The sequence below is a fragment of the Gopherus flavomarginatus genome, chromosome 6 (assembly GCF_025201925.1).
Source record: "Gopherus flavomarginatus isolate rGopFla2 chromosome 6, rGopFla2.mat.asm, whole genome shotgun sequence".
Classification (NCBI taxonomy): domain Eukaryota; kingdom Metazoa; phylum Chordata; order Testudines; family Testudinidae; genus Gopherus; species Gopherus flavomarginatus.
The window spans coordinates 50691367-50752314 of NC_066622.1; the positions used below are offsets into that span (position 1 = coordinate 50691367).

General features: G+C 53.6%; 1 protein-coding gene across 2 annotated transcripts; it reads left to right on the plus strand.

Moving 5' to 3' along the window:
• Positions 1-8089: 8089 nt before the first annotated feature.
• On the plus strand, positions 8090-60484 carry CAMKV (CaM kinase like vesicle associated). Of its 2 annotated transcripts, none has more exons than XM_050958730.1 (11): positions 8090-8305; positions 27231-27339; positions 43796-43927; positions 45317-45391; positions 46432-46570; positions 47039-47159; positions 48855-48930; positions 49606-49742; positions 53858-53936; positions 54222-54309; positions 56085-60484. In XM_050958730.1, exons 2-11 carry the CDS (start codon positions 27245-27247, stop codon positions 56319-56321), a joined length of 1179 nt encoding a protein of 392 aa, XP_050814687.1. In that variant the 5' UTR covers positions 8090-8305; positions 27231-27244; the 3' UTR covers positions 56322-60484. The 2 variants fall into 2 exon arrangements, with proteins under 2 accessions (XP_050814687.1, XP_050814688.1); XM_050958731.1 differs by lacking the exon at positions 8090-8305 and adding an exon at positions 8400-8477.
• Positions 60485-60948: the final 464 nt, after the last annotated feature.

Consider the following 60948-nt stretch of genomic DNA (forward strand, 5'->3'; position numbering starts at 1 on the left):
GCACTCTGGTCCCCCCAAAAACCTTCCCTGGGGACCCCAAGACCCAAATCCCTTGAGTCTCACAACAAAGGGAAATAAATCTTTTCCCTTCCCTCCTCCAGGTGCTCCTGGAGAGATACACAGAAGCAACCTCTGTGAATCTAAGCAGAGGGAGTCCACCCTCTCTAATTCCAGTCCTGGAAACAAAAGCACTTCCCTCTTCACCCAGAGGAATTCAAAGTCAGGCTAGTAAATCTAACACACACAGATCTCCCCCTGACTTCTTCCTCCCACCAATTCCCTGGAGAGCTGCAGACTCAATTCCCTGGAGTCCCTCACTAAAGAAAAACTCCAACAGGTCTTAAAAGAAAGCTTTATATAAAAAAGAAAGAAAAATACATACAAATGGTCTCTCTGTATTAAGGTGACAAATACAGGGTCAATTGCTTAAAAGTAATATGACTAAACAGCCTTATTCAAAAAGAATACAATTCAAAGCACTCCAGCCACTATATCCATGTAAATACAAAGAAAACAATAGAAACCTTACTGTCTTACTATATTTGTACTCACAACTTGGAAACAGAAGATTAGAAAGCAGGAAACAGAAATCCTCCCATAGCCGAGAGAGATAGATTCAAGACAAAGGACTCACATCCAAAACTTCCCTCCACCCGGAGTTGAAAAAAATCCTGTTTCCTGATTGGTCCCATGGTCAGGTGCTTCAGGTTACTTTTTTTTTTTCAGGTGAAAGAGACATTAACCCTTAGCTATCTGTTTATGACACAGGCCCAGTACAGAAAGTAACAGAACGCCACTAGTCATCACCTTCAGCCCTCAACTAAAACCTCTCCAGTGCATCATCAAAGATCTACAACCTATCCTGAAGGATGATCCCTCACTCTCACAGACCTTGGGAGACAGGCTAGTCCTCACCTACAGACAGCCCCCTAACCTGAAGCAAATACTCACCAGCAACCACACATCACAGAACAAAAACACTAACCCAGGAACCTATCCTTGCAACAAAGCTCGTTGCCAACTCTGTTCACATATCTATTCAGGGGACAGACACCATCATAGGACCTAATCACACCAGCCATACTATCAGAGGCTCATTCACCTGCACATCTACCAATGTGATATATGCCATCATGTGCCAGCAATGCCCCTCTGCCATGTACATTTGTCAAACCGGACAGTCTCTACGCAAAAGAATAAATGGACACAAATCAGATGTCAAGAATTATGACATTCAAAAACCAGTTGAAGAACACTTCAACCTTCCTGGTCACTCAGTTACAGACCTCAAAGTCATGATACTCCAACAAAAAAAAACTTGAAAAACAGACTCCAACGAGAAACTGCAGAATTGGAATTAATTTACAAACTGGACACCATTAAATTAGGCTTGAATAAAGACTGGGAGTGGATGGGTCATTACACAAAGTAAAAACTATTTCCCCATGCTAATTTCTTTTCCCCTACTGTTACTCACACCTTCTTGTCAACTGTTGGAAATGGGCCATCCTGATTATCACTAGAAAAGTTTTTTTTCTCCTGCTGATAATAGCCCACCTTAATTGATTACTATTGTTATGGTTGGTATGACAACACCCATTTTTTCATGTTCTTTGTGTATATATATCTTTCTACTGTATTTTCCACTACATGCATCTGATGCAGTAGCCCACGAAAGCTTATGCTCAAATACATTTTTAGTCTCTAAGGTGCCACAAGTACTCCTCATTCTTTTTGCTGATACAGATTAACACGGTTACCACTCTGAAACCTGTTTACAGCCTTTGTAAGTCCAAGGTTGGTTTGGCCCATGAAGCAGCCAAACTTTAGGGATTGAGATGGGGGGGAGGTTGGATTTTTTAATCCTTGCTATTATAACTCTAGATGTTCTCATTATCCATTGAAATGGTCAGCCTTTTTAAGCATCCTGCTAAGCTCTTGGCCTCAGAGACATCTTGTGGCAGTGAATTGCACAAGTTAATTGTGTGTTGTGCGGAAAAACTGTCCTTTCCCCCTTTTTAAATGTGCTGAGCTTCCTTGGAACACAACAGCAGTCAGTTAGGAGGCAGGCAGAAGAGAAGTGCCTGTTCAGTTCCACTTGTCAGTGTGTAGCTCTTTGTCATGTCTGCTCTCACTTCTCTCTTCTAAAAGAAGCCATCCCAGTCTTTCCTGCCTCTCTCAACATGGGCATGGTTCTAGCCTCAGAGCATTTTCACTGCCCATCTCGGAATCTCCTGTATTCCTGCTACACCCAGGCTCCACCCCTTGTGAATTATGACCCCCTCCCTTAGTGAATGCAGTGAGGCTATAACTAGGATTTCACTTTTCACTGTTACATATGTACTGTAGCGTGGGTGTGTATGTGTATATACAGGCTTGGAAGGACAGGATTTTACCTGTAAATGTCGGTAAAGGTCAATTTCACACTGCACTCATAAACTGATGAAAAATATTTCCATCTATATTAACTGAAATTTACAGATAGGCAAAGTAAGAAACAGGCTGCTCCAGAACTTGTTACAATTTGATTTAAGGAGATTTATTTTGTTTATTTTGGTCTGTGATGTTGACAGTTTGTGTTTTATGGGTTGTAAAAGCTTTAACTTTTGGGATCTCAATATCTACTGTCACTAGATAATTATTGTCTGACCTCCCCTCCTTGGCTGACCACCACCACGTAGTTTCCCACAACTGTAAAAATGCTTAAAACCCATAATTGTGCATAACTGTGAAAATGTAAATCAACTAAAACCTAATATCAATGTTTATTTTAAAACTTTTTTATCTGGTGAAATTATATTAAAAAAACCACAAATTCTGCAAAGTCTATATGTATATATATGTATATATATGAAGCAAACCCTGTGTCTGAGATTTTCAAAGCTAGCTATTGAAACTGGATGTTTAAATTCACAGCACACAACGCGTGCACGCACACACATACACATTGCTGGTCCTGATTTTTTCTCTCACTGCAGTTTCATGCCAATGTCTCTTCACTGACTTTACAGGATTTACTCCTGGTTCAAGCGAGAGGAGAATCCAGCCCTCTGTGTTTCCAACAATAAGGTTGTAGAAGAAAATGTAGGCTACTGCGTTATTTAAGGAATAGCATGTGCTGTCCTATCTATAAGATCAGAACATATAGTTTCATACATATATTGCATTGCCACTCGAGGAGTAATGCAGCCACCCCAAATCCCTTACACCTCCCCATGCCCCAACCATCTGCCCTTATAAGCATATTCATAATTGCTGTGCAAAACAAATCAAGCCTGGCTCTGAAGGCAGGAGTGAGTTAATGTTATCTGATAGTCCCTGGGATTATTACTGATCATATTTAGAGCTTGTCTTCTCTCGCTCCGTGAACTTTCTGCTCAGTGTATAAGCACTGCTTGAGGGGGGGCTGCCACACAGAAAGAGGAAGTGGCATGTTCAAGGTCCCATTACAAGACATGATCAGAGCCAAGAATAGAAGCCAGTTCCCTGACTCCCAGCCTGGTGCCCTATCCCCTGTCTGCCTTTGCCTCCATACTGGCACTGCTTGTATGACATACCTTACCCTCTTCTCTCCTTAGCCCTGTTGAAATCTCTGCTCCCAAGGCAGGATCAGACTTTGCACGAGGCGCTAGCTCTGAGGCATAGCAAGGAAGTCTGCATGGGGGGAAGATAGTGTGACATGACTGGGGCCAAAGAGGCCTCCTGTCTGTTCTCTCATCTCTCCCTGTTAGAAGTACGTACTTGGGGACAGGGCAGGGCCGCCCAGAGGATTCAGGGGGCCTGGGGCAAAGCAGGGGAGCTGCAGCGCTTGTACTCACCTGGCGGTGGTCCAGGTCTTCGGTAGCACTGAAGAGCCCCCTGCTGCTGTAATGTCACCAAAGACCTGGACCGCTGGGCCAGGGCTCACAGGACCTCTGCAGAGCCCAGGATCTGGGGCAAATTGCCACACTTGCTCCCCACCCCCTGCCAGGGGCCCTGGGACAAGGAGCATAGAATGAGTGGGAACGGCCCTTCAGGCACTCATGGTGATGGCATCCAATATCCCAAACAAAGGAAGGCTACATCTGTATGGACAACAAGAAGCTAGAACACAGGAACTCACTGTGCATAGACTGCCCAGATGAGGAAACACTCAAATCCCCACTTCTTAAGGTATGTCTGCATTACAAGCACTACAGTAGCACAGCTACATTATTACAGGTACACCAGGGTAGCATATGCACCTGCTAGAGCAACAGAAGGGGTTTTTCTAGCACTTTAATAAACTCACACCTAGGAAAAGATATTGACAGAAGAATTCTCCCATCAGCCTAGCAGCATCTATACCAGGACCCAGATCAGCTTGACTGCACCTCTCTAGAGTGTATTTGTAGCTAAATTAACCTAAAATGTGGACAATACCTCACAACTAAACCATAGTAGCTGTTGAGCTTGCATTTAATCACCAAACTAAAGTTCACTACTCATTACATCAGTGTGACCTACTCACACTAGGGCATGCCCAGTACAATCCTTAGGCCTTGCATGACTACAGTAATGATAATCATCTGTTCTGATGTATACATAAACGTAAACAAAGGCCAGCTAAAGCAACAAAATTCAGAAGGTGGAATTCTGGGGAAACAATATTCTACTTTATGTCAATTAGTCTAGCCAGAGCTAGGTTTTTCCCAGCTCACCTACAGGAGGAGCAGAGAGTTCCATTCCTCTAAATCTTCTAGCCTTGGGGCTGACATGGAAGATGGTGGGAAGCTAGAACTCAGCGGAGTTCCCTCTGAAGCACCAGGGTAGGCTGTAGGCCAGCTGGGCCCAATTTGCTTAGGGTTTTGGTGTTTTTTTAGGAGCTAGGGCAGAGATGTTTGAGACAAGGGCTTTGGAATGGGGCGTTTCCAGGCAGAAGGCAAGGCAAATGCAAGGGTGGTTTCTCTAGGCTGCGAGACAGTGAGGCGACCACCTATGGACACAGGGCAGCATCCATGGGCTGACGAGTAACACAACCTTCCTCCCTGAGAGCCCATGGGAACCCTAGCCCCAGGCTGCTATCGTAGGTGTCCATGAGCCACCACTAGCCCACACTATTCTACATCTCGCAGTACAAACAAGAGCAGGTTTGCTGCCCAGAAAATGCCATGTGAAGATGGATTTCCCCTCCTCCTAACTAGTACCTCAGTTTAAAGCAGGCTTCCACTGCTGTGTGGATTTCTGTCTGCTGCAGAGCCCAGAGTCTGTTATTCACACAACTTTATTCCTGTAACAGGCATCCATTTGGGGGAACCTTGGCTCTTTCTACATAACATAACAAGCACAATGGGGCTGTAGTCCTGACTGGGATCACAGGACACTACTGACATAAATAACAAACAAGGCCTAAGGATGATTAAATACAGATCCTAATTTAACAACAGGGAGCTATTCAGCATAAACTAGTGATTAGACCCCAGGTATGACTTCCAGATTCCAATCCCAGCTCTGGCAGTGAGGTAAGGTGCAGCCTTCACTGCTCATTGCCTCATTTTCCCTTTCTGTAAAACTAATCTGCCTCCTGGGGGTGTGAGTCAGATCACATTTGTAAGGCACTTTGCTGCTATGAAGGGCTGGTGAATGTTTCAGCACCAGAACTAGTGCCCTAGTGACACTGAAGGCAGGCTGGCGCTGCAGGTGTAGGCTGCCCCCAAAGCTCACCTGCTACAGAATCAGACTGGATGATTAGTGTAGTCCAGGGGTCGGCAACCTATGGCACGCATGCCAAAGATGGCACGCAAATCAATTTTTAATGGCACGTGGCTGCCTGCTGGGACTCCGCGTGCCATTAAAAATCCTGCTGACGCGGCAAGCTGCGGGGTCTGCGGTCCCAGGCAGAAGTGCCGGCCTGAACGCAGCAAGCCTCTGTCCCCGGCTCCCCCAGGAGCCCTGCCGCTGCGTGCACAGCGCTCTGGGGGCTGGGGCTAGGCGCTCCCGCGGGGCAGCGTTTGGCTCCAGGGGGAGGGAAAGATGCTCCCCGCTCATCTGGAGCCCTGCCGCCATGCGCGCAGTGCTCTGAGGGGCAGGGCAGGGCTACGCGCATGGGGATGGCGGTAGCAGGGCTCCCAGTGAGTGGGGAGCCTCATGGTAAGGGGGCCAGGTCCAGGGCCGGCGGGGAGGGGGTTGGGTAAGGAGTGGGGGCAATCAAGGGACAAGGAGCAGGGTGGGTGGGATCCTGGGGGGTTGTTAGGGGTGGGGGTCTCTGGAGGGGGCAGTCAGGGAGCAGGGGGGTTGGATGGGGCCTGGGAGACCCGGGGTCTGTTTAGGGGGTGGATAGGGGTCAGGGCAGTCAGGGAACAGGAAGCAAGGAGGGTCCTGGGGGAGCAGTTAGGGTGGGGGGTCTCTGGAGGGGGTGGTCAGGAGACAAGGAGCTGTGGGGGGCTGGATGAGTCGGGAGTTCTGGGGGGGCTGTCAGGAGGCAGGGGTGTGGAGAGGGGTTGGGGCAGGCAGGGAGCAGGGGGAGGGGTTGTATGGGTCCAGAGTTCTGGGGGTCCTGTCAGGGGGCAGGGAGCGGTTAGATAGGCATGGAACTCCAGGGGGTCTATCTGGGTGCAGGGGTGTGGATAAGGGTTGGGGAAGTCAGGGGACAGGTAGAGTGTAGGGTCCGAGGGGGGCAGTCAGGGGATAAGGGGCAGCGGTCCCAGGAGGGGGTAGTCGGGACAAGGAGTTGGGGGGTTGGGGGGGGGCAGTCACTCAGCCCTCTGCCCTGAGCCCTGATCCCACCCCACACACACCCAGCCCTCTGCCCTGAGCCCTGCACCTTCACACACTCCCAGGTGCCTGCCCTGAGCCCTATACCACCCAGCCCTCTGTTGACTCTTTCACCCCGCCCATGACCCCAGCCCTGACTGGCAACCCCACATATACCCAGCCCCCCTACCCTGACACCTGCACCCCCTCACATGTCCTCAGCCCTCTGCCCTGACTCTTGCACCCCCCCACATCCCCAGACCCCCCACATCCCATGCACCCCCCACATTCCCACCCCCGCCCTGAGCACCAAATGGGAGTCCCTGCGCCACCACTCACATTCCCACCTGCACCCCTCACACCAAATGGGAGCTGCCCAGGTGAGTGCCCCCACACCCAAACCTGCCCCAGCCCTGAGCTCCCTCCTTCATTCTAGCTCCTGGTCAGACCCTTCAACCCCAGCCCTGTGCTCAGTCCACTCCCACTCTCAGCTCAGTGCAGAAAGAGAACGGGCCAGAACCAGGGAAAAGGTCGGTACCCATTGTATGTGGGCAGGGCCGGGACCCCAGACCGGCACCGGGCTGAGCGGGTCCAGCAGCTGGGATCCCGGCTGTCAGGAGCCGGCAGATGGAACCCCTGAGCGGCAGTAGGCTGAGCCGCTCAGCCCACTGCCGGTCTGGGGTTCCGGCTGCTGGCCCCGCACAGCCCGCTGCGGGTCTGGGGTTCTGGCTGCCAGACCCTTCCCAGTTGGGGTCCCGGCCGCAGGCCTCACTCAGCCCACTGTCAGCCTAGGTGAACAGAACCCCAGACCAGCAGCGGGCTGAGTGGGCCGGTGGCGTAAAATCAACATTTTAATTGAATTTTAAATGAAGCTTCTTAAACATTTTGAAAACCTTGTTTATTTTACAATACAACACTAGTTTAGTTATATAATATATAGACTTGTAGAGAGAGCCCTTCTAAAAAACATTAAAATGTATTACCTGCACGCGAAACCTTAAATTAGAGTGAATAAATGAAGACTCGGCACACCACTTTTGAAAGGTTGCCGACCCCTGGTGTAGTCCTTTCTGACCCTCTGCAGCACCCTGGGTAACCTGCAGCGTCTGTGGGCCCCCCAGTGGAGTTCTTGACCCTGCGAGGGCTCCTCTCCGTGGTCTGCACCTCCCTCTCTATTACACGCGCTGGCAGCCCAGTGATGCCCCGACGCTGCCCTCTGCAGCCAGCCGACCCGTGGCTGCCCAGAGGGAGCTAGTGGACCCCCGTCCAGGCAGCACCCGCTTCCCCATCAGTGGGAGGAGCCTAAAGTTTGCCGATGACGTCAGCGGGTCCTGGCCCCTCCCCGGGGCGGGCCCCTATCAGTCCAGTCCCTGTAACTTTCGCACGGCGAACTCTAGGGAGATGCTCCAGGTGCCCGGAGTCGGGAGCGTGCTTAGCTCCGTCTGCCCCGCCCGGCCCCCCCAAGGAGCTCGCCGCCAAGTGACGCCCGGCTCCCCCAGCCCAGGCACGGTGGGGTGGGCGGCACAGGAGCCCTGAGCGTTTGGGGCAGGGCTGAGGGAGCCGGCACCTTCCCGCGGCTGGAGCAGGCTTGCAGGTGAGCCCGAGCGGCCGGGGGCGCGGGCGGCGAACTCGCCCGATTTGGAGGGAGGGGGCGCGCCATGCATGCTGTGTGCCTCCCTCCCCGCGGGCAGCCCTGTGTGGAGCCGAGGGCTGTAATTCGGGCAGGTGCTCGGCTGCCGGTTCTTCGCGCAGAGAGAGTGACTGCGGTATGAGTCTTCGCCCCCCTAGCAAAGGGGACAGCAGCGCCCACGGCGCTGGAGGCAGGAAGGCTGCAAGAGGCTCGCTGCGCCTCCCGGGGGACGGCGGCGGGGCAGAGACGAGGAGCGGGAGGCGGCTGGAGTCGAGCACTGTGGTGCCCGGACAAAGTTACCCGGGGAAGGAGCCTGAGGCGGTGCCTGGGCACTTTGCAGGAGAGCTCCCCCAGTCGCTAGCCGCTCCTTCCCATGCAGCTCGCTGCAGGCGCCCGGTGCAGCATGTGCGGGGGAGGGGGAATGCTCCGCTCCGCTCTGACCGGGAGCTGGCACCGCGCGGGAGCCATCGGGGCATGGTACCCATGGGCTGGCGCCCCGGGCTGTCAGGCGGGGCTACTCCGGGAGCGGGGGCGGTGGGGTCCCCCTGGTCAGGATCCGGGGGGCCGAGGACTGATCTGCGCCCAGCTCGGGCTGTTTTGCCTTCCATCCTCTCCCCCCAGCTCACCCCCTTGCGAGAGACGTGGCGCTAATTTCCATGACAACCGCTAATGTCACAAATAAAGGGAAGACGGGGGTGGGGGCTGGGCTCCAGCGGGTGTTCAAGTTTTGCCAGGCAGCATGGGGGGCACGCCCTGGGCGAGGGGGTCTGTGTGCGTGTGCGTGTGCCGCGTGCTGTGCCAGCGCCGGTGTGGGAGTGGGTGCAGCATGCCAGCATCTGGGGCCATGCCCGCCTGCGCGTGCAGGACTGTGTCTGCCTTGCTCAGCCTGCGCGGGCAGGGGGCGCGCGGGCAGCCCTCCTGGGGCGGCCAGGTGGCACCTTTGGGATCGTGCCGCTGGCAGAGCATGCAGAGCTGGGGGGTGGGGCGTCGTGGAGCCATTGCTGGGCAGGAGGGGAGTATGTTATGTTAAGTATAACAAATAGATTCCCTCCCCACCCGTCATGCTGACCTCCAGCAGGTGCAGTGACAGGGGGTGAGGGCTGAGCCAGGCCCCCCAGGGCTGGCTGCCCAGAGGTGGTTTCCATCTACTCCAGCAGAGTCTTGCATATGCTCACAGCTGTGATATAGCCACATGTGCAGTTTGGCTCCTGGGTGGGGATGCACATGTGATGGCCATGTATGTGTGAAGGGGGAGGGGTTGGAGTTCTGCATCCCCCTTTCTCCTCGTGATTCCCTAGCTGGAGCCATCTCACAAAGTCAGATGCCCCCACCCCTTCCTTGACCTTTGTAGGATGTCAGGCCCTGACTCCTGCCCCAGACCCTCAGTGGAGTTGGGGTGGGATTGTTCCATCCTGCCCTCTGCAGGGTCATCTGGACAAAGGCTGGAGAGTAGGGCCAGGGCAGCCCTGTGGTCCTCCTCACCCCCCCCCCCCCAGCCTTTAACACAGTCTATCTGACCTCTCTAACTCCGATGGGATCTGGCCTCCCTGACCCACTGGTGCCTCAGATCCCTCCTGCATCCTGATGCCTTCCCTCAACCTGAGCTCCCTGCTGTAGCCCTTTGGGGTGGGGGGTGCTGGCTGTGGGGAAGGACCTGCACTTGAAATGCAGTGGCTCAGCCTTAAGAATGTGCTGTAAGGGACGGTGGCACCCTACCACTCACTGCTGGAGATGCTGGAAAATTGGTCTCATCCCACCCACTCCTCTGAACTTAAAACCCATTTTGTGGTGTTGGGATCCAAACAGACCCCATCAGTTCATGCTGCCCGGTGCCTGCACATTGCGCTTCAGGGCACTGAGGAGAAATATTAGCCTGAGCATATCAGGCTGTAGCCAGGAATCAGAAGTCAGCTCACTTGGGGTCGGCGGGGAGGGGGCACAGAGCCCTGGAAATCACTGCTACACCTGGGGAGGAGAGAGACAGCACAGGATAGGGTAGATCTTTAGCAGTGCCTCTGGTATCCCCAGACCTAGTTTGTGTGGAGGGGGCAGACTTCACCTTACTGCTTTCCATGCCAGCCACCCAGGACTGCCTGGGCTCCGTTTGGACCTGGTGTACATGGGTGCAACTTCCCTGCCTGCAATGGAGTAGTGCCAGCTTATGCCAACTCTGAATCTGGCCCTCTGGGCTCTCAGCGTTTCAAAGGTGTGTTGCTGTTTTCTCCTTAAATCTCCAATGAAGCAGGTGTTGGTGGACCCTGACCTGGTCACACTGCCCTCCCCAGCCTGGCCATTGTAGGATCCTTCCCTGCTTAGTTTTGTGCAGTTGGGGGACTCCCCCAGCAGTGGGAGGTTATTTCTTGGCCTGATTCCCCCTCTCTGTATGTTTTCCATTCCTTAATTCCAGCCCCAGGTGATAGTGAGTTCTGGCCTCGAGCAGGGCTGGCTCTGGCTTTTTTGCTGCCCCAAGCATCCCATCCCGCCCCCACCCCCCACAAAAAAATGCAGCGTGGCCGGAGCGGCAAAGCAGGGCAGGAAAAAAAGAAAACAAAAAAAACCCTGCTGCATGGCCGGAGCAGCAAAGCAGGGGGTTGGGGGCAACCTGCAGCATGGCTGGAACCAGGGTGCAGGGGGACTCCCTGCACTGCAGACGTACCCCAGCTAGTGGAGGGGAGGGGTAAGGAGCAGGGGGGAGAGAGAGAAGGGGGGCGGCCAGGGCTTCAGCAGGGTGCTCGCCACGAGGCCCTGACCACCATGCCGCCTGCCGGGTGGGCTCCCCACCGCTCCGGTCAGCAGGGAGGGAAGGATGCGGGCTGCCGGGCTTGCTGCAGACCTGGCACCAGCTGGGGCAGACAGAGCACTCAGCCCACTCCCAGCAGGGCGCTCCCCTCCTCCGCACCACCACCCCCTACAGGGCGGCTGGATCAGAGAACCAAAACAAACAAAAACAAAAAGCGGTCGTGCCACCCTAGGATTGGGAGGAATGCCACCGTGTAGAATCTGCAGCCCCAAGCACGAGCTTGCTTGGCTGGTGCCTGGAGCCGGCCCTGGCCTTGAGACAGGCCACACTTCAGTGCAAGCCCTGGTGCTCAGGAACTGGTGCTGGTGTCAGGTACATATGTATCTCTTGCAAAGTGCAAGTTGGGCTTGGCTCATGGAGGGCCTAATACTACCTGGGACTTTGGCGGGGCATGTCTGAGCTGCCTGGGATGCTGCAGAGCCAGTGCTAGGCTGCAGACCACTTAGCAGGAAGCATCATGTGGACTCAGTCTTCCCTCTTGCTTCCTGGGGCACCGTGTCCCAGCTCATCTCTCACAGGGAGCAGCTGGTGGGTGGGGCTGGTGAATTCTCTTAGAATATTGTGAGCAGTTGGGTGGTTGTTGAGAGCCAGTGATGGTTTGGATGTATTGTTCCTGTCAGAGTTCATGGGCTGGGTTTTCCCTCCCAGTAGCCCCAGCATCCTGATAGACTGCAGGGGGCAGGAATGCTCACTGAAGTCAGAGACTGGCTGACTGGGGCTGGTCTGTTGCTCAGCACAGGCCTTGCCCTGGTTTGGGACAGCTGCTGGAGGGGTTTGCAAAGCTTCATGTGCAGAGGCAGTTGGTTTCATCCATCAGTGCCTACAGGCTGGCTCCTACCTCTGTGCTTCAGCCAATCACAGACTCATGGGGTTAGAAGGAACCGCAAGGATCATCTAATCTACCCCCTGCCAAGATGCAAGATTTGTTGTGACTAAAAGCATCGTTGGTCCCCTTAAAAATGCCTCCTAATGCACTTTGGAGGCTCTGCAGTGTTACTCAGACTCCCAAAATGTCTCTGTCCTTTTAACTCCCTTTCCAGCATGTGACTCATAAGTGTCATGTAGCAGTGAGTTCCACAGGCTATCAGCTGAGACTCCCCCCTATTCTCTTGTTATGGGATAGGGAGGAACCATGACATTTCCACTAGATCCTTCAGGACCCTTGCAAACCTCAGCCAAATCCACTCAGAATAATTTGCAGTTCCAGATGCACTGACCCCAGCAACTCCCAACTCTCTCATGTAATGTCCCCACCCTGTTTTCCCCCTTCCCCACCCATCCCCACTGCCTTTTCTTGATTTGTTCTCAACGTTCACATCTACAAGGACAGGATGCAAGTGCAGGGTTTGAAGTGTGAACAAACCACTGATTTATAAAACAACATTTCCCCTTCCTCATTCTTTTAATACAGCCCAGCAGCCGACTTTCCTTTTTTCTGCTGCCGTGATTGATGTTGAGGCTATTAGATTCAATAAAGGCTCTTTCCTGGGGTTTCTTTATGATCTGCAGCCATCTCACTTGAGCTCTGTTCTCCTCAGATCTCACAAGCTAAGTAGGGTTGGTCCCTGCTTGATACTTGGTTGGAAGAGCTCTGATGGGTTCCCTGCATGGAGCTCTGCCAGTGCCACTTAGTCCCAACCTGCAGCCCCCTGCTATGCCAGCCCTGTCCTTCTATCCCATCCCAGCTCTGCCAGTGGTCTCCGTCTGTTACTCCTTGCACCACCATGAACAATTCCTTTAAGGCAGTTTTGGGGGTTGATATCACAGCTCCATCATATAGGTCCATCTTGGGGGCCTGATCAGTGGCTGTTGCTCTTTAGCCAGACAGTGTCAGAAGAGAAGCCGCTGTTTCTGGAGAGGTAGCTCAAGTGCCACCCAGAGCGGGCTGTCACCTCCCGGGTACATGATGCCAGTGCCCCTGAGTGAGCAAAATTGCCCTGCTCGCTGCTCCATTCTCTGGCAGCCACTCACCTAGTTGAAACTGGAAGCAGAGCTCCAGAAAGCTCTCGGCAGAGGCGGCTGCTTGTTAACCCCCAAGCTCAGGCTGCGACAGCGGGCTGGAAGGTGCAAAACAAGTCGGGTGGGGGTGAGAGTCTAACAGGCTGGGGCTATGTGTATGGGCTGAGGACAGGTGAGGGCTGGGAAGCTAATTTACTGCCACAGTACAGCAGGAGGGATGTTTATGTTGAATCGGGCTCCTTGGCTTGTGAAAGCTGCGTCATCTCCTCATGCCATCCACGCCCTGCCTCCCACTTCCCCAGCTATTGTCTTAGGCTGTTGCATCTTGTCTTAAATTAGATGCTAAGCGATTGGGGGCAGGGGCTGTGTGTACGTGTGTGTGCATAGCAGCACTTCCCCAGTCTGGTTGGGGGTCTGCTGTAACAGACAGAAGAACATCAACAAATTCCTAACTTGCCTGCTCCCCTTGCCGCCTCCAAGTCTCTGCTGGCATCACCAGGGTGCAGATCTCTGCCACTAAGTGCCCATGACCAAAATTATGCTCCCGCTGTGTCAGCTGCAGCTGCCCCAGGGCGAATCCCCTGGCATTTCGTCCAGCTCCTTTGAATTAGCTCTGCCTCCCCTGCTCTCCGTGACACTGCCCTGGGTGGTCTTGTCTGTGCGTTCACACAGTGACCTTCCCACAAAGCCTTAACGAGGATGTTAGCAAGACTGGACCCACACCCAATCCCACACGGCCCCTTTTCCCCAGCTGGGTACATGGATGTGGGTTTCTGCCCCAGGCCATCCATGGGGCCTGGTTGTGCTCACTAAAGTCAATAAGAGTAGAGGACATGTGACCCCTTTTAGGGGGTGCTCAGGATGTCCAGAATCAGGCCCAGCCAAGCCAAGTGAGCTGTTGTTAGATGGTCTGGAATGCTGCTGTAAAATCCGAGTTACCCTGTCCCGGCTCCCCTGAGCCATCAGGCCTGTGTTATAGAAACCCAAAAGCTGTCATGTTTCCTTGGCACAGCCTCTTCCTTTAGAATGCCAAGTGCTGCCTATTGTTCCTGATTCCATTCTCCTTGAACAGCTGCCAGGTTCTTTCCTGGTTAGTGCCAACTCTGCCTGGCTGAGACAGTCAGACCTAGCTGGTGACACTCTCTCCTTTGTTGTGTGAGGGCCTGGCTCTACATTCACTCTTCTGCCTCTCTTCCTCCCCCCCCCCCCCCCCCCGGCCCCGTCCCTCAAGCTGCCATTGGTGGGGCAGTGGCCAGGGCTAGCTCTAGGTTTTTTGCTGCCCCCCACCCCAGCCCTGGGCTCTCTCTTCCCCCACCAGCACCCCCTGCTGCCCCAGTGCTGGGCTCCCCGCCACTAGTGCTGACTCCTCCCGCTCCCTCCTTGCCTCCAGCCAGTCCAACACTGGCAGGGTCAGGGTGAGCAGTGGGGCTCCCAGGCCACATCTCAGCCCAGGGTCTCTCCAACCAGGGCTCCTGCCTCCAGGAGTGGCCTGGACCCGAAAGGGTAGCCACAGAGGGAGTGGAGCCCTGGATAGCGGGACATGGGCCACACACAGCAGCGCCCCTCCCTCTATGGCCCCTCTGCTGCTTCTGGCCGCCCTGCTTCAGTCCCTGGGCAGCTCAGGCCACTTCGCTCAGCCCCGGCTGTGGTGCTGGGGGGCAGCTGCCCTGCAGCACCTGCAGGTGGCTCTGTGTGCCCTGTGAGGTAGCCCCCAGCCTGAGTGTCCCGTGTTCGGAGCCTGCCTGGTCCAACCACAAGGTGCAGGCGCTGCTCCCCCGCAGCACGAAGCGCAGTGGCCCCAGGGAGCCCCCCGCACATGACGCGCTACTGCTGCCAGGGCTGGCTCTAGGCTTTTGCTGCCCAAAGCCCCAAAAAAAAAAAAAAAAAAAGATGGCTGGAATGCCGTTCCTGAAAATGTGCCGCCCCAAGCATGTATGCCAATTCCCTCCATATCCAAGTGCATGAGAATGCCACCTGATCTGTGGCTGTGCAAGTCCAACCTAATGTGCATGACACTTCCCCCTGGTGGAGCAGACTGGAAAGGCAGCATCCACTTAGGTAATATTAAAAACTTGAGGTCTTTGCTTTATTGCTTTTGAATTCTAGTAGTACAATGACAGATATAGCCAGGAAATACTCCTGGTGTGTCTCACTATCCTGAGTGATAGCCATATTAGTCTGTATCAGCAAAAACAACAAGGCATCTTAGAGACTAACAATTTTATTTGGGCATAAGCTTTCATGGGCTAGAACCCACTTCATCAGATGCAGAGGGTGTTTTCGCTGTTCTGAATTTTACATGGCCCCCACCTTTTTAATATGGTGCAGATTGTGTTGACAATATCCACCTGCAGTGACAAAATTGTTAGGGTGTGTGCATGGGGAGAACAGTGGTGGTGTGAAGGTGGAGGGGAATTTGAGATATTGGGATAAGCACATTAGTTGGCCGTTTCCACTGAACATGTGAACTAGTAGACATTATGTTTCAGAGTTAATATCTGGTGAGCCAAAGGGGCATATGTGAACAGCTGTCGCTTGGGGCTCTCTGCAAACTCAGGCAGACACCATAAGACTGGGTCATGTTTTAAGGGTTTTCTTTGTGACTATAAGGATGAGAATTTTTTTAAAAGCAGAATTAATCAATTCTGGAGCATGATTCAGTTGCAAACCTAGGTGCTGACTCCGTAGGTGCTGTGGGACTGGAGCACTCACAGGGAAAAATTAGCTGTGACCTACACCCAACAGCAGACAAGCTCTCCCTGCCCCCACCCCCTTCTCGCTGCCTCCTTCCCCAAGCGTGCCACATCCCTGCTCCTTCCCCCTCCCATCACTTCCCATCTGCCACCTAACAGCTGTTTGGCAGTGCTCAGGACTTTCTGGGAGGGAGGGGGAGGAGTGGAGGAGGTGGTAAAGAGGCGGGGTAGGGGCAGGGCCAGAAGTGGGGTTGAGCACCCATGGGGCAGAGGTGAAGTTGGCACCTATGGTTGCAAAGGGTGGATTTTGGAGCAAATTCTGTGGCCTGGAGATGCACAGGGCCCTGAAAACTAGGTTCAGATTTCTCAGTTATCTCCCCTTTTTCGTTGTCAGTGAGTTTTAAAAGGTCAGATTACTCAGGAGTCAAAAATATTTCAGTCACCAGTTCTTGTGAATTCTATTGTATGTCCCATGTTGGTTGTTTTTCTTATAGCCCCAGTTCCCAGAGTCATGTTGTCTCTGGAAAAAGTTCCTTTCATTCCCTGGCCCCCCTTGGGTTTTGTTTGTCTTTGTCTCTTTGCTATGCTACCTCAGCTGATTCTGGGTTCCATCTTGGCTCCTGTCCTGGTTCTAGCATCTAGCCCTGGCTCTGAGCAGCCCTGCTGGACCCATGTGGGCTCCAGAGGAATGGTGGGGGGCTTGCAGTCATGGGAAAGGATAGCCCAGTGGTTAGGGTGCTCACTGGGACTTAAGACCTGGGTTTAGTTCATGTGTCCACTGCAGACTCTCTGTGTGAGCTTGGGCCAGTCGTGCCATCTCTCTCCCATGGGGACAACAGCCCTGCCCGGCTGCCCAGGGGGCTGTGGCGATACAGATGAGATGGACGGTGAGGTGCCCACATACTAAAGTGATGGAGGCCAGAGAAGTCCCTAAGCCAGATGAGGATTACCAGGCTGCATTGTCTTGTTCCCCCTGTTGTCCCCCTCTTACTAGACTTGTGTCTTTCAGCATTCAGCACCCTGGCCCAGCGGTGCACCAAACTCAGTTCTGTCCTATCCTGCTCTTGTCCAGTCCTGATACTCCCACACACACCTGTTCTCTTCTGGCTCATGGCCTGTGTCCTCCCATGCCTGGGTGGGGCTCCCTTGCTGTTGTCCTGGAAGGTCGCAGCCCCAGTTCCGCCACTGCCTGGCTCCTGCAGCTTGGGCACTGACGAGCAGATGGTTGCCAAATCTGCGCCGCTGCTGGTGCTGTCCTTGTGACTAACCAGGGAAGGCAGGCTCTGAGTGCCAGCTCAGCCCACCAGAGTGCCTTGGAAATGGACTGGTGCTGCGCTCCCCTGCCAGGGCATGAGGCTGAATTGCTAATTCTGGCTTCCCTACTCCTTATTAGACCCATGAAATGCTTTGCTACTTTATTACGGGCCTGCGAGCGGCAGGCAATGTGAGCGAGCACCCCCTCCTGTGCCATTCCAACACGCTGCATCTCGCACACATCCTGCCATGTGTGCCACTATGCCCAAGCCTCTGGGGCCCCACCTCAGTGCCTAATGCCATCCCTGCTCTCCAGGGGTGTTAATGCGGCACTTCCACATAACCCCCATGGAATGTAGCAAAGAGAAGAGAATCTCCCCCCACCCTCCCCAATGACACAGGGCTCCTGTGCTTTCCACACGCAGGCAGCTCAGGGCTCTTCCACCTTGCTCTTATCTTCGTTGCTGATGGTGGACAGGTGAATGCAAGGGAGGCCCTGATTCCCCAGAAAGGATGAGAGGGGTCCATGGGATGCTGAATGTAGCAGGCAGGGGAAGCCAGGATGGGCCATCTTGTATCTATGGAGCAGGAAGCTGCTGAGAGGGCCTGAGGCAGGCTGAGAAGAATGGGAGGGAAGAGAAAAGCAATTGGCCCAGGCTGAGGGGACCCATCCTGGGTCCAGCTTTTGCTGGCATGTCGGCTGCCAACATGGCCAACACCAGGGAATTTGAGGGCTGGACAACTGAGTTTTTAAGGCTTGTGCTTGAGCCAGACTCTGTAACAGCCCCACTTTCTGCGTGACATGTAACTTCCCCTCCCCATTCATCGGCCAGTGAAACCTGCTGTCCCTTCCTGGGGAAGCCAGCTGTCAGCGCCTCTCCCTCAACTAGTCAACCCCTGGCCTCCCTGCTTTTCCATTGCATGCTGTCTGTACCCCACCTCCCTCGGCAACTGCTAAGAACAGGGCACCAAGATGGAGTTTAAACTGTTTAATGGGCATGAATCTGGTACTTGTTAGTCACTGACTAAGGAAAAAGAGAGCTCCTCCTGCACAGTTCTGCCAGTGCCCCTCACTTCTGCCCTGCAGTCACCTGCTGGCCCAACCCTGGGCTCGACCCTGAGCTCTGCTGATGCCCTTCATTCCTGACTAACAGCTTCCCTGTTGTACATCCTGCCAACTGTGCCTTGGGGTACGTCTTCACTACCGGCCATATCGGCGGGTAGCAATCGATTTCTCTGGGATCAATATATTGCGTCTCATCTAGACGCGATATATCGATCCCTGAACATGCTCCTGTCGACTCCGGAACCCCACCAATGTGAACGGCAGTAGTGGAGTAGACGTCGATCCTGCGCCGTGAGGACGGTAGGTAACTTGATCTAAGAGACTTCGACTTTGGTGTGTTATTCATGTACTGAAGTTGCGTATCTTAGATCAATCCCCTCCTCTAGTGTAGACCAGCCCTTGGTTTGGGATGTGCCGAGATGGAACAGTGAGATCTCCCTGAGCCCCCTTTGCTCCCCAGAACAGGAGTGAGTGACGTCATGTCCCCTGCTCCCTTGGCACCACATTCCTCCCTGTGGGCTGTCACAGGACTTGTGCTTTCTCTTGGTCCCGTGCAGTCCCTGGGAGGAACCTCCTTCAGTGTCACAGCCCTTTTCAGGGAACCACTGTCTCTTGGAGGTTAAGCCGTAGGCTCCTCTGCCTCCTGGAAATGCACCTCTCTGAGCCCTCAGCATGCCTTTTTCTCGCCGTGGGCCCCCTCAGGGAGTCCACTTGCTCTGGGCCCCCGGGGCCTCAACGCCCAGAGGGAATAATGCAACCCTGTTCTCTAGACTGGAGCAATTCTCCTTCAGTGTAAAACAGGAGGGTTTGTTGAGCATCTGAACCCAGCACAGAAAACCCTCTGGGCCCTCAGCACAGTACATCTAGATCTGTCCTGCATCCCGGTGGGCTCTGCCCGCTCTCTCTCTCTCTCTCTCTCTCTCTCCCCAGTCCTGAGCCCTGTGCTTTCCAGCTGGGCATCTGATATCACTTCCCCCAAGCCCTGCCTCTGTCCACTGTCTACTATCCAGGTAAGCAGGGTTGCCTGGGCCTCCTCTCCCCCTCAGCCATCCTTTGTACCCCTCTGATTAGCTGGTTCCAGCCAGGTCATGGGGGTCCTCTCTTTGCAGCCCATTGTCCTCCCATTGGCAGAACCAGCTGTGACTCCTGAGCTGGGCCTCCTGGTCACCAGTTGCTGGGGTATCCATTCTCCTGGCTTTTGGCTGGGGTCCCAAGTTCCATTGCCAGTCCTCTGTAACAACAAACTCCCTCTCTCATCCCCTCATTAAAGCAGTAACACCCAGGGAAACTGCGTCCCACTCCTTCTGCATGCAAACCATTGGAAAAGCCAAGAAACACCCGACCACACTTTGTCACAGCAGGAACTGAGAGGAACCAAAGGGGCTCAGCTACCCCAGAGAGGAACCTGTGGCTGGTTCACACGGCCACACCTTCCATTCAGTCCCAGCCTCCTCGCTCCACATTGGTCAGATCTTCCCCTGGATTCCCCACCTGCCCCAGAGAGTGGGAGCCTCACTGGGGAGCTTGGATCCTGCCCTGGATCCTTCTAGGTGTTGAAATGGCTGTTGGATTCCCACAAGTTGAGGAGCTCTAGCAGAGTGAGTTATGCCCTATGAGTCTGGATGAGCCAGGCTAGCTACCCCTGTGCCCTTTTGGGGTGCCCCCCGAGGGCTGAGAGGGGGGCCACTGCACATGCCCTCCCAGCCAGCTGCCTGTGGGGTGGTGATGTGGGCACCTGCAAACCCAGACAAGCTCCCAGCGCCCCTGACTTCCCCAAATCTGTGCTGGGACTGGGACGAGTGAGGAGGCTTGGCCCAGCCCCAAGCCCTGCAAACCCCACCCAATTCCTGCTGGGCCTGCTGCAGCCCAGCTCGGCCCTCTGAGTGGGAGCGGGAGGCGCTAGCCTCTCTCTGCTGCTGCTGCTGCTTTCCTTCAGCGCAAGGAGCCAGGGTGCAGGCACGAAGCCCTGTCCTGTGGGAGAGCGGGCTGCCTGGATACTGCAGAAAGCCCCACCTGGGGAATTAGAACCTCACTGTCAGCCCTCCTCTCTGCCCTCCCTTTTCAACCCCTCCCCATCCAGCAGCCCTTACCTTCCTTCTCCTGTACCGCTGGGGGGAGTCACAGCTCCTTGGGCCAGTCATGCATGCGCCCAACCCCCTCCGCTGCAGTCTTGCTGGCTTCCCCCCATGGCTTTGAGTCTCTGGTGGCCCACAATGCTGCTCCCTCAACAGCGTCCAGGGGTGAGACCCAGCTATGCTGCCTCTACAGCAGGCCAGCTGGCCAGGCCAGGCCCCTTGTGCTCTGAGTCAACTCCTGGCTCTTGGCATAGATGTCCCTGTCCCACCTCATTCCCTGTGGTGCCTGGCTCTGGCTGGAGGAAGTTGGGGGGGGGAATCTGTCTTGCAGCGCCCTCAGTGCCATTCCCTGTGCCACCAGATGCCCTGTCTGGGCACTGAAATGCTCGCACTGCCCTGCTCGGCCCAGGACTCTAGGCAGTGGCAGCTGAGGGACGTAAGGCTTTCAGGCAGCAGGGATATGTGCCTGGGGCCCTCATGGGCAGGGGAGCGGGTGCAATGGACTTGGAGACTATCTTGCACGTTATGACCAGGGCCCTCTGTCACCTGGCCCATCCTGCTGCAGGGAAAGGCCCAGGGGCCTCGCCTGGACCCCTGACACAGGCACCTCTCTGCCTGGCCACTTCTCCATGCCCTGCCTTCCCAGGGCAGTGAGGAGGGGGCTTTAACCATGCCACTGTACGCTCTTGCCCCAGCACCGGGCAGCCAAGGTGCCCTGCCACAGCATGGGGCAACCACTGGCTTGGCCTCGTAGGGAGTGCTGATCTGGGTCGATTGCCACAGCAGTACCTGTGGCCGTGCCTCTACCCCCTGCAACCCCACTGGGCTGTGGGGAGCCTCCTAGCCTTGACACAGGGCAACACAGACTGGGAACCAGAGCTCTTCAGAGAACTACAGAATCTGTGTCCAGCAGTCTCTGTAGTGAATCCTGCAGCCCAGAGACCACCCCCCACCCTCTCCCCTACTAATGTGGTGTCTCAGACCCTCCTCCTGTCCCTCTCCTGCCAACAGAGCATTTCAGACCCCCCCCACCACCCCTGTTAACAGGGTGTTTGACTGGCCTTGCGCCTTCCTCACAGACTTGCCTTTATCCTGCTTGTACAACTCCCATTTCCATAGCAACAGGCTCAGTGCCTGGTACCCAGAGCAGCGAGCTCTGCACTCCTCTCCTCCCTCCCCCCCGCCTCCAGCTAATAAGTGTAGAGACCCCAGCCCAGCTCCTCTCAGTTCTTGGGCCTGTTGTGTGCAGGAGAGGGGGAAGTGAGAGCACAAGGGATCCCAACCCCTTGATTAGGGGTGTTCCTAGTGAGAGTCCCTGCCCCAGGGACGCTCAGATTGTGCAGGGTGTGGGGTGGGCGCTGCCCCTGGGCTTTGTGCATGCAGCCGTCTTGGGCTCTGCATGGCCATCCACAGGGCAGGGCTCAGGCATGCTGCCCCTGGGGCTCATACTGGGCAGGACTGTCAGCAGGGCTGGGCTCAGGCATGCTGTTCATCCCAGCAACTTGGGCAGTGCAGCTCTGCAGGACAAAATAGCCCCCTAACCCTGGCCTATGATCCTGTCATGTTGTGGGCCGTTGCAATGGCTCTGCATGTAGGTGTTGACTGGCCGCCCTCTCATGGTGCGGGGAGCAGGGTGGAACTACAGTGTGTTGAGGGGCAGCAGAGAACTGGGGGGCTTGTGTCAGCACTGATCCCACTGCACCGCACTGGGGGGAGCAGTGCTGCGGGGAGGGAGGGGACAGGTGGCTCTGCTGCGTGGGGCTCTCCCCTCAGGTGTGGCTGACCCATTGCTGGGCAGCAAGGGGTTGCTGTTTTCCAAAGCTGTGGTGTCCACACCACAGTCAATCTGGGTAATGGTGTGAATCCTGAATTCCCCCTGCTCATTGGATATGGGCTCCTCTGCCCTTCCTGGCCTGAGCTGCTGTGCTGTGTGGATGCTGACAGTGGCATGTCCCATCCTAGCAGTGGCTGCATTTCTGTGGCAGGCAAAGTGGTTCTTGTACAGAGAGGCTCAGTCCAGCCCCCTTGCTGATCTGCTGGTCTTTGCTGTTGGTTTCAATAGAAGCAGGAGGCAGCCCAAGCCTGGGGCCCTATCCCCCTCCTCGTTCCCATGGTGTGAGGTAGATGATAGACTGGGGGGAGGGGATCAGGTTGACCATGGCTGGAGGCAGCCCTGGGGCAGCTGCAGCCCAGCAGTAAACCCCAGCTTGTGCCTCAGGCCCACAGAGCAAAGGCCCCCTGCCACCAATGCATCCAGGGCTCTGGGCCCCCAGGTGAGCAGTGCCCCATCCTGGGGCTGTGGGCTGTGAATCACTGTGCCAGGAGCCTTAGGACCAGTCAGCCTGCAGGGCCATCCCTGCCCTCCCCCTCCCCCAGTGCCTCCAGAGACCCATGGTGCCTGAAATCCCATTGTGTCTGTGCTGCACTGTTGGTCACTTCCCTGGAGTGCAGTCCTGGTCCACTGTGCCAGCTCTGGGGTCCTGACACAGCCTGGGCACAGCTCATGGAACAGCTGCGTCACCCAGTGCAGGCCACTCTGCCCATCCTTGAGCCAGTGCTCACCATACAGCACCCAGCGCCCATCCCAGGGGCTCAGGAATCGAGGCCTGTCCTTCCCTCTGGAGCTGCCCCTTTGTGCCCAATCCAGGGGCTCATGAATCCAGGTCCAGTTTGTATTATCCATATTTTAAATGACTAGTTGCTGGAGCTGGACAGTCAGAGGGAAACCATGGCCTGGATTTAAGAGTCCCTCTGGACTGCAGCCCCACTCCTGAGTTCTTTATGTAGCTCTCTGTCCCTCGCCCTGCCTGCCCCATGGTGGGGCTGGGGGCTGGTCCCTCTCCGTGCATCCTTAGCATGTCACTTGGATTGGGAGCATTGCAGGGCCAGGCTGGGTCTCCTGGTGTCTGTGCAGCACTTGGCCACGTGGGGCCCGGATCCTGGCAGGGCTCTAGTCACTCCTGCAATGTGCATGTGTCAGGGTTCCTGCTGCCCAACTCTGAACTCTGGGGTACAGCTGTGGGGACCCACATGAAAGAGCCTCCTAAGGTGATATCTTACCAGCTTAGGTTAAAACTTTTTTTTCCAAGACACAAATCCCTTCCCTTGTCCTTGGACTGGTATTGCTACCACCACCACGTGATTTTACACAAAATATTCACGGAAGGGTAACTTGGAATCCCTATTCCCCCTAAATATACCCCCAAGCCCCTTCACCCCCTTTCCTGGGGAAGCTTGAGAATAATATACCAACCAATTGCCTTAGCAGTGTGAGCACAGACCAGACCCTTTGATTTCAGTGTCCTGAAGACAATCAGGTTCTTTAAAAGAAGAACTTTATAATAAAGAAAAAAGTAAAAAAAAAAAAAAATCACACCTGCAAAACCAGGATGGAAGGTAACTTTACAGGGTAATAAAAAGATTAAAACACAAGATTCCCCTCTGGGCTCAGCTTCACAGTTAGAAAAACAGGAATAAAACTACCTCTGTAGCACAGGAAAATTCATACAAGCCAAAACAAAACATAATCTAAAGCATTTCCTTGCCTTGCTCACAGTTTCTGTGGTTTTAGATGGATTATTTCAGGTATATTTTCAGGAGACATTGGACCTGCTTGGCTCCTCCCTCCATCCAGAGAGAGAACAACAAACACACTTTCAAATCTGCGGGGGGGGGGGGGGGGGGTATCTTCTTTCCTCATTGGTCCTTCTGCTCAGGTGCCAACTAGGTTATTTGAACTCCTTAACTCCTCACAGGTAAGACAATCCAGTACAGTGGCCAAGGAGGAATTTTATGCTACTGCATACATAAAAGTTGCTACCCTTCCCTCTATATTCATGACAGCATGTGACACAGCAAGAGCTGTAGCCAGTGCCTGCATCCCAATCCCTGTGCAGCTCTGATCCCAGCCCAGCAGCAGCTCCTGGGCCCTCTGTGACACAGCCCAGCAGCAGGGCACTGTGCTGTGGTTTCACCCTAGGGACCAGAGGGAGTGGTCTGGAGATCCAGAGGCTGTGGAGATCTTGGGGAGAAGAACTGATTTGGATACATTTCAGTCCTGCCCCTTCTGGGCCTTCCCCCCTCGTCTGTCCCTCGTTAGCCAGGGTGTTGCTGGTTTTAATCCCACGTTCTCCCCAGTGTGCTTAGGGAACAGCATTGTGGGAGGGTGCCCCCTGTATGCTGAGTTACCTACACAGACTCCTATGTGGGGCTGCTGGCACATGATGAGCAGGGACACATGGCCAGCTGCTCCTTCAGCTGCAATCCCAGAGGGGCTGCAGTCACCATAGGCCTTATAATAGAGCCTGGGGTGCATAAGCCCCCTGGGAGTCTGTGTGAGTGATGCATCCCCCTCTGCACCTCAGCCCCAGAGGATGTGAGTCGGATACAACCCCGGCTCTTCAGCTCTGGTTGGGAGCTCCAGAGAACCCTCATTCAATCCCCCAAGGTGGAGCCCATCACGTTAAGTGAGGACTTGGTCCAGGTTTGAACCACAGCCCCTGAGATGGTTCCAGGCCCCCAGGTGGCAAGGCCCATCACAGCCAGAGCCGTGGGTGCTGCCCTGGCCCATCATGCCCCCAGTCCCTGCTGATAGGTCATCCGCCATCTGGGCAACACACGTGATTTAACTGGGGCCTGACAGAGTCCTGGCTTCATGGACCAGGCCCAGAGGGGGACCCCATAACACTGATGGAGGTGCACAGCTGTGACCATGCACCTAGACAAAGCATAGCTTCCCTTTTGGTTGCCGTGGTGGCTGTTCCCTGTGAGCACTCGTGGGTCTGGAGGGGGAGGGGGGATCTCCCTATGTGTCTTCAGAGGGGGATCTCGCTGTGGATCTGCAGGGAGGATCTCGCTGTGGGGGGGATCTTGTTCATGTCTGGGAGCTGGAGGATCTTGCTGTGGGTCTGCGAGGGGAGGGTGCTCTCGCTGTGGGTTGTGGGGACGATCTTGCTGTGGGTCTGCGGGGGCGTGCTGCTCATCCCAATGGGAGAATATAAAGCTTGTTCAAATGACTGTATGGTATCACCTGCTGGGATCTGGCAGGGCCTGGTGGGGTTCATAAGGCAGAACCTCCATCTATAGCCCCTCTCCCTGCCCAGCACCTGCTGCAGGATTTGGGGGTGGATCTTGGACTCAACTAGAGAAATGCCGTGTGTGGGGGGTGGCCGGTAGCAGTTGGAGGTGGCACAATTGCTGCCCATTTGCTTCAGTGGGATTTCTGCAGGCCCTGTCTGTGTAGCACCAGCCAGGATCAATGATGGGAGGGCAGGCAGGGCCAAAAAACAGGGTTAGGGGGTGCTGAATCCACTGGGCTAGAGCCCCTTGACAGCACTGGTAATGGGGCCTGGCATGCTCAGAAGGCCAAAATTCTAATCCAGGGCAGCTGAGGGATGGAGGGTGAGGGCAGTAGAGGGCAGCAAACCAGAGAGCATGGGACGGGGGATACCTCGAGGGTGTGGTATGGGTGGGAAGCTGAAAGGCCGGAGTGTGGGGGGAGCAGCGCTGTGCCTAAAGGGTGCCATAGAAGCTCGCGTGACCAACATTCAGCGAGCAGAGGCTCATGTTGCTGGATCTGCCTGGGACACGAGTCCCAGGGCTGAGAATAGAACTACAGCCACTGCCCCAAAACTGCATTAATGCCCACTCATAGGGGGGTGGCAGTGTATGGTGCCCTTCCGGATCGCTGAGTGCAGCCAGCCTCAAAACCGGCACCAGCCCAGCCCAGCCCTCACTTGGCAGCACTTGCTCCACCTCTGGCCCTGAGGAGGCAGCTTTCAGAACAATTTGACTTTGAGTGTGGATATTAGAGCTCTGGGAACGATCAGTCCTTAATGAAAAAGCTTTGTTCCTAAGTGAAAGAAGCTCTGTGACCCCTGCGCGCCCCCCCCCCCATTACACACACAGATGGAACTGGCACAGCTGACAAGCTCAGAAATCTGCAGAGGGCAGGACTTGAACTTCCTGCCAACATGTAGGGGCTGAGCATGGCTGTCACCTGTTGCCGTGAGCTGCTCTGTGACTCTAGGGCAGCTGTGTCCTTTGCCCCCTGCCAACCAGCAGTCATCTGGCTTGCACTCCAACCACTCTCCTTGGCTCATCCCCCAGGTGTGAGCTGCCTGGGGGAATCTAACTATCACCCCACAACACATTGGAAATGTTGCTTTTCCAAGGGGCAGGAGGTGCCAGATGCCAGCTGTGATCAATACGAGGCAGGATCAGGGCAATAGTTTGAGCCCTAGGTGGGTGCAAAAAAGTTATAAAAATCCATAAACACTTTGCTGTAATGTGATAATTTCAGCCATGTCTTAGGAACCCCGGGCTCAACTTTAGCCTGGATTTGGACCACCTGCCACAAGCACTGCTGAGGCACAGCACGTTTCTAGGCAATCGGAGTTTGGATATGGATTTTTGAGCACTCAAAAAATCAGTTGTGAAGCAGTAAGTTTAGTCTGAGCTTTAATTGTAATGGTGCTAGCACCAAAAACAGGAAACTGAGTGCACGGTGCTGAGAGAGATCAACGAGGCAGCAAAGTCTGACAAAATGGGAACAAAGAGGATCTCAGCTACCCACTTAGCAACTGAGGAAATGGAACCAAGATTAGGAAAACCATTTCTCAACATGTTAAGTAGTCGCTTCATGGACTAGCTAAAGCACACACTGATCAGAGCAGCTGATCTTGCTAACATAGAGGAGTTAATTCAAGAAGTGACAGTAGCAGAGCCACTAAGTTACAGTGACCACAACAGAATTAGGTTTGACACCCTAAGCGGTGGGGAGGACATCAAAAGGAGATCTTGATGCTGAGCTTCAGAAAGGGAAATGTCAATGAAATAAGGAGGCTAATGCAAGGGGAGTAAATCCTTAGCGGTGGAATGAATGCTACTTAAAAAACCTGAGACTCCATCCCTGCAGCCATGTGTGTCCCTGAGCATGCCTAGAACCAGGAAGGCAAGGAGTAAAGCAACAGGGCCAAGTTGCAGGTTCACACACAACTCCCTCAAAATATAGAAATCTAACTCTCTGCTTTTTGCCTTCCAGCACCAGACCCGGCAATGCCGTTTGGCTGCGTCACCCTGGGAGACAAGAAAGATTACAACCAGCCATCCGAGGTGACTGACAGATATGACCTGGGACAGGTCATCAAAACGTGAGTCTGGACCGGATGCTACCCGCCCTCTCCCCCGCACCTCCTGCTGTGCTCTCTCTGTCATTTACACTCTCCCATTCCTTCTGCAATGCGTGGGAAGTGGGTGGTATTCCTCTATGGCTCACCTAGATTGAGAGACTGGAATAGTAGATCTATAACAGTATCACTGGGGAGACAGAGGTGGCGGATTTACTAGGTGTAAAGGGGGCTAAAATGTAGGACTGGCTATGCAGCTTACCAGCCCCTACTAACCCTATAGAGAAAGTCCAGGCAAAGAATGCACATTACAACAAAGCTTAAACTTGTTCTTCATAATAATTTTAAAACACTAGCTGCCTATTTAATTTAAAAAACAGCAAAAAAAAAAATCCACTTCCCTTTCCATTTCTTATAAGGAGTCTTGAAGTTTAAATCTCAGTGTAACAGATATGCTTGTTTTGATTTGCTTAGCTCTTAGAAGTCCAGGGGCTCTGGGCTGCTGGCATTGTGCTCCCTAGGGACAGTTCTGTCCGCCATTAGGGAATTTTTTTCCCGAGAATCCTCTGTAACATTTTGGAACCCCCCCAGGGTTCACGAACGGCAGTTTGGGAACTGCTGCTCTAAGGGCCATCCCCCTTGGAGTTCAGCATTGCAGATGACAACAGGGAGTCTGTTGAGAATGCTGTATTAAACTTAATTGTACCACAATCCCCTTCTGATAACAAAAATTACTGGCTGACCCTGGGTGGGGACCAGAGCCCAAGCAGCACTACTTTGGGTGGAGTGGGGCTGGAGCCCAAGCCTGAGCTCCGCCACCCCAGCATGGGGGGCCAAAGCCCCAGCCCTGCTGCCCCAGACTGAGTCCCTTGGACTTAGGCTTCAGTACCAGGCTGCAGTGAGTCTAATGCTGGCCCTGGTGACCCCATTAAAATGGGGTGAGGACCCACTTTGGAGTCCTGACCCAAATATGACAACCACTGCAGCATCTCTATAGTTAGTTACATTTAGAAGACAATAAATGAAGGGTTATTTGGATTTCTTTCCAATGGGAAGGGTAAGATATAAAATGGAGCTGGACTGAGGCTCTGCTGTGACTAGGATTTCACAGTGTGGTTATCGGAGAGCACAAGGTCTCAGTGTTACTAGAAATATAAGGAGAAACCCTCTCTCTCCTGGGCATTATTACCTGGAAGGTAACATCTAACTGTAACCAGCAGCTGCTAAATCTCTGTTGTGAAGTGTGAAGGTCCTGCATTGTTTGAGAGATTCAGCTGGCTTGCCATGGCAATACCCCTGCAGCATTAAAGAATTGCGGACTGACACACACAAACAAGTGGAACTTTGGGACAAGGAAGCTGATGGCGTTGGGAAACAAACGAGGATGCTCAAAGAGAGTGAGTGATCTGGAAGTTGTGCAAAGCTCACCCAGTATCTTTGGTGACATGGCCAAAGGGAGAGGCAGAATTTCCACTCTTTGAGGGCTCTGGAGTTCCAGCCAAGGAGCCCCCAAGAGAGCCAGCAGTGAAATGAAGGGGTGTCTAGAACCGCTGTGACTTCAAGATTATCCTTCGCCATTGCTGCATGCAGATAAGTGTCCTTGGCCTCGAATGGAGGCTGTTTGCGCCTCGTTAGCTGGTGAGAAGCATTTCTTCAGGACCGATCTCATTCAAGCCTGCCTACAAATGGAGGCTGGAGGCAGTGCCAAGAAGAACCTCACAATTATCACACACAAGGGCTTATTTCAGTCTAACTGGCTGGTGTTTGCGATAACAGCCACATCTGCTGTTTGGCAGGGAGCCCTGGAGCAGGTGCCATGGGGCACGGCTGGCACTCCATCTCATGAGGACCAGAGTGTGGGGCCCTCCCAAAGCAACGTGTGATGCTGGCTGAGCAAAGGCTGAGAGCAAACAGGGAGAAAATGGAACCTTTCCAAGATTCAGCTGCACGGCATGGATGCATATGACAGGGAGCCAGCTGCAGCGGAGACACTGGACACAGCAGACCCTAGCAGGGGCTGACCAGTTAACAGCCCTTCACGACTGGTGGTGGGGTGGAGCTAGCTACTGCTTGACCCCGCTGCAGCCTGTTCCTGCTCCAGGGCCAGCCCACAACATTTTGGCACCTGAGGTGGGGAGCTCAAATGACGCCCCCTTGCTTGGGCCAAAACTTTGAAAGGTCTCAATTCTGTCTTCTTCCTGTTTTTCTCCTCTCATGGTACTGCTCTGCTACCTACCCCAATAAAGGAGAACTAACAACTTAAAATCCCTTGTTCAAAACTTTTAAGTAACGCTTATATTTGCTGTTCAGGCATTTGAAAGTTAATTTTTCTTGTCTGCATAGTAAACACTGGCATTTTTATCTGTTTGAATAATCAAAGTGGTGCTTTCCGTGCCGCCTTGGTTGCAAAGATTTGAACTGCTTCCTGAAGGTCCACAGTCTATGCTCTATTGAGGTGGTTGCAAGGCCTACCAGCCTCTCCTGTGTCATTGTGGAGCATAGATGTCTTTTTATTAACTTCAACTTGGAGAAGCTGCGTTCTCCTCTGGCAACTGTTACAGGAAGTGTTAGAAGTATGCGCAGAGCAACAAAAGCATTTGGAAAGAGGAGGGTCATCTTATTTGTGCACACATATTCCAGAACAGCCTTTGGAGTTGATCCTGCTGAAATATACGTTGAAAGGACTTTCAGTTCATCACCTAAATCACTTGCATCAATATCGTGCTTGTCATCATGTGCCAACACTGTCTCTAGTGCCCTGCATTGCTAGTGTAGGTGGTTTTCAGGTATAGTGAGGAGTTTTGGAATATCATACAACATCCCAAATATACTGCTGTGTTCCTGGAGCTGCATGAAACATTCTTCAACTGACTGTATTGCACAATCTAGCCCCTGGTTAAAGAATTCAACTTTGAATTGTTGTTTGGGGTCTCTTATGGGATTATCCCGTGCCTCATGATCATAATGCCTTCTTCTTTAGTGACTCTTGTATTCTTGAATGGGTGGGAAAATAGCTTCAGTGTGAAGTTCCTCTGCCAACTTCTGTGCACTCTCTTCAGAACATTTTGAAATCCCTCATCTGACTAGTAAGACTGTAGGTCTGAATTTTCTTTGTCCAGTTGTTCCATTGCTCCAGGTATATCAAGGTCAACACCTTGGAGTCTCTTGCTTACAACAGTTATTTCAAACAGTATGTCGTGCCACAACACTAAGCCATACAGAAATGTGAAGTTATGTATGTTTCTGGTGATTCCATTTCCCTCTGCCACTGTTCTTCCATGAATAGTTCCTGTCATAGCATTATCCTCCATAATGGCAACTATGGCATCATTTATCTTCCCAATTTGTGTTTGATAGGCTTTATCTCCTCCACTTGACTTTCCCATCATGTGGCACTCAGTGGTTTCAGTGTCAGAGAGGATGTTCCCAGATGTTTCTTCAAAATTTTGCCATTGATGAGTTGATGCACAGAAAAATACATAGATGCTTTGAATTACATTAAAAAAATCAGCAGCCTCGCTAGAAGCTGTTGCTGCATCACTGACCACCAAGTTCAATGAATGAGAACTGCATGTCAGCTATTGCAATTCCCGTATCTTCCAGCTTTTTAAGAAGCATATTTGTCATACCAGTTCCTGTAGTATCATCAATGTTGATAAATTCTAGAAAATGCTCTGACAGTCACCACTGCAGTGACATTTTGTTATAAAATGCACCATTAAAGTCATTTGTTTCTCCCATTTTGGGAGGAGAAGGGAGAGAGGAGGAGTCCTGCTGCCAATAGGTCAGGAGTAGCAAGACAGCAAGCCTCTCCAGGAGGGGAGGCTGCATTCCCTCTCATAAGGGAGAAAAACAAGCTAAAAAGACTAGTGGAGAGAAGGAATGGACTTCTCTTGTGCCACCAAGAGGGACTATTTTGCCCAAGCCTGTCTCGCCAAGGCAAAAAGCAGCTGAGGCTGGTGAGCCTGACAAGGTGCCTTGTCACAGTACATAAGCCATGGCCTCTCCACTTTGTCACCACTGGGGATTTCATGCCAATAATGTGTTTGGATGGAAATATTTTCATTGTCTTTGGGGAACATGAAGTTTTTCACTTGCTGCCAGGATTCCTTCCTCACTCTGAACTCTAGGGTACAGATTTGGGGACCTGCGTGAAAGCCCCTTAAGCTTATTTCTACCAGCTTAGGTTAAAACCTGGTACACTGCCACTACCAAGTGATTTTTAACAAGAAACAGGGAAAGGACCACTTGGAGTTCCTCTTCCCCCAAAATATCCCCCCAAGTCCTTACACCCCCTTTCCTGGGGAGGCTCGAGGAATAATATCCTAACCAATTGGTTACAAAGTGATCAAAGAACCAAACCCCTGGGTCTTTGGACAATGGAAAAATCAGTCAGGCTCTTAAAAGAAGGATTTTATTAAAAAGAAAATGCAAAAATCATCTCTGTAAAATCAAGATGGAAAATAACTTTACAAGGTAATCAGATTTAAAGAACCCAGAGGAACCCCCTCTAGCCTTAGTTTCAAAGTTACAACAAAACAGGGATAAATCTCCCTCTAGCAAAGGGAACATTCACAAGTTGAGAAAACAAAGATAAGTAACAGCCAGGCAAGGCATGTTAGTTTATGAGAGACGTGTGCAGAAAGATTTGGAGAACATGGATTGATGTCTGGTCTCTCTTAGTCTCAAGATTTGGGTCAGGTGTCAGCCAGGTTACCTGAGCTTCTTAACCCTTTGCAGGTAAAAGGATTTTGGTGCCTCTAGCCAGGAGGGATTTTATAGTATTGTATACAGAAGGGTTGTTACCCTTCCCTTTATAAAGAACAGGAGTACTTGTGGCACCTTAGAGACTAACAAATTTATTTGAGCATAAGCTTTCGTGGGATACAGCCCACTTCTTTGGAAGCATAGAATGGAACATATATTGAGGAGAGATATATATGAAAACATACAGAGAGCATGAAAAGGTGGGAGTTGTCTTACCAACTCTGAGAGGCCAATTAAGCAAGAGGAAAAAAAACTTTTGAAGTGATAATCAGGATAGCCCAGTACAGACAGTTTGATTAAAAAGTGTGAGAATACTTACAAGGGGAGATTCAATGTCCTTATTTAAGCCTAAATTGATTGTATCTAGTTTGCATATCAATTCCAGCTCAGCAGTTTCTCGCGGATACAGACTAACACAGCTGCTACTCTGAAACCTTCCCTTTACAGTTTGACACTTGCTGTGGCCCATGCAATACAAGGAAGTCCCTCAGGCCACTGCTCAAGTGGGTCCACAGTCCTGGATCATCTAGATGTAAGGAACTAAACTCAACAGCGGCTGTTTCTTGTGCCTCTACCACACTCTTCTGTGATCTACACTTTTCTTCACGAGTGTGCATTTCATCCATTTGAGATGGCGATATGGATGCTGCAGTAGCTGCCAGGTCACCTGCACTCTGACTAACTGGAAGATCAGGCAACTCCTCACCACTCACATCCTCACTGGGGCCGCAAGGCTCACTGTGAACATTTGTGTCTGTGTATCTCAGGAGAGCTCCTTCCTGCTTAGATAGAAAAGCTTCCTTTGCCTCTTTCTTTTTCTGAATGCTGCCCCAGAGGGGCGTTTTCTTCTTTCACTCATGACTGCTGTTCTGTGCCAGCTATAGTGGCTCTCAACACTCAATTGAAGGGGATAAATAAGCAGGCTGGTAGCAGGGCCTGAGTGAGGTAAGATATCAGCATCTTAAGGGCCTAACTGGCTCCTGCTACTTCAGTTGACTGCCTGTTCTCCTCCAGTGGGTTCAGGGAAGCAGCAGGAAACAGGAAGCTCCCTGAGAAGCTGGTGTTAATCAGTCCAGGCTCCTGGGGGTGCTAGAGAGGTACATAAGAGGCGGCTCCTCCTCCTCTTTCTCTCTCCCTGCAGCTCCTCCTGCTTTCTGTTAACCCCGCTCACCTTTTCGCCTGCCTGCCTGTTATGTCTCTTGTGCCCTCCTTCCTCCAGCACAGCACTCCACCATCTCTGTGCATCTGGAGCAGAGAGAATACATGTGCACCAGCAGCAGACACAATTTTCTACACTCTGGGTCCTAGGGGCACCCTTCCACAGTCTGGTACCTGAGGCAGCCGCCTCAGTTTGCCTCATGGTAAGGCCAGCCCTGTCCTGCCCTTCTCTGTATTTGACACTCCTGGCTCTGGCCTCCGGCTCCTCTCCCTGGTCACATCTCCAGCTCACCCATCAGCTTTGTTTTTTGGTTTCTGGACCCTGGCTCCAACCTATGTCTCTACTTTCAACGATGTCCCCTAGCATCCTGTGGTCCTAATTCTTCACACCAGCCCATCTCCGCTCTAACCTCTAGGCTTGGCCACCCCTGTGGCTCTGACCATAAGGCCCAATCACCCACGTCCTGGGCGTGATCGTTACACAAAGCTGGCTTGCATAAATCACAACACAAGTTTTAAGTAGGGCTGTTGATTAATTGCAGTTAACTCGTGATAAACTCAAAAAAAAATTAACTGTGATTAAAAAAAGAATCACGATTAATCACAGTTTTAATTGCACTGTTAAACAGAATACTAATTAAAAATTATTAAATATTTTGGATGTTTTTCTACATTTTTATACATTGTATTCTGTGTTGTAATTGAAATCAAAGTGTACGTTTTTATTGTAAATATTTGCCCTGTAAAAATGATAAAATAGTATTTTTCAGTTCACCTCATTCAAGTACTATAGTGCAATCTCTTTGTAGTTTGTTGTTTTTTGTTTTTTTTTTTAAATCTTTTTTGGTTACATAACCGCACTCAAAAACAAAACAATGTAAACCTTCGGAGCCTACAAATCCACTCAGCTCTACTTCTCTTTCAGCCAATCACTAAGACAAGCAAGTTTGCTTACATTTGCGGGGGATAATGCTGCTCTCTTCTTATTTACAGTGTCCCCAGAAAGTGAGACTAGGCATTTGCATGGCACTTCTGTAGCCGGCATTTAAAGTGTCAGCTAAACATTTGTATGCCCCTTCATGTTTCAGCCACCATTCCAGAGGACATGTTCCATGCTGATGATGCTTATTAAAAAAATGTGTTAATTAAATTTATGACTGAAGTCCTTGGGGAAGAATTATATGTCCCTTGCTCTGTTTTACCTGCGTTCTGCCATATATTTCATGTTATAGCAGTCTTGGATGATGACCCAACTTGTTGTCAAGGCTGGGAGATTGTGAGTGACAACAGAACTCCATTCACATCCAAAGAGTTTCAGTTGTTTGTCAACAGAACAAATATGCCGCATTAGCTCCTTCCCAGCCTGCCACAGACGGATTAGTGGAGAGGTTTCTTTAGACATTCTAGCAAGTAACCCATGCTATGGCCAGGAGTGAAAGTAAGTCAGGACACTTACCGGTACGGGGCCGGGGGGGCCCCTCTGGCCCCTGGAAGGGGCGGGGCCTTGGGCAGAAAGGGTAGGGCTGGGCGGGGTCAGCATCCCCCAACCAGCCCTTCCAGGCCACCTGGCCCATGCTGCCCGGGCTCCCACGTTGATTCAAAGGGCCTAGGGCCAGTGGCATCCAGAGCCCTGGGCCCTTTTAAATCACCAGCCCCAGGGTAACTGCTCCCTTTGTCCCCCCCACCCGTCAACAGCTGCGTGGGGGGCAAAGGGGGCAGGGACATTAAAGCGTTGCAGGGTCCTTTGCTGCAGCGGCGCTTTACTGTTGCTCCCCTCTTCCTCCTCCCCCACCTGCCCCCAGCAGGAATGTTAAAGCATTGCCGTGGCATAGGACAGTCCTTAAAGTGCTGCCACAGCATCACTTTAATGTCCCTGCCCCTTTTGCCTCCCCCGTTGGCAGACCTGCCAGTACGGACCCTGCCAGCAGGGCTGCCGACAAGGAACTTTAAGGACAGTCCTTTGCCATGGCAGCACTTTGAGGATCCTTAAAGTGCTGCCACAGCACAGGGCAGTGCTTTAAGTTTGCTGCACCTTTTCTCCCCCCACCCCACCACCACCAGCAGGGCTGCCAACAGGGGAAGTAAAAGGGGCAGGGACATTAAAGTGCTGCCACTGCAGCACTTTAATGTGGGCTGGGTATAGGCCAATGTGGGTTCTTACTGATACGCCATACTGGCTTACTTTCACCCCAGCTATGATCTGTAAGGGTAGCTTACAACACACAACTGCAAATTTTCTATCTGCCTATAGGAATGCACCTCATGCTGCTACAAATCAGACACCAGCGAAGATGTTTTGGGGACATAATTTAAGATAACACCTGGACTTTTTAAAGCCTGATCTATAGAGTGAGTTCACAAGAAACAGTGTGATCAAATGGCCACAGATGGTCACACCTGACTGCACAGCTTTCACATGGGAGAAAAAGTAGTAGTAAGAGACAATCAAGATAAATTGGTGCAAAACTGGAGTGATTGTGTCCTGGCCTTAATGGGTAGAAGTGACACCAAATATGTCCTGGAGAAGACACAGAAATGCTTTTGAGCACAGGTTCAGCAGGATGTTTTACACCTGTGACACCTGTTGAAAATACTGAGCCTACAGTACAACCACAGATGGTGACTTGTGATAGCACCAGTGAGCCTGCAGGTGACCCTGGCTCTACAGAGCAGGGAGATGTTGCTGAGACAGCTGCACAAGAAATACAATTGCTGTTCCAGATCCTGCTGTGCTGCCTGTGAGCTGCTAGCTAGAGAGAAGTCGTCATCCTCCACTCAGACTGGACGTGCAGCATGCTGTCTATGGAATGAGAGTAGCTTAGATAGTCTTGCATTAGTAACTATGTTATATCCTTTTTCAGACTGAAGGGGGAGAGAGATATAGAATATATTGGGCAGTAATACTGTGGTATCATAGGCACCGACTCTATGGATGGAAAAAATAGGGGGTGCTCAGCACCTGCAGAGCTGGATTAATCCCTGCCTGCCACTCCACCCTGAGGCCCTGGCCCCAATTGGCCTCTGTTCCCAAAGCCCCACCCGAGCTCTTCCCTGAGGCCCTGCTCCACTCAGCTTCTTCCCTCTGAGGCCCCGCCCACTGTTCCTACGGAGGGGGTGGGGTCAGAGAGGAGCAAGCACCCACTGACAAAAACAAAACTAAGTGCCTGTTCATAGTATCCCTTTAAATAGCTGGCAAGTCCTGTATTAGCCCTTGCTGTCTTCTGTGTTTGAGCCCACGTGCCCCCTGCCAGAGCTGTAGTGTGAATGTGTGGCTAGGCTTGTATTGTGTTGTCATAAACAGATAGCTAAGGGTTAATGTCTCTTTCACCTGTAAAAGATTAACAAACAACACCTGACCAGAGGACCAGTCAGGAGACAAGATACTTTCAACTCTGGATGGAGGGAAGCTTGTGTGTGTGTTCTTTGGTCTTTGTCTGTGTTCTCTCTGGGATCTGAGAGTGACCGGATGTACTACAGGCTCTAATTTTCTATTCAAGTAGTAAGTGCAAGTAGAAAGGCGGTTTAGTCTTTTAATTGGTTTTCTTTATTTGCAAATGTGTATGTGTATCTGGCTGGAAGTATTTTAAATTGTATTTCTGCTGGAGGAGGCTTTTTCTCCAGTTTCTATAAGCTGACAGACCCTGTAACTTTTACTATCTAAATTACAGAGACACCTTTTACTTTTTCTTTCTTTTTATTAAAAGTTTTGCTTTTAAGACCTGTCTGATTTTTTCCCCTTGTTGAGAGGCTCAAGGGAATTGAGTCTGTACTTAACAGGGAAGGAGAAGGGAGGGGAGAAGGGTGAAATCCCTTTGTTTTAGATTCACGGAGCTTGAATCTGTCTATCTCTCCAGGAGCCTAGGGAGGGAACACCTGGAAGGGAAGAGAAGTGGGGGGGAACAAACCTGATTTCTCTGTGTTGTGATTCAAGGAGTTTGAATCACAGTAATCTTCCAGGGTAACCCAGGGAGGGGAAGTCTGGGAGAGGCAACGGTGAGGGAAGGGGTTTACTTTCCTTGTGTTAAGATCCAGGGGGTCTGGGTCTTGGGGGGGTCCCCCGGGTAAGGTTTTAGGGGGACTAGAGTGTATCAGACACTCCAAGTCCTGACTGGTGGCAGCTATCAGATCTAAGCTGGTAATTAAGCTTAGGGGAATTCATGCTGGTACCCCAACTTTTGGACTCTAAGGTTCAGATTGGGGAAAGATACCATGACGTGTGTGGTTGGTAACCATGGTTATTTGGACCCTACTGTGTCCATGCAGTTCCTGCATGTTACAGTCATTGTGTGACATGTAAAAGACAAACACTCTCCTCTTTCTGTGTGCCCTGCTCGCCAGTCGCTGTGATCCAGAGCATGGGGCGGGAGCAGGGACACCGAAGCAATGGAGCCTGCCCAGTGGGCAAAGGGGTGATAGCATGGACCTGGCCACAGTGCTGGGAGCAGGAGCAGGGCCATAGTGACATTGGTGCTAGTACAGGGGTTGACTGGGTGACGGTGCCAGTGCAGGGACAAGATTGGTAACAATGTGGCAATAATGTTAATGGTAGTGGTGTTGTTGCCACTGATGCTGCTGGTGAAAGCTGGGCAGAATATCCCAGGAGTCTCTCTAAGGACTCCTACTCCAGTTTGACACCCCCATGGGAGTCACCAGGCTTTGAGTTCCCTTAGCTGGTTGCTGTCAGCTGGCTGGTGTATGTGACTGTATCGCAGCGAGATGGCTCCCATATGATGTCCATTGCCACTGTGGAAAGTCTCTGTCCATTGTGCTGTGTCTTTGGAGACCTGTGTTGGGGGAGACTGCTTCTGCTCCCTGACTGGAGATTTTTCAAGCCTGCACAGCTCTCCCATGATGTCCACTAGCCCTTCCCAGCAGGAGCTCTTGGGAATGTGTTAGCACGAGGATCTGGAACACTGTCAGTGAATGCCCTTGGCACATGCCTCCCAGAAGGCAGAGGAGGCTGAGCAGCGGCTCACTGGAGCCATCCTTCCACTGGCAGGAACCCTGCCCTGGAGCACCTTCCTGGCTTGACGAGTGATGGTGCGATTGGCAATGGTTTTGCACAGCCTGTGTTGGTGACCGAGTGGGACTGGCAACAACGCTTTCCAATCACAGGGAGCAGCGCCATGGGAACAGACACAGAGACTGTAACAGAACAAACAGAGACAGTGTCAGCTGAGGCGCCCCATGGTGAGCAACTGCGATGATCAGCAGGCTCATCGCAACTGCAGTGCCTGCGTCCACAGTTTCTTTCCACACAAGAGCTTGGCCTGTCTATTTTATTCAGCTTCTGATATCTCTAAACCAGGTAATGGCATCTTTAATGTAGAGTGCCACCCCCTCACCTCTTTTACCCACTCTATCCTTCATGGATACCAGGGATTTGAACATGCCACTCATCCCACCCAGTTTCAGCAATGCCAATTATATCAAATTTCTTCTTATCAATGAGAATTTCAAAGTTTTCTTGCTTGTTACTCAGACTACCAGCTTTGGTACAGAAGCAATGAAAAAATTTCTTCTCTGCACATTCTTCTTCCCATTGGTTCAGTTTGTTTGTGATACAGTGCCTGCTCAAACTCAGTTTATTTGCCCCTGAGGCACTCTCCCCTGGCACTGCTAGTGTAATGCTCTCCTGGCTGCTCCAGCTAGTCTCCAGCTGAGAAGATTAGCATCTCTCCCGCTTACAAAATGCAGGCTGTCCAATTTGGGCCTCATTCCATGGAGAGAGAGTGCTATGCAATGTTCCACAAAACTAAACCCTTCTGCTTCACACCAGTCATGCAGCCAGTGGTTCACCTCCAGTATTTTCTGCCTTCTCTCACTTGTGGGACCAGAAGAATTTCTGAGATCACTGGAATTTTCCTCCTCATCAGTTCCCTTCAAAGGCCCCTGACATCTTCTGTGGCCTGTGTAGTTCCATGTGATGCTGTGTTATTAGTCAAATAACCTGCCCAATCTTGCAGTAATATCTTGCATTTTCATTCTCTGGGCACACTGCACTGTTATCTGTGTGTCCTTTGCTGAATTCTTTGCCCACTGGTCTTACTAGTGAGTCACCAATGACAATTATTTACCTTCTTAGCACGGAGTCCACAGCTAAGCCCTCTGAAACCCCTCTCTTTGCCTCATGATGAATCCCTCCAGGACGGACTTAAGCCATTCTAGCATTCCTGCTGCCTCCTTTAGGGAAATCAGCATTCTCTCCTGGTTGGCAGTATCCAGTGCTGCAGAGAGGTCTCATAGGATGAGAATGGATATGTGCCCTCCATTTGTAGACACCAGGAGTCATTCATATGTGCCATTAATATCATTTCTGTCCCATGTTCTGGCCTGGAGCCTGACTCTGCTGGGTCTAGGATATTAGCTTAAATTCAGTGAGTCTGTAGTTGGCCATTGTCTGCTTTTCTGGGAGCTTGCTTAGGAGCAGACGGTTTGATACCAGGTGGCAGTGGCTAGAACTGAAGCATTCTGAGCAGGTTTCTTCAGTGTTGGTAGCACTATTGCAGGTCTGAAGGAGGGAGGAAAGATTCCTCCTCTGAAGGAGATGTTGGCTAGTCCTGGCAGGAGCAGCACCCATTGCTCCATGTTATCTGCCACCAGTCAGGAAAGGGGCGAGTCAGAGTCTCGGATCTTGGGTCCAGACTCCTTTAGGGAGTCCAGTACTTTGCAAGGAGCTACTGGACTGAGGACCAGGAATACAGGTGGGCTCTTCGTTGTCCGGTACGGACAGAGTAGATCTAGGCTGTGTAAGAAATCTTCCCAAATACATGTGATCTTTTCAGCATTGTAGACGACCGGACTCACCCCTGCGGCGCCTCCTGCTGGTTGTCCTCGGGAATTAGCTCATTCCAGTATCCGGAGTACCCTCTGCAGGCCGGTGATCCGCCTTCCAGCTACTGGTCCCTGTGTCCCTCTCAGGACCCCGGTGCTCCTTTAACTGGGTCTCCCCCTCCCAGGAGAACCCCCACCCCACTATCCCCACTTTGCCTCAGTATTGGCTGCAGCCCAGTCTCCATCTAGCCCCCATTCTCTGGGGCAGACTGCAGTATAAGCCACACATCATCAGCAAAGGGGTTTGGACTTGCTGCCTTTGCCTGCTCCTGGGCTGCCCTGTGCAACCCCCAGTACCTCTTGGCCTTCTGCTAGCCGCACGCTGGGGCTTTCCAGGCAGGAGCTGCCCATCTCTTCTGCCTTTCCCCAGCCCTGCTTCACCCAGGTACCCTGTGTCTAGCTCCCTGCAGTCAGGCTCTTCTCCCTCTACAGGCAGAGGGAGAGTGCTGAGCTCCTGACTCCCAGCCTCTCTATAGGGCCAGCTGGGCTCTGATTGGGGCATGGCCCAGCTGCATCCGCTTCCCCAATCAGCCCAGCTTTTAGAGCTGCAGCTTTTAAGCCCTTCTTGCCCGAGCCACAGCCCTCTCCTGGGCTGTTTTAAGCCCCAGAGGGCAGGAGCGGATAACCACCACGCTTACACGCACCATAGGATGATAGTTCTTCCTAGCACTTGGGGCTTGGCTCAGATGCAGGGTGGGGGCTCAGGACTGATGAAGTGATCTACCACCCAGGTAACTCCTTGGGACAGGATCTATCTGGCCATTTCAGTGCAGGCTGATAGTAATCACCTCCTGGTGATTACTTAAGTCTTAGCATAGGCATGGAGGAATTCATTCTGTTTCATCCTGCCTGTATCAGCCTTTGTTTTCTGCTATTGGCGCACAAGTTTCTGACTCCCTCTCTCTCTCTCCATCCAGTGCAGGGTGTCAAAACCATGGAGACCTGTTTGGGTGATTGGGAGCAAGGGTCCACTTCGGGCCAATGGCTGAGGCAAGTGTAGAATGACAATGAGTCACTGGGTCTTGGACTCCTTGTCCTGTGGAGTCTTGCTGAACTTGGCAGAGTCCATGAGCCTTTCTGATGCTGGGTCCTGGAAGAGTGCTGTTCACTGCCTTAATGTGCTTATGGTTTGCCCAAAGCAGTGGCTGGGTTGTCATGTCCTTAATATTGACATCTAGACAAAAGAGCAGGTCCAGGCTGGGTGGGCTCACCAGAGATGAGGACAGATGTTTGTGGGGGGGTTGTCTTTGCTGCCTTTTCGACATGAATGTTGAAATCTCCCAGAATGACCACCGTTGTCAGTGAGTTCCTTCGTGAACCCTTTCATCTTTGGTCTGTAAATGAGCATAACATCTGTGTTAGCTTTGGCTCTTGTTTCTATTGTTAGATTAATGAATTTGAATGACCTTGTCTTATCTGAGGCACCTTTCTTGGATTTGATGTTTGCAGAGGAGATGGATGCAGTGCTATTTGCCTTCTTTTCCTTTCTGGGTCTGTGGTGTACCAAGTCTTCTAGGGGTGTGAGGGTGACATACCAGGGTACAGTGCAGACGAGGTGGGGGCTGTGTCACCCCTGCCCTGCAACCTTGGGTGCCTCACAATGCCTTGCTGAAGTAGGTCCCATCTGGACAGCTCACAAACAGCCTAACAGCATGCAAGCCACACCCTGAGTGTCTGTATGTAACTGAAGCCCACCAGACACACTTGGGTTATATTCCAGCTCTTACCATCCTGGGTTATATTGCAGAGTGACCCTAACATACCCTCAGTCCCGGCTTTCCTCCAGAAATAATATGTCCTGTACCTCCCAGCCCTCTCCTGGACAGTACAAATATTTTATGTTTATTACTCTTTTAAGGGAATAATATGCCAGTTTATTATCTCAAATAGTTATTCAGACACTTTGATTTAAACACACTAGATTAGATAAAACAGTAAAACAAGGGGATTAACTACAAAGAGTGAGATTTTAAGTGAGTACAAGTAATGAGTCATAAAAGTCAGAAATGGTTACAAAAAATAAATATAAGATATTTACTAACGCCTAATTTAACAAACTATCATAGATTCAAGCAAAGTTTCTCACCACATGCTCCAGCTATCTTACTGACCAAACTCTCAGGTCAGGACCCTTCCCCAGCATCCAAAGCCTGCTTCCTTTGTCTCTTCACGTGTAGAGAATGTGATGGGAAAGGAGTGTTTGTCCCTCCTTCTTATGGTTTTTGCACCTGTTTGAACGTCTTTATCTTACCTTACTGCTTGATAACCCTGTTTACTGGTTCAAGGCAAATTAAGTAGAGCACACATTCCTTTGTTTAGGACAGGCAGACTTCTCTTGGGACAGGGCTATGGGGATTGGAACCTTTGTGAATAAAACCATACAGTAGAATGTTATAACTTCACATACAATGTTGCCACACATATTTTACCAGGACAATACTGCCCATCAAATTATGACTTTTCAAATGATACCTTAAAAGGCTTCCTCTGTATTAAGATTAAAGGGTGTGAATTTAGGGGTGTGTTCTGTCCTGAGGGGTTAGGTGGGCTAGCACAGGGCTCCCAGCGTCATCCAGCCTTGGAGATGCAGGCTAGATTATGGGATTCATCACTGGCAAGGTCATGGGTGTTGGAGATGGAGCTTGCATTGATTAGTGTCAATATTAGTTCAGGTAGCTCTGTGCTGCCTGCTTTGGGCCCATGCCTAGCTAATGTTCCCAGGTAGTGGAGAGGTGGTAGATGGTTGGAATCTGATTTCTTAGGTCTGCTCTGCCAGTTCCTCCCAATGTGGGCTGGGATAGGTGAAGTATCGGGCTGTGCCATGGGACACTCCAAGTGGAGGAGAGGTGGTCTGACTCGCTGGGGCGCTTGGATACCTTTTGGTGCTAAGGCCTGGTTGAGTCCTGGGAGTGAGTGGAACTGGAGCAGTCAGTCCTGGGAGCAGTGGTGGGTGTGTTGCAAGCATGATGCTAGACAGAGTCCATTCCAAGCAGAGGAGGGGAGTTCATGGCATTAGACACCCATTTCCTTGCTGCTCTTAGCTGGCTTTCCAGGGGTGCAGGGGAGACAGCACTTCCAATGTAGCATGTGAGTTTCAGCTGTTTTAAAAAAAAAAAAAAAAAAGAAAAAAGCTCTCCTTCCCAGAAGATGATGACAAAGCCTGGAGAAGCAGGACTGAGGTCCAGAGCTCCTTCCCCATAAGAGAGGCAGTGTCCTATGGGAGCCTCAGCCCAGGTGGGGGCTCCTGTGCTGGAGGGAGGAGTCGCAGCCTCACTTTCACATTGCAGCAATTCTGTCTGGTGCTGGAATTTCTCCAAGTGCAGGGAGGCTCCTCCCACCACGGTAGGGTGAGTGTGCTGCTGAGAGCCATGACAACCGCAGGTGCAACATGGAGGTGGCACCCAAGTAACCTTAACTCTTCTCCTTCCTCTCCCCACATGTGCATGCTCCCACCTGCCCTGCATTCCATAGTGTATGCCCCTTGCAGCATTGGTTGGGTAGCTGGTGGCACACAGATAGCACTTTGATGCTAGATTTGATGCATGCCACCACACTGACCTGTGCTCTGACAGCATGATTTGGGCGCCAAGGTAGCAGTTAGGGAAGCCGATCATTGCACCTTCCTCCCAGAAGGTAACACACAGGGCTTCTTGCGAGCACTAGCCCCACATGGGGCAATCTGGAACAGTCCTAACAGGGCCCATGCTGATTTGTTCCTCAGGGAGGAATTCTGTGAAATATTCAGGGCCAAAGAGAAGACGACGGGAAAGCTCTACACATGCAAGAAGTTCCTGAAGAGAGATGGTCGGAAGGTGCGGAAGGCGGCCAAGAATGAGATCATCATCCTGAAAATGTGAGTCACTGTAGCTTCCCATCCCGGGGTTTGAGCCTGAAGCTCTCAGCATTAACAGCATGAGTCCCTGCTGTGTATACTACAGGAGTAACTCTGTTAGCTAGCAGCTGTAGTAGACTCTTATCCTCTTTTGCGGACCAGCCAACAGAGGGGGACAAATGTACCAGTGGGAGCTACGTCTGTTGAAGCCATGACGTGACCTGACCAGGCTCTGCTAACCTGGTCTCCTCCTAACAGGCCCCCTGCTCAGGGCATACCTACTGACAACAGGCCTTTTCTACATGTATCTGCACTTTTCCGTCTGTGGGCCCCCAATGTCGCCTGCTTCGATGCTGGGAAGGCTGGGTAGGGCAGCCCTATGACACCTTTTGTTGTGCCTCTGGTCCCTTGACTAGGCTGACCTAGCACTGCATCTCACTCACAAGCTGACCTCCATGTGTGACCAGTGCCAACTTATAGAAGAGCCCTTCCTTCTTGGGACATGCCCACAGTACCCTTTGCCAGTCAATGGGTATTCTTTGCCTCCCCCACTGCAGGCAGTATAGTGAGAACTGAGAGGGGAGACAGGGTGTTTATTACAGTGGGGAGATGAGGCTAGACACAGAAGGTAGCCTGAGTTTCCCCTATCCCCGCAGCCCTGCCTATGTGGCCAGGCGTATCCAATGCCCCCCTCCCTTAGGTGCTGGCAGTCGGCTTCATCCCCCTGCCCCCTTTTGCTGGACATGCAATGCATGTTGCCCAGCCCCAGCTCCCCAGAAGGCATGGGCAGGCATGGTGCCAGGCTCTGGGTTGGGTTAAGGTGGGCACAGAGGGGAGGGTCTGGCCTAGGCCCTTGGCCAGTTTGAGGCAGAGTCCAGCTGGTGCGTCAGCCCCCAGTCCAGCCTGACTCAGAGGCGGGGGCACCAGGGAGTCCTGGCAGAGCTTGGGCTGCGGCAGGATCCCCGGTCCCCACCCACCAGTCTCTGTCCTGCTGCTGGGTGGGTGGGGTCAGTTGACACCTTCCCTCTCAACCAATCAGTCAGCCTCTGTCTCCAGCTCCTCCCTTTCCTCCAATGGGAGACCCTGAGGGACTGTGGGGGGAGCCAGAGGAAGGGGTTCTGAGCAGCTGCCAGAGGGAGCCAGCCACAGCTGAGTGAGGGATCTTGCCCAGCCTGTGCGGTGCTAGGCGCTCTCTCTGTCCTGTCCACTGTCGTACCCAGCTCTCCCGTGGCTCAGCCTCCCCAGCCTTCTCTCCCCTCTGACCTGCACGGCTCCCCCAAGAGCCTCCAGTGCCCGCCTTGCCCTAGTGGGAGCAGAGTCTGTGTCCTGGCACAGGCAGGTACCCCAGGGATGTGGTGCTGCACTGGGCAGAGTCTGCTAACCCCATTTTCTCTCACTCTGTGCCCCCAGGGTGAAGCACCCCAACATCTTGCAGCTGGTGGACGTATACGTCACCCGCAAAGAGTACTTCATCTTCCTTGAACTGTAAGTCAATGCTGCCTGGTACCCGGCAGCTGCAAGATTGGCCCCAGCTGGCTCTGACAGGGCCCTTCCCCCTCCCCAGAGAGACCCTCGCTCTGGGGTCCCAGTGGGAGCTTGCTATGGCTGTAACCCCTCCACTGCTGTTCCCCAGGCAGGTATCTGGGGCAGCCACACCAGACACCCCCTTTCTCCTTCTGGGAGGCTGTCTCCATGCAAACCTGCCCCACAAAGCCGGCCTGGCTCCCCTTCTGGGCCTGATCTTGCTCCATGGCCAGATGCTTCACTCGTTAGCAGTTTAGTCTAGAGGCAGCTCCTGCTTAGAACTGCAGCTCAGCTCTGGGCCAAGGGTTGGCTATGTGCCACAGCCAGGGCAGCTTATAGCCAGCAGCACAGGACTTGCTGATCTCCATGTACAGAGGGCTGGAGCCGTCAATTAAGCCAGGTCTGGGATCCTTCATTATCCCACGGGCAATACAGGAGAAAGAACCATGCTGGGAAGGTCAGAGGATCTGTGGTGGCTCACTCGGGAGGCTGATTCGTGCTCTTCGACAGATTCAGCTGCAGCCTGCTGTGGGGAGCTGTCAGGAATGGTCAAGTCCCTGCTGTGAGCATGCTTCCTGGGTGGGCGAGGATTGGCCAACTTCGCTGAAACTCTTAACAGCAGGCACTTGGGCGTTTCAGCTGAGCACCCAGAAATGCAGGGGCTGCTCCATAGTATTACCTGCAGCTCTAAGATCTGGCACACTGATGAGACATGTGCTGTGTCCTGCCTCTGGCTGGGCTGGACCCCGGACAACTCCTCTTCCCTTGCCATGCCTCCTGCCTTTCCTAACCAAGCCCAGGACCCAGCTGCCTGTGCAGCCTAGGGCAGCTGCTATTGATGGATGGGGAAGGTTCTGAGATCCTGCAGCATCTGGGGTGCTCATGAGGGTCTTCGGGTGCTCCAGCCATAGCTTGGGGGGTGTTGGGTACAAGGCCTGCTCCTCAGGGCAAAGGCCTGACCCTGCTGCTCTCTCAGGTGTGGGCTTTTTTCCCTACTGCAGGGCCACGGGCCGGGAGGTGTTTGACTGGATCCTGGATCAGGGTTATTACTCTGAGCGGGACACCAGCAATGTCATCCGACAAGTGCTGGAGGCCGTCGCTTACCTGCATTCACTCAAGATTGTGCACAGGAACCTCAAGGTCAGTCAGCCAGCTCCTGCACTGGCCTGCATGCCCCAGGATGGTCTGTTACCTGCAGGCCCCATCTGCCCTCGCAGTCCCCAGCCATCATGAGCAATCGAGCTCTAATGGGGCTCCCCACTCTCATTCCTTTCCAGGGAAGCAGCTCTAGGAGCGTACCTCACTGTGCTCCCCAGTAGGTGCTGCTTGGCTCCATAGCCTGACTCCCTCCTGCAGGCTGGTTGGTGGCTCCACGGCCTGGTGTGCCCTGCAGTGTAGCTTCTCTATATGGCAAATGGCTTTTTCTCTGAGCCATTCTCCTCTGGGGTAGGATGGGGTGCTGGCTGACCCACAGAGTCCTGGGGGAGAGACATCCCCTTGGTGCCCAGGGATCATTGACAACCACACACACAGCAGTACACCCATCCCTGGGATGAGTTGTGCTCTCTCCTTCCACTCCTGCCCTTCTTTTGGCATGCGGACCTGCAGCTGGAGAACCTGGTGTATTACAACCGCATGAAGAACTCCAAGATTGTGATCAGTGACTTCCACCTGGCAAAGCTAGAGAACGGCCTCATCAAGGAGCCCTGTGGCACCCCAGAGTATCTAGGTAAGAAACAGCGAGTTGGGCATCAGAGGGCATTTGGCAAAGGGCAGCAAGGGACAGGCTAGGCAAGAGAAGGCACAAAAATTAAATATTTTTTGCTCAGAAACTAAGGGTGAGCCACAGAGTGAGAAGCTGCCTTCAGAGCCCATTCCAGGGGCTCAGTAATCCAGGCCGGTCCTCCTCCCTCCATCCTCCCTCACCCCCCCGGCTCAGGGGCTGCCCCCAGAGCCCATTCCAGGGGCTCAGGAATAGTTAAAGGCTGGATTGTGTCCTGAACCATGAGGGTAGAGATCCCTTCCAGTCTTTTGCTTCTCCCACCTAAGAGCAGAATTTGTGACCTGGGGAGTGGTGGCTAAATGAGATCCATGCACATTCTCCTGAGCTCTTCCTCATCTGCCTGCCCCCTTCCTTCTCCACAACCCTCCTACCAGCGGGCTCAGCCCAGGATTTCTCCAGCCAGGCCTCCTTTCACACGCCATCCTGTGCCCTCTGCAGCTGTTCTGGTCCCTTCACCCTCCTCCAGGGGAGAAGTCACTGGCTCTGCATGCACACAGGGCCCTCCTGGGCATGGCACTGGCAGGGGCTTTCTCTGGAAAGTTTTGAGCTCCCTCTCCTCGATGGAAGAGGTTCCCACAGTCCACAGAGAGCATGGGCACAGTAACCCGGGAGCATTGATGGGCTGCTCAAAATGGGGGCAGCTGCCCACAAAGAGGAGCAAGGCCAGAGCCCTCCAGGAGCTAAGAGCACTGGGGGTGATCAGGCAAATTCACTCAGGTTGTAACACCTCCAACGAGCTTCCCCTACCGGGAGAGAGGCTCACACCGGATTCTCCAGGGACCAAGAGACACAGGAGGGTTTTTGGTTAAATAGCCTGAGTTACACTGGACTTAGAGCCTTCCTCCTGGCTCCACTAACGGGAAGGACCTCTGGTCTATGGCAGACCTTGATCCTTAGCTAGGGCTGGAAGGACTTCGGCTCACTGATGCCCCACACAACTGTGGGCTTGTTCTGAGCAAAGGGTGTTATGAACTGGGAAGCACAAGAAAATCCCATGATGGCGTTGGAAGGGCCGCTCATCTGCCCAAGCCCATGCTGGAGCTTGGGGACCACTGGTAAGCTTAGTAGCTCGAGTGTAGGTTCTTTTCCTCTCTGTGATGCTTTTTCCTCAAGAATCAATGGGCTTGCTTCACAGGGGCCAGGTGGTAACGTCACCATGGCAGTTATACTCTGTACCAGCTTGGGGAGAGGAGTGAGGCAGGCCTGCTGAGGTAGCCTATCTCTTGCTGGGGAGGTCACCATGTAGGCAGAGAGCTGAACAGCTTGGAAATACCCCAATGAGAAGGGAGGGACGTGGGTCTCCACCCAAGAGAGGCAATGGCCGGGGGAGCCAGGAGCTGAGGCTGGGTGCCTGTGCTAGCCCACAGAGGGGGAGTCCAGGCACAGTCTCGTGGCCAGAGAGAATCTTCCTGGGCTAGGAGGTTCACTGCCAGCTGCGGTGCGGACATGCCAAGGTGAGGCCCAAAATGGCAGGCAGAAGGGGGCAGGGAAATGAGACATAGCCCTAGCTAGCCAGATCCCGACTGGCACTTGCACCACTGCTGTCATGGGAACGTCCAAGGTGGGGGCTGCTGTGCTTATTGGTCTGGGCACCCGCCGGCAGCACTGCAGAGGGCTCACCTTGTTGTTGGGCTGTTGCAGCTCCGGAGGTGGTGGGACGCCAGCGGTATGGACGGCCTGTGGACTGCTGGGCTATTGGTGTCATCATGTACATCTTGTAAGTATGGGGAGGGGAATGCAGAGTGAGGTCCTGGAATTCTGAGCCTGGCTTGCAGGGGTTTGGGGCTGGCTGAGGATGGGTCCGGCCAGAGACTGCCAGGGAGCAGAAGATGGGCTTGTGGGGGGGCTTGTGGTTGGAGAGATCAGTATGGGTGGTTGGAGAGATCAGTATGGGGTGAAGCTAGAGGCTGGGCCAGGAAGCTAATATTGTGGTGGAACAGGGACGATGGACACAGACTGGGCTGTAGAGTCAAGGACATGGTGGAGGGTGACAGCCAGAGGCCACATCCAGGAAACTAGCTGAGAGAGTGAGCCAACAACCAGGGCCTGGGCCTGGACTCTGGGGAAGAGGGCCGGAGACCAAGGGTCCCCAGACCCCAGGGAGGGGAGCTGGAGGGGCCCTGGGGAAGGGGGCTGGAGACCAAGGGGTCCCAGGGAGGGGAGCTGGAGGGGCCCTGGGGAAGGGGGCTGGAGACCAAGGGGTCCCAGGGAAGGCAGCCAGAGGGGCCCTGGGGAAGGAGGCCAGACACTCAGTGCCCTGGGCCCTGTGTCCCTTACACAGCAGCACAGCCTGCCCACAAGGCGGCAGTGATGGGGTAAGTGGAGCCATGGTGTAGTCAGCACTGGGCCAGGCCAGGCATGCTCACTGCCCTGATGTTCTCACCCCATGCAGGCTGTCTGGGAACCCACCCTTTTATGAGGAGGTGGAAGAGGACGACTATGAGAACCATGACAAGAATCTCTTCCGCAAGATCCTGGCTGGCGACTACGAATTCGACCCGCCTTATTGGGATGACATCTCCCAGGCAGGTGAGGCTCTCTCGTCTGGGGGCACCGTTGGGCACCTGGCTCCAGAACCACTGTGGTGCTTGCTCACAGTCCCACTCACAAACCCACTCCTGAGAGCCAATGGAACGGAGGACCCCATATGGGCAAACTCACCCTCACGCAGCCCCTGCAGAGCCCCCGCTGCACAGACCCCACACACTCCCACCCCCCCCTTGAGAGACCGCTCGGTGGGAGAGACAAAAACAGTAGTTCCTGCCAGTCCTGCTCTATGGCAGCCCCGACCCAGTTCTCGTCATCTTCCCTCTGCCCTGTTCTACTTAATCCCAAACTATCCTCATCCCTCCCCTGCCAGCCCTGTTCTGTGGGACCCCAACCCTGTCTCCCTCCCCCTCCCCCAGCGCTGTTGTACAGGATCCCAACCAAGTCTTCATCCCATCCACACCAGCCCTGTTGTATGGGATCCCAACCCTGTCCTCATTCTGCCTCCGCCAGTCCCGCTCTATGGGACCCCAACTCCGTCCTCGTCCCCTCCCCTCAGCAGCCCCGCTCCACAGGACCCAAACTCCATCCTTGTCCCATCACCCCATCAGTCCTGTTATGTGGAACCCTGGCCAAACCCATCTTCATCCCACCATCACCACCCCTGTTCTACGGGGACCCCAACCTGTCCTCGTCCTGCCTCCGCAAGCCCTGTTCTATGGGGCCCCTACTCCATCCTCATCCCCTCCCCCCAACAGCCCTGTTCTATGGGACCTCAACTCCATCCTCATCCTGAACCACCAGTCATGTTCTGTGGGACCCCAACCCCATCCTCGTGCTCTTCTATGGAATTCCAACCCCATCCTCATAAACCCCACCCCCGCCAGTCCTGTTCTGTGAGACACTGGCCAACCCCATCCTCATCCCACCGTCGCCAGCCCTGTTATATGGAACCCCCCAACACCATCCTCGTTCCACCACCACCAGTCATGTTCTACGGGACGCCAACCCCGTCACCATCCCGCCCCCACCAGTCCTGTTCTCTGGGGCTCCAACCCTGTCCTCGGCCTGCCCCCGCCAGTCCTGTTCTGTGGGACTCCAACTCTGTCCTCGCCTTCCCCCCACCCTGTCCCATCCCCCCTGTTCTATGAGATCGCAGTCAGTCCTTGTCCCACCCCCGCCAGTCCAGTTCTATGGGACCCCAACTCCATCCTCGTCCCATCCCTGCAAGCCACGTTGTACGGGATCCCAACCCTGACCTTGTCCCCACCCACCAGTCCTCTTCTGTGTCACCCCAACACCGCCCTCATCCCACACCTACCAGCCTGTTCTATGGGACCCCAACCAGTCCTCATCCCGCCCCTGCCAGCCCTGTTCTACGTGATCCCAACCTTATCCTCACCCCCTCCCCCCACCTCACGTCAGTCCTGTTGGACGGGGCTCCAACTCTGACTCATCCCGCCCCTGCCAGCCCTGTTCTATGGGACCCCAACCCCATCCTCCCCTGACCACCAGGCCTTTCCTACAGAGTTCCAACCCCATCCTTGTCCCCCATCACTAGTCCCTTTCTATGGGGGACCTCAACCACATCCTTGTCCCACGCCCTCCAGTCCTGTTCTGTGGGATCCCAACCAAGTCCTTGTCCCACCTCCGCCAGTCCTGTCTCTATGGGACCCCGTCCTCTCTGCCATCCCTGTTCTACGGGACCGCAATCCTGTCCTCATCCCTGTTCTAAAGGGACCACAACCCCATCCTCCTCGTGCTCCCACCAGTCCTGTTCTACAGGACCCCAATCCATCCTCATTCCCCCTGCCAGTCCCCTTCTATGGGGACCCCAACCACATCCTCGTCCCCCACCCCACCAGTTCTGTGCCTACGAGATCCTAACCCTGTCCTTGTCCCACCCCTGCCAGTCCTGTGTCCACGGGACCCCAACCCCTTCCTCATCCTGTCCCAGCCAGTTCTGTATTGTGGGATCCCAACCTGGTCCTCGTCCCACCCCCTGCCAGTCCCGTTCTCTGGGACATCGGCCAACCCCATCCTCATCCCAACTCCACCAGTCATGTTCTATGGGAACCCAACCCCATCCTCATCCCGCCCCCACCAGTCCTGTTCTCTGGAACCAGGGGTGAAAGTAACTTAAAGGACTTACTGGTATGCTGGAGTCCTGAGTGGGGGCATGGCCTCTACCAGAAGAGGTGGGGACCTTCAATATTTAAAGGTCCTTGGCCTCCGGCTGTGGCTGGGAGCCCCAGAGCCTTTAAATTGCCCCGGAGCTACCAGCTGAAGAGGCAGCTGGGAGCCCTGGGGCTCCGGGGTGAATTAAAGAGCCCAGAGCTCCGGCCACGGTGGGGAACCACGGCCCTTTAAAGTGCTGCCCGAGCCCCACTGCTGGGCTCGTGCAGGGATTTAAAGGGCCCGGAGCTCCTACTACTGCGGGGAGCCCCTGGCCCTTTAAATCGCCGCCTGAGCCCCGCTACCGGAGCTCCGGCAGTGCTTTAAAGGGCCCAGGCTCCCCGCAGCGGCTGGAGCTCCAGGCTCTTTAAATCCCTGATCAAGCCTCGCTGCCAGAGCTCCGGCGGCAATTTAAAGGGCCCGGTGCTGCTCCCCTGGGCCCTTTAAATCACCGCTGGGGAAGCTGGTCCAGTCTGGCACAGCATACCGGCTCTTGCCAGTACGGCATACTGGCTCGTAGCAGCTTACTTTCACCTCTGTCTGGGACCCAAACCCCGTCCTCATCCTTCCCCTGACAGTCCTGTTCTGCGGGACCCCAGCCTTCCCATTCTGGGGACCACAACTCCATCCTCGTCCCACCCCACCAGTCATGTCCTACCAGGCCCCAACCACGTCCTTGTCCCTGCCACCAGTCCCATTCTATGGGGACCCCCAACCCTCTCCTTGTCCCTCCGCCAGTCCTGTTCTATAGGGCCCCAAACCTGTCCTCGTTCCACTCTTGCCAGTCTCGTTCTATAGTACCCAACCCCATCCTCGTCCCACCTCCCTCAGCCCTGTTCTACAGGATTCCAACCCCATCCTTGTCGTGCCCCTGCCAGTCCTGTTCTGTGGAATCCCAGCTAACTCTGTCCTCATCCCACCTCCACCAGTCCTGTTCTACAGGATCCCAACCCTGTCCTCATCCTATCCCCACCAGTCCTGTTCTATGGGGCCCCAACCTCATCCTCATCCCATCCCCGCCAGCCCATTCCATAGGGATCCCAACCTCATCCTCGTCCCGCCCCTGCCAGTCCTGTACTGTAGGACCCCCACCCCATCCTCGTCCCACCTCCAAAGTCCTGTTCTACACAACCCCAATCTCGTCCTCATCCTACCCCTGCCAATCCTGTTCTGTGGGACCCCAACCCTGACCTCATCCTACCCCTGCCAATCCTGTTCTGTGGGACCCGAACCCTGACCTCATCCTTCCCCTGCCATTCCCATTCCATGGGATCCCAGCTCCATCCTCATCCCACCACCGCCAGTCCTGTTCCATGGGATCACAACCTCATCTTCGTCCCACCTCTGCCATTCCTGTTGTACATGACCCCAGCCCCATCCTCTTTCCATCCCCGCCAGTCCTATTGTATGGGATCCCAATCCTGTCCTCAACCCCACACACCAGGCCTGTTCTATGGGGCCCCAGTCCCGTCCTCATCCCAGCCAGCCCTGTTCTACAGGGTCCTAACCCCATCCTCTTCTCGTCCCCCGGTCCTGTTCAATGGGGGTTGGTGGGAGTGCTGTCACTGGAGTGGGGGGCATGTGGGAGGCAGGGCATGGTGGGATGGGGCCTGCTCCAGGAGTGAAGGCCCAGTCCTCATCCCAGACTGCCCTGGGGGAGAGGAGTCAGATAAGAGCTGTCTGTGCGAGTTTGGCCCCTGGGGAGAGCAGTGACCAGCCGTGGTGGGTGCATGCTCCCTGCCCTGCATAGACCTTTCCTGGTGACCGGTCAGGAGAGCCCCACATCACCCTTTCCTCCAGCAGAGCAGCCAGCTGTGGGGGGGCTTTCATTCCCCTCCATTCTGTGCCAGCCCCAGCTCCTCTGGGGATAAAAACAGGGAGCTTGAGCGTCCACTACCTGCCACCATCCCCTTTCAGGCCGTGCCCTGGTGCATGGCCAGCCTGAGCGCTAAGCGCCTTCTTCCCACTTGCTGTCTCCGCAGCTAAGGAGCTGGTGACACGTCTGATGGAGGTGGACCAGGACCAGAGGATCACAGCTGAAGAAGCCATCTCCCATGAGTGGTAAGGCAGTGCTGGTGACTCCAAACGAGGGGTCTTCTCCTGGCAGGAGGACCCTGGAGGGATATAGAGGACACTGGCTACTATCGTGGGAGTTGGGAGGGACATGAGAGCCCGGCTGCACTTACTGGTGCCAGGAGAAGGGCCGGGTGCAAGCTGGAGGTGATGGGGACTGGGTAGGTGGAGCGCCCTATGGGCCCCACGCCTTAGGGGTGGAAGCAGAGTGCAGGTGTATGGGGCCAGGAGGGTAGCTTCAGGAAGCTGGTCATTGTGTGTTTCCACTTCCAGGATTTCTGGCAATGCAGCCTCAGATAAGAACATCAAAGATGGCGTCTGCGCTCAGATCGAGAAGAACTTTGCCAGAGCGAAGTGGAAGGTACATGGCCCTCGCTGTGTGCTGCGGTTCAGGTGCTCCACCACAGCAGAGTCCCTCCCACCCATAGGGTGCCCTGAGCAGAGCAGAGCGGAGATCTCAGCCTCTTCCTGCACCGTGTTCTCCCAAGTCAGGATAGGAAGAGTGATATGGGGGTAGGGAACTGGCCTGGGATTGCACAGATCAGCGGTCAGTTCCCAGCTAAGCCACCGATTCCCTGGGCCAGTCACTGAACCTACCCTGGGTCTCCGTCCTGCTCTGGACCACAGAGTTTGGTATGGTGAGAGGATCTTGCAGCAACAGGTGTAGAGAAGACAGGAGGGCCAGGTGAGTACTGAGACAGAGAGATCTCTGGTGTCCTGCTCTCAGGCAGGGCTAAGAAACCAGCCTGTCAGCAGGCAAAGCTGCTTCCGCTGAGGTCCCGGTCCCAGCCCCACTGCTGTGGCTGTCCGGGGAGCTGCCAGGAAGGGATCTGTCAGGTGAAGGACTCCAGAGGAAGGCAGGGGATTAATGCGCCCAGAGGAGACTTGAACTGGGCATTTCCAGACCTAGTTGCCACTGGGTTTCTTTCTTGTTTAACCATCACTCTGTATTTCCTGGCTTTGTAATGCTCAGGTCTCACACAAACCCTCCGATAGCAAAGTCCTGTAATAGCCAGCATTGGATACTGCTTCAGTTTCCCTAGAGTGTCAGTCAGTCGCTGTCTCCCAGCGCTGGCCCATCATTGCAGTGACCTAGCCCTCTGGAGAAGTCTGAAAGAGCCACCACTTCCAGGGTAATCAGAGTCTGTCCATTGCCCCTTAACAGCAGGGGTCACTGCACCTGCCACACCCAGGGCGGCAGCCTACAGAGAATCTGTGTGCACTCCCTGCTGAGGGTATCCAGGACCCTAACAACTGGGCTTTCAGCCCCCTTAGTCCAAACTACCCTGTGTCCATCTCAGAACCTCTTCCTATGCTCCCACTCACCCCTGGCCTGCCAGGGCTGCTGTCCTTGGGATCTTCTCCAGTCTGCCTGGACCAAAGGCCTGCACCTCTCCTCCACCTGGGAGGGTGAGCCGGGTTTGGCCCAGCTGAGCCCCAGCCTTTTTAAAGAGCCAGCTCACCCTAGGACACCTCCCCAAGCAGAGCATTGACCCTGAAAGGAAGCTCCTCAAAGTCCACTAAGGGCTTCACTGTTGCTATTGATTTGCACGATTGGAGCCCTGATACTGTGGTGATGGGTGGCTGTATGCAAGCCCAAGGCAAACAGGCAGTATGACACCATATGATTCTGGGGTAACTGCAGCATCCCCATAATGTCTGTTCCCTTTTAGGCCTGGTCTACACTTAAAATGTAGCAGTGCTCAGAGATGTGAAAAAATTCACCCCCAAGGGCTGTAGCTAAGCCAACCCAACCCCCAGAGGAGACCCTGCCATTAATCTGGCTAGCACTGGCTGGGGAGGCAGGTTCCCTGCAGCAGGGGAAAAACCCTTTCCATCAATAGAGGAAGTGTCTACACTAGGGCAGTCAGCAGCAGTGCTGCAGCTGTACCACTGGAGCACTCGTGGTGCATCCATCCCCTGAGTCACTGATCATATATCTTGGCTCTCACCCCTGCACACTGCACTTGTTCGGCGAGATGCAGGGTTGGGAATGCTGGAGACAGGCAGAGGGGCACAGAGCAGTGGGCAGGATGGAGGGGGAGGTGGGAGCTCAGTGTGAGGGCAGAGGGCTGTTGTGATGGTGAAAAGCCACCCATGCTGTAGTGACCAACGGGATTCTTCCCCTCCCCGCAGAAAGCTGTGCGAGTGACCACACTCATGAAGCGACTCCGTGCACCCGAGCAGGCTGAGCCAGCAAAGTCAACCCTGCCAGCTGCTGCCATGCCGGACAGTGCCACCTCGCCAGCCCCCGCCACCACCGCCGCACCTGACAACACCGCCCCGACGGCGGGATCCTTGGCTACGTGTAATGGAGAAGAAGCCACTGCCCCCAGTGCTACCCCCGAGGCCTGGACCGAGGAGACCGGCTGAGCAGGAGGGACGGGGTGGGGAAGCACTGGATCTCTCATTGTACATAGTCGCTGGCATGGTATCCAAACCTTCCCTGGCTCTCTGTCTGTCCCTGCTGTGTGCCTGTCTGTCTGACTCTGTTTACCCCCAGCTGGGCCGCTGCAGAGAGCTTCTATTTTCTATGTTCCTGAGCCTGGAGCAACCCGATAGGGCCAGGTGGACAGACAGAGGCAGAAGCAGAGCCCCTTGCATGGAGTTTTCTCTCTCTCCTTTGCTTTTCTTTTCTCTGTCTCCTTTGGTGGCTTTGTTTGGTTTCCTTTCCCCACTGGAGGCTGCTATTTCAGTCTGCCCACTCACTCACCTGATCCCCTATCGCTGGGCCAAGTGAGGGGAAACTGGCACATCAGGATCAAACACAGTCACCCGCTGGAGTTCCAGATCCAATTGTTTCCATACTCAGTACGTGTGTGTGCGCATTTACATACAGCTGCATGTATGTGCTGTGTGTCTATTGCAGTATGTGTGTCTCCAGACATGGGGCGTTTGTGTGGGTGTCCATATGAATTAGTATGTATCTGGATGTCTGTGATTATGCATTGGTGTGTGTGTATAGGTCTCTGGGTGGGTGGGTATGTCCATATGTGTATCCATGGGTGAACAAGTGTGCGTGTAGTGGGTGCATTCACCTGGGAGTAGGGAGAGAAGCAACCCTGAGGCATTTAGGGAAGGATTTGAGCACCAGTCTGGAGAGCAGCAGCTGAGCTGAGCTGGCTGGAGGGATGGTGTGACAGGGAGGTGTGGGGAGGGCTAGAGATTCAAATGGCCTAGGGCAGGAACGCTGCACTTCGATCCCAGATAAAGCTTTCCATGCAATTGCTGGCACCGGTGAGATTCCCCTTCCTATGCCCACAGGTTCCTGTTGGATCACAGAAGATTAGAGTTGGAAGAGACCTCAGGAGGTCATCTAGTCCAGCCCCCTGCCCAAAGCAGGACCAACCCCAACTAAATCATCACAGCCAGGGCTTTGTCAAGCTGGGCCTTAAAAATCTCTAAGGGTAGAGATTCCACCACCTCCCTAGGTAACCCAGTCCAGTGCTTCGCCACCCTCATTGGCTTGCTTGGAGCTTTGGGAGATGTGCAGAGAACAAGTAGCCTGGGTGTCCCTCTTCCCTGCTGTAAAGGTGGCATCTGGCCCCTTGGACTGCAGACCTGCCTTCCTCCCTGTGAGTGAGGGAAATGCCTCAGCACCAGCGCTGCCTCACCCTGGCCAGTAGGCACTGGGGATGTCCTGTACCTCTCTAGTCTGCATCCACAGCAGGTTCCAGGAGGGCCTGGATCCACGTAGGGGCGAGACACACCAGCTCTGCACTCCGCTCTACTGCTTTAGAGCCTGAACCCAAGGTAGATACAGACCAGACTCCACTCACTCACAGTGGCATCCTCCCAGCATGACACTTTTGGTCTCACTGCTGCCCTTGCAGGCTCACTGGTGTCACTGACAGCAATGGCCCTGCTGCCAGGAGCTGTGGGCATCAGGGATGCCTGTGGTGGCTCAGTGTGTGGAGGAGCCCAGCATTTGTGCATCACAGTCCCTGCTGGAGCAGCCTCGGGAGGAACAAAGGGGCTGCTGGGAACGTCCAAGGGGCTGCAGACCCCTCACAAGAGGTGCCTCTCTAGCTGTCCAGTGGCCATCACAAATCCCGCATGGCTGGGGGCTAGAACTGCAGCACTGCTGAGAGCTGGTCCCCCAGTCCCTGTGTGTGCTGATCAAAAGGCATGCGGGAGCCAGGGGTTGGCCTGTCAGAACAAGGGGGAGCAGAGAGGGGTTGGGGGTTGGCTCATCGCCAAAGCACTGTCCTATGCCTCTTCCTACAAGAGCTTTGCTGTTGTCCAGGCTGATTGTGGTGTTTGCAGCTCACGTGTGACAGCATGCAGCATGTCTATGGGAGCAGTATGGTGTATGCATGAGACTTACATGGCAGAGCTCTGGTCCTAGCTTTGGCCATGTGAGATTCAGCCCCTACTGGGTGTGTTTATGGAGGATCTGGGGGCGGGAGTGGTGTATGTACATATATACTCTCACTGTGTGGATGTGCATACATGGTAACCCCCATGTGCCCTGTTCAGCACTGTGTAGTCTTGTTTCCTCCCAGAGGCTAAACCTGGGGCACATAGACTCTGTACTGTGGAGGTTGAGGCCTGGGCCAATCCACTCCAAGTGGGGCTTTCTTGACTGTAGCTCTAGATGGTGGCCCCTTGCAGAGTTGTGTTCCTTTGCCCCAACCTGAACTGACAGTTTGCAAAACTAGGGCTGGCCTTGGGGAAAATGGCACCCTGGTCCCTGCTGCCTCCTCTTGCCTCTAACCCATCCTCCCTGGCCCCTGCTACCTCCCTGGCCCCCACCCATCCCCCTGAGCCCTGCTGCCTCCCCCAGCCCCCTCCCCCCCATCACCTCTGGATCAGCCACTAGCAGTGCACATTTTACAGCGGGGATGAGCACTGATTGGACAGTAAGGTTGTAAATCAGGATGGCTTGATACAAATGTGGCCTCTGGAACAGAGTGGATCCAAGGCGATGAGATGTTTGGCACATGGCTTATTGAGCCCAGGGCCAGCTCCAGCTTTTCTGCTGCCCCAAGTGGCGAAGAAGGAAAAAAAAAAGCTGCGAGCGACGGCATTTGGCAGCAGCTCTACCGTGCCACTTCATTCTTCAGCGGCAATTTGGCTGTGGATCCTTCGCTCCAAAAGGCAGTGAGGGACCCTCTGTCAAATTACCGCCGAAGTCCCGGACGTGCCACCCCTTTCAATTGGCTGCCCCAAGCACCGGCTTTCTCTGCTGGTGCCTGGAGCCGGCCCCAGTTGAGCCACTCTTCTGCTCCCACCACCAATTGTGCTTCTCCTCCATTGCCTTGAGCTCCGTTCTGTGGCTTCAAACCTTAGCCCTGCCCCATTCCTTGCCTCTTACCCACGGCACCCACCCATAATGCTGGCCCTGTGCAGAACTGTAGCTGCAGGGGACTTTGGGGCACATGGTCCGCTCCAGTCTCCAGCCCCATGTTAGTGCCCAGCCATGGAGCCAGCCCTGCCCAAGGAGACTTGCTCTGGGCTTGCTTTGTGCTGGGCAGTCTGGGGATATGGCAGTGGAAATGGATTGGTTTTAGCTGCTGGTAGGCAGAGTCCAGGGTCCTACTCTAGCACAAGAGAAGATTTTCCTTGTTTCCTGAGTCATTTCCCATTGACAAAAATGTGTTTTACTGCCAAGTGTTCTAGAGCACTCTGCACTTGTGAAGGTTCTAGATCATCCTTGAGGAGAGCTCCTGGCAGCTCTAGGGCATCTTAGGCACCCAACTTGTGAAGGTCTTGTCCTAGATCACACCACATGCTTGCCAATAAGTGGTCTAGAGTGCCACCACCCTGTTTAGGTTCCAGAGTATCCAACATGAAACCTCATAGGGATTGTAGAGTGCTCCAGAAATATTACATTCTGGTGGAATGCACAGTCTAGAGCTTGGATCAGGATCACTTCCCTCCCCCTCCCCCAGTTTAGGGTGCAGCCTGATCTAGTGCTCTAGTGAATGAGCTATTGGATGCCGGTTTGATGCCCCTCCACCATGTGATCACAACTGTGGGAGCCTGAACAACCCCTCCCCATGCTCTAGCTCAAGGCCTAGAAATAGACTTTTGGAGGCATTTGCCTGCCTGTTCCTAGGTGCAGGGTGCTTGCAGCACTAACTATCAGTTCTTCAGAGGGTAGGGGTGAGCAGTCCAGATGAGAAGCCTGTGAGCTCTGCTCACTTGACCAGAGCCCCTCAACTAGTCCCCAGGGTCAGGCCTGGCCCATCAGCCCCCTGTGCCCCCTTCCCCTGGCCCCAAACTAAACACAGGAAGGAAGACCGAGTCCCGCTGTGAAGGGTCTGGGGGGCTGACCTGCCATCAATGGGGCCTTCTCCACAGCTGCCTGCCCCAGGGCCCTCCCAGCCTGCAGCTTTCTGGGCTACGGTCCCACCACTCTGGCTTTACTTTTCACTTCTCCTTGATTCACAGCTGCATGTTTGTAGGGTTGAGTTCCATCTATGAAACTTTTATTTCCACCACGACCACCCGGAAGCTCCTGTGTGATCGCTGCACTGTACTACTGGCAAATAAAGACCTTCTGAGGACAAACCGAGAAAGCACCAGCCACACCTACTCTGTCTCTTTGTCTGCCCTGCCGATGAGTTCTGCCCTTCTAGAGGCCAGTTCACCCACCAGGCTGGTGCCAGGAGCAGATCCCCCAGCCAGCTGCCATGCATGCCTCTGTGCCTCAGAGGTGAGCTGGGGGAAGACTGGGTGGGACACATGCTCTGGGGGCTGGAAGGAACAAGGGGTGGGGTAGGTAGAGGTGCAGCTAAGAGGAGGTTAATCATTGAGTCTTGGGGAACTCCCCCCTCTAAAATCCAGCTCATCTGATCTCTGCTGTCCTGTGGGCAGGTACAGCGCTCCCTCTGGTTGCTATGGCCCTAAACTTGTCTGGTTGCAGCACAGTCTGCTCCAAAAAGGGTTGGGAGATTGCTGGGAGCAAGCCTCAGAGCACCAGCATGTCTGGCATGGCAGCAACTCCCCAGACATTCTTCCCACAGCCCTGGGACAGGGTGTGGCCCTGGAGAGG

Bases quoted from the DNA above. Each gene is read 5' to 3' on its own strand.
- CAMKV (XM_050958730.1), top strand. From the start codon at position 27,245: ATGCCGTTTGGCTGCGTCACCCTGGGAGACAAGAAAGATTACAACCAG. The intron at 45,392-46,431 runs GTAAGTCAATGC...TCCCTACTGCAG, and splicing joins TACTTCATCTTCCTTGAACT to GGCCACGGGCCGGGAGGTGT. The intron at 53,937-54,221 runs GTAAGGCAGTGC...TTCCACTTCCAG, and splicing joins GAAGCCATCTCCCATGAGTG to GATTTCTGGCAATGCAGCCT.